Source organism: Nicotiana tabacum, chromosome 22 (genome assembly GCF_000715075.1).
Source record: "Nicotiana tabacum cultivar K326 chromosome 22, ASM71507v2, whole genome shotgun sequence".
In the NCBI taxonomy this organism is placed as follows: domain Eukaryota; kingdom Viridiplantae; phylum Streptophyta; class Magnoliopsida; order Solanales; family Solanaceae; genus Nicotiana; species Nicotiana tabacum.
In genome coordinates, this window is record NC_134101.1 from 205,067,812 (window position 1) to 205,139,900 (window position 72,089).

Genomic DNA, 72,089 nt, shown 5'->3' on the forward strand with positions numbered 1-72,089 from the left:
AGTTCATTGAAGGTCAGGCGTCCAGTCCAAAAAGCATGTCATGTCCATTTTAAAGTCAGCATTGTTTCCCTCAGATAAGTCTTTTTGTCCCGAAAGGGACACTTCTTTTCTGAAATTTGCTTTCTCCATTTCTTTGTTTTACTTTTCTTTGAATCCCCTTCATTTTTAACCCCAAGTTCCAGATATACTGGAAAGGATAGGTGGCAGGATTGGTTTCACGGAGTTCCGTTTCGCAAAGGAAAATACCCCGCTTCCTTGGTACGTTTGTCCAAACCTGATGGATCATGATGTCGACTGCGTTCGAAGTAAAGTCACAAAACAAAAAAAAACAAAAACAAAAAAAAATCCCCACAGGTTTTCCCTTTGTAAAAAAATCCCCACAAAGCCTCCCTTTGTACAAATCCCCAGCAAATCCGCTTTGTGAAATTCCCCAGCGAGCCTGCCCCAACAAATCCCCAACAAGCCCGCTTTGTAAAAAAATCCCCACAGAGCCACTTTCAGACAAATCCTCACAGAGCTTCCCCTTGTACAATTCACCGCAGAATCTCCCCAATAAAATCCCCATTGAAATCCCCAAGCAAAACAGGATGAAAAAACCAAAGCCTTACAAGGCAAATCATCACAGAATCTGGAAATGCAAGCCTGAGCAGTCTAAAAGGGTTTCTCCATTTGAATCCAATCAATGGCAGAATTTCTCAACAGAAATAAGAATGCAACAAAGAAACTGGAACGATCAAGGTCACCGAACCAACCGCCATTTCCGAGCTAACAATTGTTCTTTGTTTGAAAAGTTGAAACAGGTATGATTCAAGACAACCGTGGAAGAAGCAGGTGTCGCCCAAAAGAGAAAGTACATGAGTGCAAGAAACAGTTGGCAATAAGGAATACACTCGAAAGGGAAGTTTCCACGAAATTCTCTTTTACATTTTACTAAAACAAGAAAATTCAAAAAAAGGGGGTCAGTTAGTATCACTGAACTTTTTCCATTTAGCCAGCATTAGGGCTCCAACCCTGAACTGAGCATTGTCTGTTAGTCAGCATCAGGGCTCCAACCCTGAACTGAACTTTTCCAGTTAGTCAGCATTAGGGCTCCAACCCTAAACTGAACTATTTCCATTTAGCCAGCATTAGGGCTCCAACCTTGAACTGAGCATTGTCTGTTAGTCAGCATTAGGGATCCAACCCTGAACTGAACTCTTTCCATTTAGCCAGCATTAGGGCTCCAACCTTGAACTGAGCATTGTCTGTTAGCCAGCATTAGGGCTCCAACCCTAAACTGAACTTTTTCCATTTAGCCAGCATTAGGGCTCCAACCCTAAACTGAGCATTGTCTGTTAGTCAGCATTAGGGCTCCAACCCTAAACTGAACTTTTTCCATTTAGCCAGCATTAGGGCTCCATCCCTGAACTGAGCATTGTCTGTTAGTCAGCATTAGGGCTCCAACCATAAATTGAACTTTTTCCATTTAGTCAGCATTAGGGCTCCAACCCCGAACTGAGCATTGTCTGTTAGTCAGCATTAGGGCTCCAACCCTGAACTGAACTCTTCCCATTTAGCCAGCATTAGGGCTCCAACCCTGAACTGAGCATTGTCTGTTAGTCAGCATTAAGGCTCCAACCCTAAACTGAACTTTTTCCATTTAGCCAGCATTAGGGCTCCAACCCTGAACTGAGTATTGTCTGTTAGTCAGCATCAGGGCTCCAACCCTGAACTGAACTTTTCCATTTAGTCAGCATTAGGGCTCCAACCCTGAACTGAACTCTTTCCAGTTAGTCAGCATCAGGGCTCCAACCCTAAACTGAACTTTTCCATTTAGTCAGCATTAGGGCTCCAACCCTGAACTGAACTCTTTCCATTTAGCCAGCATTAGGGCTCCAACCCTGAACTGAGCATTGTCTATTTGTCAGCATTAGGGCTCTAACCCTGAACTGAACTTTTCCATTTAGTCAACATTAGGGCTCCAACCCTAAACTGAACTTTTTCTATTTAGCCAGCATTAGGGCTCCAACCCTGAACTGAGCATTGTCTGTTAGTCAGTATTAGGGCTCCAACCCTAAAATGAACTTTTTCCATTTAGCCGGCATTAGGGCTCCAACCCTAAACTGAACTTTTTCCATTTAGCCAGCATTAGGGCTCCAACCCTGAACTGAGCATTGTCTGTTAGTCAGTATTAGGGCTCCAACCCTAAAATGAACTTTTTCCATTTAGCCAGCATTAGGGCTCCAACCCTAAACTGAACTTTTTCCATTTAGCCAGCATTAGGGCTCCAACCCTGAACTGAGCATTGTCTGTTAGTCAGCATCAGGGCTCCAACCCTGAACTGAACTTTTCCAGTTAGTCAGCATTAGGGCTCCAACCCTAAACTGAACTATTTCCATTTAGCCAGCATTAGGGCTCCAACCTTGAACTGAGCATTGTCTGTTAGTCAGCATTAGGGATCCAACCCTGAACTGAACTCTTTCCATTTAGCCAGCATTAGGGCTCCAACCTTGAACTGAGCATTGTCTGTTAGCCAGCATTAGGGCTCCAACCCTAAACTGAACTTTTTCCATTTAGCCAGCATTAGGGCTCCAACCCTAAACTGAGCATTGTCTGTTAGTCAGCATTAGGGCTCCAACCCTAAACTGAACTTTTTCCATTTAGCCAGCATTAGGGCTCCATCCCTGAACTGAGCATTGTCTGTTAGTCAGCATTAGGGCTCCAACCATAAACTGAACTTTTTCCATTTAGTCAGCATTAGGGCTCCAACCCCGAACTGAGCATTGTCTGTTAGTCAGCATTAGGGCTCCAACCCTGAACTGAACTCTTCCCATTTAGCCAGCATTAGGGCTCCAACCCTGAACTGAGCATTGTCTGTTAGTCAGCATTAGGGCTCCAACCCTAAACTGAACTTTTTCCATTTAGCCAGCATTAAGGCTCCAACCCTGAACTGAGCATTGTCTGTTAGTCAGCATTAGGGCTCCAACCCTGAACTGAACTCTTCCCATTTAGCCAGCATTAGGGCTCCAACCCTGAACTGAGCATTGTCTGTTAGTCAGCATTAAGGCTCCAACCCTAAACTGAACTTTTTCCATTTAGCCAGCATTAGGGCTCCATCCCTGAACTGAGCATTGTCTGTTAGTCAGCATTAGGGCTCCAACCATAAACTGAACTTTTTCCATTTAGTCAGCATTAGGGCTCCAACCCCGAACTGAGCATTGTCTGTTAGCCAGCATTAGGGCTCCAATCATAAATTGAACTTTTTCCATTTAGTCAGCATTAGGGCTCCAACCCCGAACTGAGCATTGTCTGTTAGTCAGCATTAGGGCTCCAACCCTGAACTGAACTCTTCCCATTTAGCCAGCATTAGGGCTCCAACCCTGAACTGAGCATTGTCTGTTAGTCAGCATTAAGGCTCCAACCCTAAACTGAACTTTTTCCATTTAGCCAGCATTAGGGCTCCAACCCTGAACTGAGTATTGTCTGTTAGTCAGCATCAGGGCTCCAACCCTGAACTGAACTTTTCCATTTAGTCAGCATTAGGGCTCCAACCCTGAACTGAACTCTTTCCAGTTAGTCAGCATCAGGGCTCCAACCCTAAACTGAACTTTTCCATTTAGTCAGCATTAGGGCTCCAACCCTGAACTGAACTCTTTCCATTTAGCCAGCATTAGGGCTCCAACCCTGAACTGAGCATTGTCTATTTGTCAGCATTAGGGCTCTAACCCTGAACTGAACTTTTCCATTTAGTCAACATTAGGGCTCCAACCCTAAACTGAACTTTTTCTATTTAGCCAGCATTAGGGCTCCAACCCTGAACTGAGCATTGTCTGTTAGTCAGTATTAGGGCTCCAACCCTAAAATGAACTTTTTCCATTTAGCCAGCATTAGGGCTCCAACCCTAAACTGAACTTTTTCCATTTAGCCAGCATTAGGGCTCCAACCCTGAACTGAGCATTGTCTGTTAGTCAGTATTAGGGCTCCAACCCTAAAATGAACTTTTTCCATTTAGCCAGCATTAGGGCTCCAACCCTAAACTGAACTTTTTCCATTTAGCCAGCATTAGGGCTCCAACCCTGAACTGAGCATTGTCTGTTAGTCAGCATCAGGGCTCCAACCCTGAACTGAACTTTTCCAGTTAGTCAGCATTAGGGCTCCAACCCTAAACTGAACTATTTCCATTTAGCCAGCATTAGGGCTCCAACCTTGAACTGAGCATTGTCTGTTAGTCAGCATTAGGGATCCAACCCTGAACTGAACTCTTTCCATTTAGCCAGCATTAGGGCTCCAACCTTGAACTGAGCATTGTCTGTTAGCCAGCATTAGGGCTCCAACCCTAAACTGAACTTTTTCCATTTAGCCAGCATTAGGGCTCCAACCCTAAACTGAGCATTGTCTGTTAGTCAGCATTAGGGCTCCAACCCTAAACTGAACTTTTTCCATTTAGCCAGCATTAGGGCTCCATCCCTGAACTGAGCATTGTCTGTTAGTCAGCATTAGGGCTCCAACCATAAACTGAACTTTTTCCATTTAGTCAGCATTAGGGCTCCAACCCCGAACTGAGCATTGTCTGTTAGTCAGCATTAGGGCTCCAACCCTGAACTGAACTCTTCCCATTTAGCCAGCATTAGGGCTCCAACCCTGAACTGAGCATTGTCTGTTAGTCAGCATTAGGGCTCCAACCCTAAACTGAACTTTTTCCATTTAGCCAGCATTAGGGCTCCAACCCTGAACTGAGTATTGTCTGTTAGTCAGCATCAGGGCTCCAACCCTGAACTGAACTTTTCCATTTAGTCAGCATTAGGGCTCCAACCCTGAACTGAACTCTTTCCAGTTAGTCAGCATCAGGGCTCCAACCCTAAACTGAACTTTTCCATTTAGTCAGCATTAGGGCTCCAACCCTGAACTGAACTCTTTCCATTTAGCCAGCATTAGGGCTCCAACCCTGAACTGAGCATTGTCTGTTAGTCAGCATTAGGGCTCTAACCCTGAACTGAACTTTTCCATTTAGTCAACATTAGGGCTCCAACCCTAAACTGAACTTTTTCCATTTAGCCAGCATTAGGGCTCCAACCCTGAACTGAGCATTGTCTGTTAGTCAGTATTAGGGCTCCAACCCTAAAATGAACTTTTTCCATTTAGCCAGCATTAGGGCTCCAACCCTAAACTGAACTTTTTCCATTTAGCCAGCATTAGGGCTCCAACCCTGAACTGAGCATTGTCTGTTAGTCAGTATTAGGGCTCCAACCCTAAAATGAACTTTTTCCATTTAGCCAGCATTAGGGCTCCAACCCTAAACTGAACTTTTTCCATTTAGCCAGCATTAGGGCTCCAACCCCGAACTGAGCATTGTCTGTTAGTCAGCATCAGGGCTCCAACCCTGAACTGAACTTTTCCAGTTAGTCAGCATTAGGGCTCCAACCCTAAACTGAACTATTTCCATTTAGCCAGCATTAGGGCTCCAACCTTGAACTGAGCATTGTCTGTTAGTCAGCATTAGGGATCCAACCCTGAACTGAACTCTTTCCATTTAGCCAGCATTAGGGCTCTAACCCTGAACTGAACTTTTCCATTTAGTCAACATTAGGGCTCCAACCCTAAACTGAACTTTTTCCATTTAGCCAGCATTAGGGCTCCAACCCTAAACTGAGCATTGTCTGTTAGTCAGCATTAGGGCTCCAACCCTAAACTGAACTTTTTCCATTTAGCCAGCATTAGGGCTCCATCCCTGAACTGAGCATTGTCTGTTAGTCAGCATTACGGCTCCAACCATAAACTGAACTTTTTCCATTTAGTCAGCATTAGGGCTCCAACCCCGAACTGAGCATTGTCTGTTAGTCAGCATTAGGGCTCCAACCCTGAACTGAACTCTTCCCATTTAGCCAGCATTAGGGCTCCAACCCTGAACTGAGCATTGTCTGTTAGTCAGCATTAGGGCTCCAACCCTAAACTAAACTTTTTCCATTTAGCCAGCATTAGGGCTCCAACCCTGAACTGAGTATTGTCTGTTAGTCAGCATTAGGGCTCCAACCCTGAACTAAACTTTTCCATTTAGTCAGCATTAGGGCTCCAACCCTGAACTGAACTCTTTCCAGTTAGTCAGCATCAGGGCTCCAACCATAAACTGAACTTTTCCATTTAGTCAGCATTAGGGCTCCAACCCTGAACTGAACTCTTTCCATTTAGCCAGCATTAGGGCTCCAACCCTGAACTGAGCATTGTCTGTTAGTCAGCATTAGGGCTCTAACCCTGAACTGAACTTTTCCATTTAGTCAACATTAGGGCTCCAACCCTAAGCTGAACTTTTTCCATTTAGCCAGCATTAGGGCTCCAACCCTGAACTGAGCATTGTCTGTTAGTCAGTATTAGGGCTCCAACCCTAAAATGAACTTTTTCCATTTAGCCAGCATTAGGGCTCCAACCCTAAACTGAACTTTTTCCATTTAGCCAGCATTAGGACTCCAACCCTAAACTGAGCATTGTCTGTTAGTCAGCATTAGGGCTCCAACCCTAAACTGAACTTTTTCCATTTAGCCAGCATTAGGGCTCCAACCCTAAACTGAGCATTGTCTGTTAGTCAGCATTAGGGCTCCAACCCTAAACTGAACTTTTTCCATTTAGCCAGCATTAGGGCTCCATCCCTGAACTGAGCATTGTCTGTTAGTCAGCATTAGGGCTCCAACCATAAACTGAACTTTTTCCATTTAGTCAGCATTAGGGCTCCAACCCCGAACTGAGCATTGTCTGTTAGTCAGCATTAGGGCTCCAACCCTGAACTGAACTCTTCCTATTTAGCCAGCATTAGGGCTCCAACCCTGAACTGAGCATTGTCTGTTAGTCAGCATTAGGGCTCCAACCATAAATTGAACTTTTTCCATTTAGTCAGCATTAGGGCTCCAACCCCGAACTGAGCATTGTCTGTTAGTCAGCATTAGGGCTCCAACCCTGAACTGAACTCTTCCCATTTAGCCAGCATTAGGGCTCCAACCCTGAACTGAGCATTGTCTGTTAGTCAGCATTAAGGCTCCAACCCTAAACTGAACTTTTTCCATTTAGCCAGCATTAGGGCTCCAACCCTGAACTGAGTATTGTCTGTTAGTCAGCATCAGGGCTCCAACCCTGAACTGAACTTTTCCATTTAGTCAGCATTAGGGCTCCAACCCTGAACTGAACTCTTTCCAGTTAGTCAGCATCAGGGCTCTAACCCTGAACTGAACTTTTCCATTTAGTCAACATTAGGGCTCCAACCCTAAACTGAACTTTTTCTATTTAGCCAGCATTAGGGCTCCAACCCTGAACTGAGCATTGTCTGTTAGTCAGTATTAGGGCTCCAACCCTAAAATGAACTTTTTCCATTTAGCCAGCATTAGGGCTCCAACCCTAAACTGAACTTTTTCCATTTAGCCAGCATTAGGGCTCCAACCCTGAACTGAGCATTGTCTGTTAGTCAGTATTAGGGCTCCAACCCTAAAATGAACTTTTTCCATTTAGCCAGCATTAGGGCTCCAACCCTAAACTGGACTTTTTCCATTTAGCCAGCATTAGGGCTCCAACCCTGAACTGAGCATTGTCTGTTAGTCAGCATCAGGGCTCCAACCCTGAACTGAACTTTTCCAGTTAGTCAGCATTAGGGATCCAACCCTGAACTGAACTCTTTCCATTTAGCCAGCATTAGGGCTCCAACCTTGAACTGAGCATTGTCTGTTAGCCAGCATTAGGGCTCCAACCCTAAACTGAACTTTTTCCATTTAGCCAGCATTAGGGCTCCAACCCTAAACTGAGCATTGTCTGTTAGTCAGCATTAAGGCTCCAACCCTAAACTGAACTTTTTCCATTTAGCCAGCATTAGGGCTCCATCCCTGAACTGAGCATTGTCTGTTAGTCAGCATTAGGGCTCCAACCATAAACTGAACTTTTTCCATTTAGTCAGCATTAGGGCTCCAACCCCGAACTGAGCATTGTCTGTTAGTCAGCATTAGGGCTCCAACCCTGAACTGAACTCTTCCCATTTAGCCAGCATTAGGGCTCCAACCCTGAACTGAGCATTGTCTGTTAGTCAGCATTAGGGCTCCAACCCTAAACTGAACTTTTTCCATTTAGCCAGCATTAGGGCTCCAACCCTGAACTGAGTATTGTCTGTTAGTCAGCATCAGGGCTCCAACCCTGAACTGAACTTTTCCATTTAGTCAGCATTAGGGCTCCAACCCTGAACTGAACTCTTTCCAGTTAGTCAGCATCAGGGCTCCAACCCTAAACTGAACTTTTCCATTTAGTCAGCATTAGGGCTCCAACCCTGAACTGAACTCTTTCCATTTAGCCAGCATTAGGGCTCCAACCCTGAACTGAGCATTGTCTGTTAGTCAGCATTAGGGCTCTAACCCTGAACTGAACTTTTCCATTTAGTCAACATTAGGGCTCCAACCCTAAACTGAACTTTTTCCATTTAGCCAGCATTAGGGCTCCAACCCTGAACTGAGCATTGTCTGTTAGTCAGTATTAGGGCTCCAACCCTAAAATGAACTTTTTCCATTTAGCCAGCATTAGGGCTCCAACCCTAAACTGAACTTTTTCCATTTAGCCAGCATTAGGGCTCCAACCCTGAACTGAGCATTGTCTGTTAGTCAGTATTAGGGCTCCAACCCTAAAATGAACTTTTTCCATTTAGCCAGCATTAGGGCTCCAACCCTAAACTGAACTTTTTCCATTTAGCCAGCATTAGGGCTCCAACCCCGAACTGAGCATTGTCTGTTAGTCAGCATCAGGGCTCCAACCCTGAACTGAACTTTTCCAGTTAGTCAGCATTAGGGCTCCAACCCTAAACTGAACTATTTCCATTTAGCCAGCATTAGGGCTCCAACCTTGAACTGAGCATTGTCTGTTAGTCAGCATTAGGGATCCAACCCTGAACTGAACTCTTTCCATTTAGCCAGCATTAGGGCTCTAACCCTGAACTGAACTTTTCCATTTAGTCAACATTAGGGCTCCAACCCTAAACTGAACTTTTTCCATTTAGCCAGCATTAGGGCTCCAACCCTAAACTGAGCATTGTCTGTTAGTAAGCATTAGGGCTCCAACCCTAAACTGAACTTTTTCCATTTAGCCAGCATTAGGGCTCCATCCCTGAACTGAGCATTGTCTGTTAGTCAGCATTACGGCTCCAACCATAAACTGAACTTTTTCCATTTAGTCAGCATTAGGGCTCCAACCCCGAACTGAGCATTGTCTGTTAGTCAGCATTAGGGCTCCAACCCTGAACTGAACTCTTCCCATTTAGCCAGCATTAGGGCTCCAACCCTGAACTGAGCATTGTCTGTTAGTCAGCATTAGGGCTCCAACCCTAAACTAAACTTTTTCCATTTAGCCAGCATTAGGGCTCCAACCCTGAACTGAGTATTGTCTGTTAGTCAGCATTAGGGCTCCAACCCTGAACTAAACTTTTCCATTTAGTCAGCATTAGGGCTCCAACCCTGAACTGAACTCTTTCCAGTTATTCAGCATCAGGGCTCCAACCCTGAACTGAACTCTTTCCAGTTAGTCAGCATCAGGGCTCCAACCCTAAACTGAACTTTTCCATTTAGTCAGCATTAGGGCTCCAACCCTGAACTGAACTCTTTCCATTTAGCCAGCATTAGGGCTCCAACCCTGAACTGAGCATTGTCTGTTAGTCAGCATTAGGGCTCTAACCCTGAACTGAACTTTTCCATTTAGTCAACATTAGGGCTCCAACCCTAAGCTGAACTTTTTCCATTTAGCCAGCATTAGGGCTCCAACCCTGAACTGAGCATTGTCTGTTAGTCAGTATTAGGGCTCCAACCCTAAAATGAACTTTTTCCATTTAGCCAGCATTAGGGCTCCAACCCTAAACTGAACTTTTTCCATTTAGCCAGCATTAGGGCTCCAACCCTAAACTGAGCATTGTCTGTTAGTCAGCATTAGGGCTCCAACCCTAAACTGAACTTTTTCCATTTAGCCAGCATTAGGGCTCCAACCCTAAACTGAGCATTGTCTGTTAGTCAGCATTAGGGCTCCAACCCTAAACTGAACTTTTTCCATTTAGCCAGCATTAGGGCTCCATCCCTGAACTGAGCATTGTCTGTTAGTCAGCATTAGGGCTCCAACCATAAACTGAACTTTTTCCATTTAGTCAGCATTAGGGCTCCAACCCCGAACTGAGCATTGTCTGTTAGTCAGCATTAGGGCTCCAACCCTGAACTGAACTCTTCCTATTTAGCCAGCATTAGGGCTCCAACCCTGAACTGAGCATTGTCTGTTAGTCAGCATTAGGGCTCCAACCCTAAACTGAACTTTTTCCATTTAGCCAGCATTAGGGCTCCAACCCTGAACTGAGTATTGTCTGTTAGTCAGCATCAGGGCTCCAACCCTGAACTGAACTTTTCCATTTAGTCAGCATTAGGGCTCCAACCCTGAACTGAACTCTTTCCAGTTAGTCAGCATCAGGGCTCTAACCCTGAACTGAACTTTTCCATTTAGTCAGCATTAGGGCTCCAACCCTGAACTGAACTCTTTCCATTTAGCCAGCATTAGGGCTCCAACCCTGAACTGAGCATTGTCTGTTAGTCAGCATTAGGGCTCTAACCCTGAACTGAACTTTTCCATTTAGTCAACATTAGGGCTCCAACCCTAAACTGAACTTTTTCCATTTAGCCAGCATTAGGGCTCCAACCCTGAACTGAGCATTGTCTGTTAGTCAGTATTAGGGCTCCAACCCTAAAATGAACTTTTTCCATTTAGCCAGCATTAGGGCTCCAACCCTAAACTGAACTCTTTCCATTTAGCCAGCATTAGGGCTCCAACCCTGAACTGAGCATTGTCTGTTAGTCAGTATTAGGGCTCCAACCCTAAAATGAACTTTTTCCATTTAGCCAGCATTAGGGCTCCAACCCTAAACTGAACTTTTTCCATTTAGCCAGCATTAGGGCTCCAACCCCGAACTGAGCATTGTCTGTTAGTCAGCATCAGGGCACCAACCCTGAACTGAACTTTTCCAGTTAGTCAGCATTAGGGCTCCAACCCTAAACTGAACTATTTCCATTTAGCCAGCATTAGGGCTCCAACCTTGAACTGAGCATTGTCTGTTAGTCAGCATTAGGGATCCAACCCTGAACTGAACTCTTTCCATTTAGCCAGCATTAGGGCTCCAACCTTGAACTGAGCATTGTTTGTTAGCCAGCATTAGGGCTCCAACCCTAAACTGAACTTTTTCCATTTAGCCAGCATTAGGGCTCCAACCATAAACTGAGCATTGTCTGTTAGTCAGCATTAGGGCTCCAACCCTAAACTGAACTTTTTCCATTTAGCCAGCATTAGGGCTCCATCCCTGAACTGAGCATTGTCTGTTAGTCAGCATTACGGCTCCAACCATAAACTGAACTTTTTCCATTTAGTCAGCATTAGGGCTCCAACCCCGAACTGAGCATTGTCTGTTAGTCAGCATTAGGGCTCCAACCCTGAACTGAACTCTTCCCATTTAGCCAGCATTAGGGCTCCAACCCTGAACTGAGCATTGTCTGTTAGTCAGCATTAGGGCTCCAACCCTAAACTAAACTTTTTCCATTTAGCCAGCATTAGGGCTCCAACCCTGAACTGAGTATTGTCTGTTAGTCAGCATTAGGGCTCCAACCCTGAACTAAACTTTTCCATTTAGTCAGCATTAGGGCTCCAACCCTGAACTGAACTCTTTCCAGTTAGTCAGCATCAGGGCTCCAACCCTAAACTGAACTTTTCCATTTAGTCAGCATTAGGGCTCCAACCCTGAACTGAACTCTTTCCATTTAGCCAGCATTAGGGCTCCAACCCTGAACTGAGCATTGTCTGTTAGTCAGCATTAGGGCTCTAACCCTGAACTGAACTTTTCCATTTAGTCAACATTAGGGCTCCAACCCTAAACTGAACTTTTTCCATTTAGCCAGCATTAGGGCTCCAACCCTGAACTGAGCATTGTCTGTTAGTCAGTATTAGGGATCCAACCCTAAAATGAACTTTTTCCATTTAGCCAGCATTAGGGCTCCAACCCTAAACTGAAATTTTTCCATTTAGCCAGCATTAGGGCTCCAACCCTAAACTGAGCATTGTCTGTTAGTCAGCATTAGGGCTCCAACCCTAAACTGAACTTTTTCCATTTAGCCAGCATTAGGGCTCCAACCCTGAACTGAGCATTGTCTGTTAGTCAGCATTAGGGCTCCAACCCTAAACTGAACTTTTTCCATTTAGTCAGCATTAGGGCTCCAACCCCGAACTGAGCATTGTCTGTTAGTCAGCATTAGGGCTCCAACCCTGAACTGAACTCTTCCCATTTAGCCAGCATTAGGGCTCCAACCCTGAACTGAGCATTGTCTGTTAGTCAGCATTAGGGCTCCAACCCTAAACTGAACTTTTTCCATTTAGCCAGCATTAGGGCTCCAACCCTGAACTGAGTATTGTCTGTTAGTCAGCATCAGGGCTCCAACCCTGAACTGAACTTTTCCATTTAGTCAGCATTAGGGCTCCAACCCTGAACTGAACTCTTTCCAATTAGTCAGCATCAGGGCTCCAACCCTGAACTGAACTTTTCCATTTAGTCAGCATTAGGGCTCCAACCCTGAATTGAACTCTTTCCATTTAGCCAGCATTAGGGCTCCAACCCTGAACTGAGCATTGTCTGTTAGTCAGCATTAGGGCTCTAACCCTGAACTGAACTTTTCCATTTAGTCAGCATTAGGGCTCCAACCCTAAACTGAACTTTTTTCATTTAGCCAGCATTAGGGCTCCAACCCTGAACTGAGCATTGTCTGTTAGTCAGCATTAGGGCTCCAACCCTAAAATGAACTTTTTCCATTTAGCCAGCATTAGGGCTCCAACCCTAAACTGAACTTTTTCCATTTAGCCAGCATTAGGGCTCCAACCCTGAACTGAGCATTGTCTATTAGTCAGCATTAGGGCTCTAACCCTAAACTGAACTTTTTCCATTTAGCCAGCATTAGGGCTCCAACCCTGAACTGAGCATTGTCTGTTAGTCAGCATTAGGGCTCCAACCCTAAACTGAACTTTTTCCATTTAGCCAGCATTAGGGCTCCAACCCTGAACTGAGCATTTTTTTTTGGCGACATTAGGGCTCCAGCCTCTGAGTTGCATTTTTGTAGACTGAAATTTTCCAATCCCTTCATCAATTCTATAAACTTCCTGGCAATTAACTCACGAAATTTTCCTAGTGAAACTGGGGGAGAAAATGTCGTTTGTTTGTTTTTCCCCGCAGGTCTGACCTCGAGGCGCATGGATCGAGACGACCCACGAGATGAGTCTCAACCCCGAATAAAGAAAAGAAGAAAAAGACAAAAAAAAGATGTTCCGAGATATTGGGAAAAACGAAGGGCGGATCGCTCCAAGATTTGATCAAGGTTCCGAGCTCATCCAATCCCGTCTCACTCAATATCGCAGAAATGAACAAGCGCCTACAACTTGCAAGCATCAAGATTCGGATCGAAGTCTACAAGCGGAATCAGCTAAGACCCAAGATCAAGTTGCAAAAGAATCATAGATAGGAATCTTGTAACTAGCAGTTGACAAGCATAAGTAGTTAGTTCAGCTTCAATTTTCCTTTGGTTGTAATAAGGGAGTCGGTAAGCAGTTAGTGGCAATAGCAACAGCAGTAACAGCAAGCATTGCAATCCCATGGTAGTCCCAGCTACCAAATTTTCCCGAACTACATTGACCTGATTTCTGTTTAGCCCAGGATATGTAGGAAATCTTTGAAGCGAAGATTCGGTCAAATCTTTCAAAATGTGCTTCACACGGAGTATTCCAATAGGCAAAAATTGCTCATATCCGCTCACTTTATCTTTGCACGAAAACTCTTCGTGTTTCCGAACAAAGAGGGGCAGCTGTGCGCACGTGATTTTTGTTTACGCGACAATCACTCCAAAAGAAATAAAAAATAATAGCAAATGATCTTGCTGTACAATTTTTTGATTTTACGTGGTATTTTTGTTAGTTATTTGTGATCTTGTCCATTTTTATTTTTTATCAAACAAAATACAAAAAATGTGTCGTGTGTAGTTGGACCGTAATCCGGTTATTAAAAGGAAAATCACAAAATATGCATCTTTTGTCCTATTTGTTGCCTTGGTATGATTTCACCTATTATTAATATTTTAATATGTGTGTAATAATTGTATTAAGTGTTAATTAATGGGGTTTAATTTTGTTTAATTAGGTTTTGTGTTTTAAAATGAGAAATAAAAGAAAAAGAGTGCAAATTGGTCTGAAATCAGGATTGGGCTCGTTTCCTATTTTAAAATCTGAGGCCCAAAAAAGCAGTCCGAGGCAACCGGTCCAGCAGACCCATCTCCCAGGCCTCGACGTAGTTTGACACCAAAACTACGTCGTTCCAGGGGGCGACCCATCTCAGCTGTTCAAACCACACTGATCTAACGACCCTCGTCACACCTCCATACCCACATACGAACCCGACCCGTTCAACCCCGGACCAACCCGACCCCAATACTAAACCAAACGACAATGTTTGGATTAACCTGTGGATCCAGGCCGTTGATCTCGAGTGATCTAACGGCCAAGACCCAACTATCCACCCCGTATAAAAGCCTCCATATCGTACCATGCCCCCCATATCCAAGCACCCCTCCCTTGAGTCATCACCTTCACCAGACCCTAAACCCCACGAAACCCTAACGCCGCCCCCTTTCCCCTCACCATTAAACCCGGCGGCAAGCACGCCGGTGACCACCACCTTAACACCCTAGATGCACCTCACCACCCTGAATCCAAATCCACCAACCGCTTAGTTCGAATCAGTCCCTAGGTTCTCGAATCTTCATTTGAAGATTCGAGCAGAACTTCGATCTACACCAATCTACCCTGATTTATACCAGGCACTCCCCTAACATCCCTCGTGACCAAACCAGGCTTGGTTTGGTCCGAATCTAACCAGGGAAACATAAATCCCAAATCTGCCCTTAGGAAACCTAGAAGTCCTGAGTCCGATCTGTGTCCGTTTGAACCAGATGATTAGGGTCTAATGGACCTTAATCGAAGTGTTCTTAGTTGAGAACACTTCGATTAAAGTTCGTTCAACCCCAAGAAAGGTCGATTCAAATACGAGCTAGGGCTTGCTGATTTTTCAAGATTTTAAGGTATTTTTGCTTTCTTTTTTTTATCAGTTCATGTGTTTGTTGTAGTTAAATGTTTGTTCATTGCCCCAAATGTTTAGTTGATTTTATTTTGAATTGTTTGTCGACTGTTTCTGTCCACCTTGCCCAGACCTCTGTATTTAGTCAAGTCCTTCTTCATTTACTGATAATGTGTGTATGTGTAAACCGTACAACCAACTGAAATTAAAATTGGTAGATTAATTGGTTCCCAGGGTCATTTTTTTTGTTTTGACAGTGCAATCTGAACCCCTTGTTCAATACTTTTCGATTTCGATCCTTGGCTATTGATTGTATATGTTATAATTGGTATATTCGATTCGATACGTGTCGTCGATTAGTTTTAGTTGTTTGAATGGTAACTATTTGATTTATTTCCTGTTGAAACTTTGTTTGAATCAAATTAGGAATTGAGTATAGCTACTTATAATTGGTGTATTTGAATCAGAAAAATTAAGGATTGGTCTATAGCTGCAGTCTGAATTGAGGGCATGTGCACTTGTGGAAAGCATGTGCATTAAGGCCTTTTAGAGGTTAAAATAACGTGACAGCATGTGCTGTCAGGGCATATTTAGGCTGCCCATACCTCTGTTTAGTTTAATAAGATGATAGAAGGGCTGTCAGGGGAATATCATGGGAGGGGTTTTACTTTTAAAAGTTTGAGTGGAAAAATAGCAGAAAAGGAGGGAGTCTGAATGGTTTTACAGGTGGTGACTGGTCTGGAAACAATTATAAATAGAGGAGGGAATTTCTATTGAAAAAGAGGAGGAGACACGAGAGAGAAGAGAGAGAGATATACATAGACATACACAGAGACATATACACATACAGATACACACACACAAAAGAGGGAAGGAGGAGGAAAGAAAACATTTTCTGAATTTAAAAGATTCAATCAGGCAATAGAAAGGGCAGGGTTTTAGTTCTGAAACTTAGCAAAAGAGAGTTCAGAAATCAGGAGAAGATAGAAAGAGATTTCTGTTTGTTTGATTGAAACTGAAAACACTGTTTTCTTCATCTTTTCTGTTTGAACACTAGCTCTAATCTGCTACTGGTTCAGTTTAGACTAAGGGTCCTTGCTTTGAAGTATTTGAAAATCAGCAACTGTACTCTTTTGTTGAATCGGATCCATCTGTTACCTGTTTGGAATGACATTGGAGTTTCCTGGGTCTCAACTGGGCTTTACTCTCTTACTTGAATATTGGGCACTGAATCATTGAGTTACTTTTGGTTTATCATGCCTAGGTTTGCCATTGCTGCTGTTATTTGTTGTTTGTGGTTGCTATCTTCTGCTGCTGCTGCTGACTTTTCCCTATCCTCTTCTTCTTCTTTGCATTTCAGCATTCCAGGTACACATTTCGAATCCTACGTCGATGTAATTGTAACAGTTGAAAGCATGAGAATGAAAGATTTTGAAGAAGTTTAATTAGTTGCTGCAATACTCATAGTATATTGATAAACTCGTGTAACTCGCTAGTTTGTAATTCAATAGCATAAAAGGATAGTTAGTTTTATACTTAACTGAAGTTTTAGTTTTTTTTTAGTATTATGATTCATAGTTGTTTGGTTGTGCGAAGGATGCAGTTATGCAATTCGTAGAATGCATGAATAGTCGACATAGTGATAACTAGATTCCTTTTCAGTTATATATTGTATGTATAGGGTAGAATGCTTCAACCTTATTAAATACAACGTAGTTCTGATTTATTTTAAATCTTTTATCGGATCCCGTTAGGCAGTATATAGGACCACGTTCGAATTCCATTAGTAATAGTTTCCAGTAGTTAATTCCCTTAATCTAGTCTAAATAAGTTAGTTAAATTCAACTCAAGAAACATTTGGAGTAAGTTTAGCCTTTCGTCAAATTTCGTATGCAATGCCCTTTATCAAATTAAAGCATGTTTACCTATGGAATAAGGCACGAAACAATTCCCGCCTCGTAAATAATTGACCAGATAACTAACAAGAATCCGGGTTAGGTCAAACATGTAACTTAGTTAGAATGTACTTTCCTTCTTCCATTTATTTTAAGAAAACAAAGAAAATATAGGAAATGTAGTCATGCTAAGATTATCCTTTAAAAATAATGAGACGAGCCTCGCTAAATAAAAAAAATGCGAATTGTGGGGCCTCCAATAATTGATCATAATAAATACTTAGAATTCGGGATGGACGGTTTAGTGAATTTCACTGTCTTTCCCCAAAGGTAATAACGCGTTAGACTCTTTAGGTGCGATTTAATTAAATTACATTCTTAAACTCGGGTGCGCATTTATGTGACCCAAATTCAAATCTCAACGGAGTCGAAACGCGTTAACAACCACGGGTGCATTGATTGTGACGTGGTTCGAGACGCATTTTCACGACGTTGCAATTCTATAAAAATAAATGATAATAATAAAAGCGGTTTAAACTTAATAAAAGCACATAAGTCACAACATATTTTTAAATCAGATATTTAGCCATTATAACAATTTAAGCGACCGTGCTAGAACCACGGGATTCGAGGGTGCCTAACACCTTCCCTCGGGTCAACAGAATTCCTTACTTAGAATTTCTGGTTCGCAGACTTCATTTGGAAAAGTCGAATATTTTCCTCGATTCGGGATTCAAGATAAACCGGTGACTTGGGACACCAAAAGCCAAACCTTTCCCAAGTGGCGACTCTGAATTAAATAAATAATCTCATACGAATATTGTCACTTAAATTGGAAAAACTCCCTCGCGCATTCAACCCTTCGGGGCCGGGCGCGCAAAAAGGAGGTGTGACACCTATATTCTTTTCATCGCGATCGCGGAACATCCCTCGCGATCGCGAAGAACAAATTCTTCAGCTCCCAAAATTACTCTATGCAAACGCGAAAAGGCCTATGCAAACGCGATGCCCAGACAAAATAACAGTACGCGATCGCGGACATATATCCGCGTTTGCAGTGCACAAAAATCTAGCCAAGACCCAATTACATTAAACTCTATGCGAACGCGACTACCTACCCGCATTCGCGATGAACAACTTTCCCATACTATACGATCACGAGCCTCCATTTGCGAATGCGAAGAACAATTGGACTCCCTCCTCAAATCCTTCTACGCGATCGCGAGACACTTTACGCGACCGCGAAGGGCAATTTTCTGCAACACCTGAACTTGCAATTTCTGCTCTCTTTCCAACATCCAAAATTATCCGAATGACCACCCGAAACTCACCCGAGGCCCCTAGGACCTCAACCAAAGGCACCAACACATCCTAAAACCTTATTCAAACTTGCTCCAATCATCAAAACACCTCAAGCAACAACAAATCACCCAAAACACATCGGATTCAGGCCTAAGTTTCCAAAAATCTTCTGAAATACGCTTTTGATAAAAAAAACCCAACCAAACCACGTCCGAATGACCTGAAATTTTACACACACATCCCAAATGACACAATGAAGCTACTGCAACTCTCGAAATTCTATTCTGACCCCTATATCAAAATCTCGCCTATCAATCGGAGATCGCCAAAATATCAACTTCGCCAATTCAAGCCTAATTCTACTCTGAACCTCCAAAACCCATTCCGATCACGCTCCTAAGTCACAAATAACCTCCCAAAGCTAACCAAACCATCAGAACTGATATCTGATCCCTCTATCACATAAGTCAATATCCGGTTGACTTTTCCAACTTAAACCTTCTTAAAAGAGACTAAGTGTCTCAAACCTTACCAAAATCATTCCAGACTCGATCCGACCAACCCGATATCACCAAATGCGGATGAATAAAGCATAAAGAAGCAGAAATGGGGGAAATGGAGTGGTAACTCATAAGACAATTGGTCATGTCGTTACATCCTCCCCAACTTAAATAAACGTTCGTCCTCGAACGAGTCGAGAAACATACTTGAAGCCTCAAATAGGTAAGGATAACTGCTCCACATCTCCCGCTCGGTCTCCTAGGTAGCCTCCTCCATGGGCCGACCTCTCCACTGCACTTTCACTGAAGCTATATCCTCTGAACAAACCGGTGATAATAGCCTGCCAAACCAAGAAAGGTGCGAATCTCTGCGGCTGATGACGACCTAGGCCAACTCTGAACTGCCTCTATCTTCTTCGAATCAACCTGAATACCTTCGCTAGACACCACGTGCCCCAAGAAAGCCACTAAACTGAGCAAAAACTCACACTTGGAGAATTTTGCATAAAGCTTCTTCTCCCTCAATCGCTGCAACACAACTCTCAAATGCTTCACGTGCTCCTCCTGAGTACGCGAGTACACCAGAATATCATCAATGAAGACTATGACAAAAAATTCGAGATAAGGCCAGAACACATTGTTCATCAAATGCATGAACGTTGGTGGGGTATTGGTCAGCCCAAAAGACTTCAGCAAGAACTCATAATGACCATATCGGGTCCTGAAAGCCATCTTAAGAATATCCGAATCCCTGATCTTCAACTGGTGATAACCCGAACAAAGATCAATCTTTGAGAACACTCTCGCTCCCTGGAGCTGATCAAATAAATCATCAATGCGAGGAAAAGGATAATTTAATTGTTACCTTGTCAATTGCCTATAATTAATGCACATTCTCATTGTACCATCCTTCTTCTTGACAAACAGAACCGACGCACCCCAAGGTGACACACTAGGCCGAATGAACCCCTTATCTAGGAGTTCCTGAAGTTGCTCCTTCAACTCCGCTGGTGCCAAGCGATACGACGGAATAGAAATGGGCTGAGTGCCTGGCACCAGGTCAATACCAAAATCAATATCCCTTTCCGGTGGCATGCCCGGCAGGTCTGCGGAAAACACATCGGGAAAATCACTCACAACTGGAACAGAATCAACACTGGGAGTCTCAACTCCGACATCCCTCACAAACACTAGATATAAAAGAGAACCCTTCCCAACCATACACTGGGCCTTCAAGAAAGAGATCACTCTACTATGAACATAATCAGTCACACCTCGCCCCTCAATCTGTGGCACACCCAGCATAGCCAAAGTGACTATCTTAGCATGACAGTCCAGAATAGCACAACACGGCGATAACCAATCCATGTCCAAAATGACATAAAATCCACCATGCTCAGTAATAATAGATCCACTCGGGTTTCCAGACCCCCAATAGTCACCACAGATGACCGGTACACACGGTCTATAACAACAGTATCGCCCATCGGGGTAGATACATGAACAGGTAAAGCAAGAAACTCACGAGACATACCCAAATAACGAGCAAAGTATGATGACACATAAGAAAAGGTGGAACCAGGATCAAATAATACATAGGAATCTCCGTGGTAGACTAAAACAATACTTGTAATGATAATATCTAAAGCAATAGCATCTGGCCTACCTGGGATGGCATAGAAACGGGCCTGACTGCCCCTGATCGACCTCCACCTCTGGGGAAACCCGTGACTGACCTTCACCCCTAGCTAGCTGAGCGGGTGGTGGTGAAGAAACTGGCGCTGAAACCGATGATTGACCCCTCTGTTGGGACGAACTAGCAACACGACGAGGACACTGCCTCCACATGTGGCCCATCTCACCACACTCATAACAACTCCCAGGTGCTGGAGAAGCGGACTGAAGGAAACCCCTCGCACCGGAGTAACTAGAAGATGCACTCTATAAGGCCCCATGAATTTCCTACTCATAACCCAACTAAGCAAGCCTTACCACACACTTCCTACCCACCTTGATATGAATAAAGAAACCATACTTTTATTTATCCATTTAGACGGGGAAAGACAACACATTCTACATTGATAGTTCATTTTAAACACCACATTAAATCGTAGATTAGTTAGTTTCCAAGATCCTCATAGACTAACAATTTATAGGCAACATAAGTTTAGAATTACAACATGGTTCGTAGACCCATCTAACCCCCGTACATAACCCACACATATGTCTATGGAGCCTCTAGGATACAAAAGATGAGTTTGACAACGCCGGCAACAAGGCCCCGGCTATACCTCAAAAGTGAAAGTCCACAATACAAAGATATGCAATATAGCCCCTTGAAGGAGAAAGGGGCTCACCAAGATCTTGAGAAGAGGGATTCTTCGCTACACACGACCGGCACTATCCGCTATGGAGCCACCTACATTCATTTAAAAATGTAGGGCCCCAGGCAAAAGGGACGTTAGTAATATGGAATAGTACTAGTATGTATAACTAAATACCATAAAATTAGAAAGAACTTTCATACACAAATAAGGAGATCACAGGTATCACTCCAAAGCTTTAAACGATCACAACATTATCAACATGAAAGAATTACACAACCTTCACATCATGTTTCCATAGCCTTTAGTTTGGCATTTTATACTGTTCCACATCGTTCACATTACCACCGCTTTCTTGACCGGAGTCCGATCTTGACCCAGTCGGCTAGGCCCTCTCTTGGAGACGTTACCAATATTCTATTCACACTTTCCAGTTTCAATCATCAATGCATAACCGCCATGTGTATATGCCATGGCGTCCGATCACGGCCCGATCGGCTAGGCCGCCTTACCGAGGAGTTACCATTTTCCATTATTCATCTCACTTCAATCTTTGGTTACACATGTATTAGTTTACCGGCACTTGGGGCCACAAATTTCACATACCCTAATTCACTTTTCACATTGTTTCCATTTTCAACATGTGGTTGGTAATTCAAGAGAGTATGGCACACAAGAGCAAATAAGGTTGTAGGCATAGAGGAGACTTCATGTAAATGGCACAACAACGCACTTCAATTTCAATCTAAGGTCTAAGCATTTTGATACATGATTTATAGTCCTTGCACCTTTTCAAATTATCAAGAATAGCACGTTGATCAATTTGAGACACAATTTCCACACATATAAGGTTGCATCACCAAGTCAAGTGAAATAGCAATCATTACAACAATTCAATTTAATCTTACCGTACTCACACAACCAACGATGAAGCTCAATTTCTAAAAGGCGGGGTTTTAGCCATACATACATCAATAAAGCTTTCCTTATTCCTTACAAAATTCCGGAACTTTTAGCACTTCGATCTATTGTGTAAGAAATAAAAAATAAACCGAGAATTAGAGAAGAGATAGAGATTCTAGCTTGTTTTAAGCATACTATCAAACACTAAAGGTGCATTGTGATCTTACACCCTTTTGAGAGAAATTTCTATCATTTTATGCCCCAATAGCTTTCTTTTTAGTTCACTACCTCCCAATATTCTATGGTGTGATATGCATGCAAGAAATTCATTCTTATACCCATGAATTACTTCACTAGAAATCCCTTATTTCTAAGCATAGGAATAAGAGCTGAAGTAATGAAGTCTTACCTCTTGGGATGAAGATTTAGGTGCCCTCACTTGATTATCTTCAAAGATTTGGCAAGGTTTCATGGAGTAATTTGATGGAAAGCACTTCCCTCTCTAAGACCCTCTCTCTCTCTCTCTCTAAAAGCATTAGGAAATATGCTCAAAATGAGTTATAACAACGAATATATCAATAAGGGGTCGGGTTTAAAATTTAGAAAATTGGAGCCCCCGAGTTAGGTTGGCAGCACGGGATTCGGGGTTTTGAGTAGGAAATTCCCAGGGCCTTACATCCTCCCCCACTTAAGATCATTCGTCCTCGAATGAGGATCAAGGTTCACTTTAACAGTCCTAGTGCAATCTTCTGTTCTTTATTACCTGAAACATGTTGCCAGTCCCCAAATTTAGCTAACTCCCTATATTTCTAAAAAATTTTCCAGAGTTTCCTTTGTATTTATGTCACACCCCAAAACCGAGGGGCGCGACCGGCGCTCGACCGGGCAGCCCCAGCCAAGCGGACCTGGGTGCCTTTCCTATTCCACGTGTTACCCCGCGTTTCCATTTCCCATTAACCAAGTAAAATAGCCATTTATAAATTTAAACACATTCTTACGAGATTTACATAGCATACATAGTTACTTAGCGTGGTTTACAAGTTATACTGCCCAAAATACATAAGTACATAACCCACATTTCCTGTCTACGGAGCCTCTAGGGATACAAAAGAGTGATACAATACTTGCCGGTAACAAGGCTTCTGCTATACCTTACACCAAAAACCAAAACAAGACTCCGAAATAAAAAGCGGCATGAGCCACGTAAGGCCCCGGGAGGAAAAGGGCTCACCAATGCTTCTGGCGGAAAGTGAAGGGGAGCTACGGTCGGTGGACTGGAGTACCTGCTATGGATCCACCTACAATCACAACACGAATGTAGCGCCCCCGGCAAAAGGGACGTCACCACATTTGAATTGTAATGTTATGTATGAACAAAATTGCCCTAAGTAAACTCAAACCATACACAAGTAACAAGTAGTCATGGAACCAACAATCAAATATACATGAAAGAAAACCATCAAGCCAAACAAGTTACAATCTCTCCATTTCCCCTTCAACATTTTCACATCAATGATTTCACAACTTTCTCATATTTTAATTTCAATAGTGATTTCGATCACTTTTCCACCCTTATTACCTCGGCCACCCTTATCACCACAACCCACATCTTATTACTTCGTGTTACGGTGCGCAACTCGATCCCACCGAAGAATCACTATTCACAAACAACACAACAACAACAACAACAACAACAACAACAACAACAACAACAACAATTCACAAAGAACAACAACAACAATTCTCAAAGAATTTTCTATAGCCATCAATACTGTTTCCATCATATTCAACAACTCATATGCATTTTATGTCACCGCGATAATTGCCAATACATGCCATATATGTTCTTACCACAATTGTTCCAACTGCATCATTTACGATTTCCTTCCATTATTTGTTTCTCAACTCTTACCACAAAACACATTCACAATCACACATTTTGTTTATTGCCAATTACGTACACCATTATATCGGGAGACTTAACCACGATCAATCAAATCATACCAATCACAAGAATTCCACAAATATTCGTACACCAAACAAAGTGACTTTACAAAGGTCAAAGTTAGCCATACATACCTTTCTCTATATTTCCTTTAATTACTACGATATTCCGGAAATTCTAGCAACTTCAATCTATTTTGAGACATAACAAAATTTGAACACAAATTAGGAATATATTCATAATTCTAGCTCATTTGAGAATTTTATCAATTACTACTTGTGCATCTTGATTTCAAATCTCTTTTACAAGATTCCCTTTCATTTTCCAACCCAATATTTACTTGTTTATATTCAACAATCTTCCCACAAACCTAATTTGTACCTGCATGAATAATGAATACTCTCACATCCAAGAATCATCTTACTAATTACCTATTTCTAGTTAGATTTCAAATTTGAAGAATTGGGGAAAAGAAATTCTTACCTCTTTGAAGCCTTAGCAACCCTTTGATGCGATTTCAAGGTGTGATTCAAGGAAGAGTAGTGAAATCTTTAGTTTTCCCCTTTCCTCTCTCTAGAATCGCTCTCCCAGCTCTCTAGAATACCAGAAATTTCCCCAAAAATACACCTCAATCGAGTTAAATGAAATGGGGTTCGGGTCTTAAAAACCCCTTTTTTTGTACTGTCGCGCCATGTGGGGCACCGAGGGGCACAGGGCGTCTGTGCAAAATGTGTCTGGAAATGAAATTTCGGACCATACTGGAATTATTACTGGCGCGGCGTGCCGGGCGCCGCATGGGGCGCCGCGGTAATGCAAATTTCTGCGCTGCTTTGGTAATGTGGTCATAACTTTGTGTAGGAATGTCCAAATGACGAACGGTTTGAATCGTTGGAAACTAGACTCAATGACCTTTTATTTGATAGGCAGTGCATCACACAAATCCTTATATAACTAGAGATATAATTATCCAAAGTGAGGTCTTGTGCGCAGTCATTTGCAACTTTCGTCTATTATGAAATTTTATAACTTGGCTTAGACTTAGGCCTCTCCTTAGACCCCAATTCACTTCTAATACGACTTATACACTTATTAATATATCCAATTGATATCCATAATATCCTTAATCCTCATTTGTATGCAAGATAAAATATTTAGTCTACCTTGGCACCACGAAGTCTTAAATTACTAAGCAAATTTTTCTGGGGCTTTACAATTTAGGCCTATCCACCTGTCAGAGAGCCCCAGAAACATATCCCAACAGCGGGTACACATTCCATGGACATAAGACATGACATAACTCGTACAATACTAACCATGGCCACATTGGAAACATGTATATATATAACCAAAACAGGACAGTTTTACATAGATCAAATCAGAAGATAAGAGTTCATAGGATCTAATTGCATAAAAGCTATTACATGACTATTCAAACAAATGTGGGTACTTCTTTTTCATCTCATCCTCGGCTTCCCAAGTGGCTTCATCAACTTGCTGGTTTCGCCTTAACACTTTCATGGATGTAATTTCCTTATTCCTCAATTTCTGAACTTGCCTATCAAGAATGGAAACTGGAACTTCTTCATATGACAGCTCTTTATTAACCTCAATAGTCTCAACTGGCACAATAGAGGACGGATCTCCCACTACCTTTCTCAACATGGACACATGAAAGACCGGGTGTACCATTGACATCTCGGGAGGCAGCTCGAGCTTGTATGCCACCTGACCAATCCTCTGAATGATTTTGTATGGTCCGACATACCTTGGACTCAATTTTCCCTTCTTTCCAAACCGCACGATGCCCTTCATAGGGGAAACCTTTAGAAATACCCAATCATCTTCTTTGAACTCTAAATCTCTGCAACGTACATCCAAATAGGATTTTTGGTGACTCTGAGCAGTTTTCAATCTCTCCTTAATAATTTTGACTTTCTCCATGGCCTGATGCATGAGGTTCGGCCCTATCAATTCCGCTTCTCAAACCTCGAACCACCCAATGGGAGACCTATATCTCCTACCATACAGTGCTTCGAATGGTGCCATCTGGATACTAGCGTGGAAGCTGTTGTTTGTAAGCAAATTCTATGAGTGGCAAATGGTCATCCCAACTACCCTTGAAATCAAGAGTACAATTGTGCAACATGTCTTCAAGCATCTGAATAGTCTGCTCTGCTTGACCATCGGTTTGTGGATGAAAAGTTGTGCTAAGATTTTCCTGCATACCCAAACCTTGCTGAAACTTCTTCCAAAAGTTGGCTGTGAACTGAGCCCCTCGATCTGAAATTATTGAGACTGGAGTGCCATGTAACCTGGCTATTTGTTTGATATACAACTGAGCATACTATTCCACTGTGTCGGTAGATTTGACTGGTAGGAAGTGCGCTGACAATCACCCAAATTGAGTCTAACTTGCACGGAGTGCATGGTAACCCTACCATAAAATCCATGTTGATCATCTCCCATTTCCACATTGGAATTCTATGCTTTGATCCAATCCAGCGGGCCTTTGGTGTTCGGCCTTTACTTGCTAACAATTCGGACATTTTTCCACATAGTCCGCCACATCTTTCTTCATGTTATTCCACCAATAAATTTCCTTGAGATCATGATACATTTCGTGGAACCTGGGTGCACGGAATACCTGGAAGTGTGAGCTTCTGCCACGATCCTTTCCCAAAGACCGTCGATATCAGGAACACATAGGCGGTCTTGGTACCGTAGGGTACCATCATTCATGCCAAAGGAAAAAATTGTGGTTTTGTGTTTGAGAATCCCCTCTTTCAGTTATGTTAACAACAGATCCACGAATTGTTTCTCTTTCACCTCTACCACAAGCGTTGATTCAGCCCTATTCTGCACAATTACCCATACTTCATTAGAGTCCGCAAGGCGAACTCCCAAACTAGCCAACTGGTGAACCTCCCTAGCCAACGGCATCTGATGGGCCTCCAAATGAGCTAAACTTCCTATGGATTTTCGACTAAATGCATCTGCCACAACATTAGCCTTTCCCGGGTGATAGAGAATATCAATGTCATAGTCCTTGAGTAACTCTATCCATCTTCTTTGCCTCAGATTAAACTCTTTCTACTTGAAAATATATTGAAGGCTCTTATGATCCATAAATACATCCACATGGACCCCATACAAATAATGTCGCCAAATCTTTAGCGCAAACACCACTGCTGTCAGCTCTAATTCATGGGTTGGATAGTTCTTCTCATGATTCTTGAGTTGCCTAGAAGCATAGGCTATAACCTTGTTGTGTTGCATTAACACATACCCAAGCCCGACTCTCGAAGCATCGCACTACACTACAAACCCCTCTGTACCCTCTGGCAGGGCTAACACCGATATTGTTGTCAATCTTGACTTCAATTCTTGGAAACTCTTTTCACAAGTATCGGACCACTGGAATTTAATTGCTTTCTGCATCAATTTAGTCAATGGAGAGGCAAGAGAAGAAAACCCCTCCACAAACCTCCTGTAGTACCCAGCCAAGCCTAAGAAACTGCGAATCTCAGATGGAGTGGTAGGTCTAGGCCAATTCTTCACTGCTGCAATCTTTTGAGGATCAACCATAATTCCTTCCCTGGAAATGACATGTCCCAAGAACGCGACAGATTCAAGCCAAAATTCACATTTTAAAAATTTTGCATACAATTAATGTTGCTGAAGAGTCTGCAAAACTACCCTGAGGTGGGCAACATGGTCCTCCCGACTTCAGGAATACACAAGGATATCATCAATAAACACTATCACAGAGGAGTCTAGAAAGGGCTTGAAGACTCGATTTATAAGATCCATGAAAGCTGCCGGGGCATTTGTTAGCCCAAAAGACATTACCACAAATTGAAAGTGCCCATACCGAGTTCTGAAGGATGTTTTTGGGATATCATGCTCCCTTCTCTTCAATTGATGGTACCCAGACTGCATGTCAATCTTTGAGAAACATGTAGCACCTTGCAATTGATCAAATAAGTCATCTATTCTTGGTAGAAGATATTTGTTTTTGATTGTGACCTTGTTGAGTTGCCGGTAGTCAATACACATCCGCAACGATCCATCTTTCTTTCTTACAAACAAGACAGGTGCGCCCCATGGCGACACACTCGGCCGTATGAAGCCCTTCTCTAGCAAATCCTTTAATTGTTCCTTTATCTCTTTCAATTCTGCCTGTGCAGTTTTGTAAGGTGGAATTGATATAGGTTGTGTGCCTGGTATCACATCGATCCCAAAAATCAATCTCCCTGTCTGGTGGAATCCCAGGGAGTTCATCTGGAAAGACGTCCGGAAATTCATTCACAACTGGTATAGACTCAAGGCTAAGTGCCTCGGCATTGGTGTCCATGACCAGAACTAGATGACAGATACACCCCTTCTTGATTATCTTCATGGCCTTAAGGTAGGAAATAAATCGACCTCTAGGCACTACATTATCTCCCTTCCATTCAATAACGGGCTCATTAGGAAATTCAAGCCTAATGGTTCTAGTCCGACAATCAAGTTTGGCAAAGCATGAATAAAGCCAATCCATGCCCATTATTACATCAAAGTCGACCATCCCTAACTAAATAAGATCGGCCGTGGTATTCCTACCTCGTACCGTAACAACACGTCCCCTATAAACTCGAGCAGCTGTAATAGACTCACCAACTAGGGTAGACACCAAAAAGGGCTCATGAAGCTGATCCAGCTCTATCCCGAATCCCATAGCAACAAAAGGGGTAACAAGGGACAAGGTGGAACCATGGTCAATAAGTGCATACACATCATGATATTGACAATCAAAATACCTGTAACAACATCTGGAGAAGCCTTTTGTAGTCTAGCGACCACTCATAGCATAAAACCGGCTAGGCCATCCTGAACTCTGCGCACCACCCCTAGTTGCACCACACCCTGTGGGTGATGGGGTACCTCGAGCTAGGGAGGGGCTGAAGATGTAGTAGCTTCCTGGCTAGATGACTGAGTTGTGCCCCTACCCGCTACCTGGCGGGATGCATGACAATGTCTCTGAATATGACCCCTCATCCCACATCCATAGCACATAGGTAACTCTAGATAGCAAGTCCCTGAGTGCATCTTCCCGCACCTGGGGCACGGGGACCTTTGTTGCTGCAGGAACCTCTCTTCTGATCGACCCCGCTGATGGGATCCCCTGCGGCCCTGACCGGGCCTGAAACGACTACACTACTGCTTGCTAGGCCCTAACAGTGGTGCACTGGCTGAAGATTGTGCAATAGACTGGGAAGGACCTAATGGACCTCCCCTGAAAGCTGATCTTCCGCCACCTAGTGACCCTCTCATATTGCCCGTAGGCTAGGCCTTGCTGCTACCCTCTCTCTCCATTCTGTTCTTTAATTTATGATTCTCTATGGCATGAGAAAATGCTACCATCTTCCCATAATTCATGTCGGAATTCAATACAGTCGTAGAAGCCTCATTAATGGTCAAAGAATTAAGGCCTTAAACAAATTGGCACACCCTGGCCTCTATTGTGGGCAACATATGAATGGCATACTTGGACAAGAGAGCAAACTCCATGTGGTACTCCCACACACTTCTATTACCTTGCCTCAAATTTTCAAACTCTGCCGCACGAGCTGCTCTTGTCTCGGCGGGCAGGAAATGGTCAATAAAGGCATCAGCGAACTTGCTCCACCTGACCGGAGGGCGCCTCTCCTCTCAGGAACCCTCCCGCAACTCAAACCATGAATAGGCCACCCCTTTCAAGCAGTAGGCAACCAACTCTACTCCTTTTGTCTCAGTTGCACGCATAACCCTGAGGGTCATGTGCATCTCATCAATAAAATCTTGAGGGTCTTCTTCTGGATTGGCACCTGTAAACACCAGAGGGTCTAACTGAAGAAATCTGTTCATTTTGGAACTAGTACAATCCCCTTGCTGGCTGGATGAACTAGGCGCAACATTCGACCTCTAGGCCTGGGAGGCCACTAGCTGGGTCAACATCTGAATAGCTCCCCTAAGATCCCGATCTAAAATACCAGAACCGGAAGCTAGAGCTGGAGGCGGGACAAGAGTATCAACGGGAGGGATGGTGGTACCCTCCACGGGTGTGGGAACTAGGTTAGTCTACTCTGGAGTAGAAGAATGAGGCAGAGTGATAGCAGGGCGGCTACCCTCATCCATAGTATCAAGTATTGAATCATCGACCACTCCTGAGGTGGCATTGGCTGCTTGGACAATTCTTGCTTTCTTCTTAGGTGCCATTCACTAAAAGATAGAAGGTTGCACTAATTAGAGAGGGACAGTTTCACCGCACAATCCAGAACATCAAAGAAGGGTGTTATTCCTAAATGCCCAAGTAGCCTCCAACTTATGGATGTGGTCGACTACACACCGATAAGAAGGACTCTATTAGGCACGGCTTCGAGAGATCCTAGAACACTTCAAAACCTTAGGCTCTGATACCAAGTTTCTCATGCCCATCCTCGGGAGGCGTGACTGGCGCTCAATCGAGTGAACCCAACTGAGCAAGCCTTACCATACACTTCCTACCCACCTCGATATGAATAAAGAAACCATACTTTTGTTTATCCATTTAGACGGGGAAAGACGCCACATTCTACATTGATAGTTTATTTTAAACACCGCATTAAACCAAAGATGAGTTAGTTTCCAAGATCCCCATAGAGTTACAATAAATAGGCAACATAAGTTTAGAATTACAACATGGTTCGTAGACCCATCCAACCCCCGTACATAACCCACACATATGTCTACGGAGCCTCTAGCATACAAAAGATGAGTTTGACAACGCCGGCAACAAGGCCCCGGCTATACCTCAAAAGTGAAAGTCCATAATACAAAGATATACAATATAGCCCCTTGAAGGAGAAAGGGGTTCACCAAGATCTTGAGAAGAGGGATGCTTCTCTGCACACGACCGCCACTATCCGCTATGGAGCCACCTACATTCATTTAAACAATATAGCGCCCCAGGCAAAAGGGACATTAGTACCATGGAATAGTACTAGTATGTATAACTAAATATCATCAAATTAGAAAGAACTTTCATACACAAATAAGGAAATCACAGTTATCACTCCAAAGCTTTAAACGATCACAATATTATCAATATGAAAGAATTACACAACCTTCACATCATGTTTCCATAGCCTTTAGTTGGGCATTTTATATTGTTCCACATCGTTCATATTACCACCGCTATCTTAAGCGAAGTCCGATCTCGACCCGATCAGCTAGGCCGTCTCCTAGAGATGTTACCAATATTCTATTCACACTTTCCAGTTTCAATCATCAATGCATAACCGTCATGTGTCTATGTCATGGCGCCCGATCACGGCCCGATCGACTAGGCTGCCTTACCGAGGTGTTACCATTTTCCATTATTCATCTCACTCCAATCTTTGGTTACACATGTATTAGTTTACCGGCACTTGGGGCCACAATTTTCACATTCCAGATTCACTTTTCACATTGTTTCCATTTTTAACATTAGGTTTGTAATTCAAGAGAGTATGGAACACAAGAGCAAATAAGGTTGTATGTGTAGATGAGACTTCATGTAAATGGCACAACAACGCAATTCAATTTCAATCTAAGGTCTAAGCATTTCGATACATGATTCATAATCCTTGCACCTTTTGAGATTATCAAGAATAGCACGTTCATCAATTTGAGACACAGTTTCCACGCATATAAGGTTGCATCACCAAGTCAAGTGAAATAGAAATCAATACAACAATTCAATTTAATCTTACTGTACTCACACAACCAATGATGAAGCTCAATTTCTAAAAGACGGGGTTTTAGCCATACATACCTCAATAAAGCTTTCCTTATTCCTTACAAAATTCCGGAACTTTTAGCAGTTCGATCTATTGTGTAAGAATTACAAAATAAACCGAAAATTAGATATGAGATTGAGATTCTAGCTTGTTTTGAGCATACTATCAAAAACTAAAGGTGCATTGTGATCTTAGGCCCTTTTGAGAGAAATTTCTATCATTTTATACCCTAATTTCTTTCTTTTTAGTTCACTACCTCCCAATATTCTATGGTGTGATATGCATGCAAGAAATTCATTCTTATACACATGAATTACTTCACTAGTGATCCCTTATTGCTAAGCATAGGAATAAGAGCTGAGGTAATGAAGTCTTACTTCTTGGGATGAAGATTTAGGTGCCCTCACTTGATTATCTTCAAATATTTGGCAAGGTTTCATGGAGTAATTTGATAGGAAGCACTTCCCTCTCTAAGTCCATCTCTCTCTCTCTCTAAAAGCATCAGAAAATATGCTCAAAATGAGTTTTAACACCGAACATATCGATAAGGGGTCGGGTTTAAAATTTAGAAAATTGGAGCCCCGAGTCAGGTCTGTGATCGCATTTGTGATCGCAAAGTAGAAATGCGGCCCGCAGAATGGACCGCAAAAGTGCTCCCAAAATCTGCACATTCTGTCTAGTTATGCGGCAGAATGCGATCCGCATACCCATTCTGCGGTCGCATAATGCACCACAGAACTGCTCCTTACAAAATCCCAAGGAAATTATGCGACGACTATGCGGTCCGCATATCGGTTATGCAATCGCATAATGGACTGTATATTTAACCACAAATTTGACTAACACACTGACTCACTTTGCGGTGACTATGCCCCCTATGTGGTTCGCATACCTGATATGCGACCGCACTCTTAGCCACAAAATCGCACTTCTCTAGAAAACATTATTTCTTGACTTTTTAATGCACTGTTCAATCCTAAAGGGTCCGAACCGCGGTGAGCTTGTTCGCCGCGAAGAATTTTTATGAATCCTAACACATGATCCTAACTTGGCACCAGGGGATTCGGGGTTCTGAGTAGAAAATTCACGGGGCCTTACAAAAATTTCCGGAATTTTATAAGGAATAAGGAAAGCTTAATTGAGGTATGTATGGCTAAAACCCCGTCTTATAGAAATTGAGCTTCATCGTTGGTTGTGTGAGTACAGTAAGATTAACTTTAATTGTTGTATTGATTGCTATTTCACTTGAATTGGTTTTGCAACCTTATATGCGTGGAAACTGTGTCTCAAATTGATAAACATGTTATTCTTGATAATTTGAAAAGGTGCAAGGACTATGAATCATGTATATAAATGCTTAGACCTTAGATTGAAATTGAAGTGCATTGTTGTGCAATTTACATGAAGTCTAATCTACACCTACAACCTTATTTGCTCTTGTGTGCCATACTCCCTTGAATTACAAACCTAATGTTGAAAAAGGGAACAATGTGAAACGTGAATTGTAGAATGTGAAAATTGTGCCCCCAAGTGCCGGTAAACTAATACATGTGTAACCAAAGATTGGATTGAGATGAATAATGGAAAATGGTAAAGCCTTGGTAAGGCGGCCTAGCTGATCGATCCATGTTTGGATGCCATGACATATACACATGAAGGTTATGCATTGATGATTGAAACTGGAAAGTATGAATAGAATATTGGTAACGTCTCTGGGAGATGGCCTAGCCGATCGGGTTGGATCGGACTCCGCTTAAGATAGTGGTGGTAATGTGAACAATGTGGAACAATATGAAATTCCAACTAAAGGCTATGGAAACATGATGTGAAGGTTGTGTAATTCTTTCATGTTGATGATGTTGTGATCGTTTGAAGCTTTGGAGTGATAACTGTGATTTCCTTATTTGTGTATGAAAGTTCTTTCTAATTTGATGGTGTTCAGTTATACATATTATTACTATTCCATGGTACTAATGTCCCTTTTGCCATGGGCGCTACATTTTTTAAATGAATGTAGGTGGCTCCATAGCGGATAGTGTCGGTCGTGTGTAGCGAAGCATCCCTCTTCTCAAGATCTTGGTGAGCCCCTTTCTCCTTCAAGGGACTATATTGTTTATTTTTGTATTGTGGACTTTCAGTTTTGCGGTATAGCCGGGGACTTGTTGTCGGCGTTGTCAAACATATATTTTGTATCCTAGAGGCTCCGTAGACATATCTGTGGGTTATGTACGGGGGTTGGATGGGTCTACGAACCATGTTGTTATTCTAAACTTATGTTGCCTATAAATTGTAACTCTATAGGGATCTTGGATACTAACTCATCTATGGTTTAATGTGGTGTTTCAAATGAACTATCAATGTAGAAAGTGGTGTCTTTCCCCGTCTAAATGGATAAACAAAATTATGGTTTCTATATTCATATTGAGGTGGGTAGGAAGTGTATGGTAAGGCTTGGTCAGTTGGGTTCACTCGATTGAGCGCCGGTCGCGCCTCCCGAGGTTGGGGCCTGACATACTCGGCATAGAAAAAACCTGAACCGATGGAGCACGGGTCGAACTCTAAGCTAGAAGGGCACTGAGTGATGACTAGCCCTGCCGAGATCCATGATAACCATGACCCAAAGATGCCCCCCGATAACCTGGGCGAGCTGACTAAGCAGGCCTAAATGAACGACCTCTGTTGTGCTGGAACTGGCCCCTCGAACGAGCACTACTATAGCTTCCAGATCCTCGAGGCCTCTTGGCCTCCCTCTCCTCTCGCTCCTGATGGCGAACAGTCTCAATCTCACGGGCAATATCAACAGCCTCCTTGAAGGTAGCACCAGTCACCCTCTCCCTGGTCATAAGAATACGGAGATGCTAGGTAAGACCATCAACAAATCTCCTGATCCTCTCTCGATCTGTCAAAAACATCCAGATGGCATGATGACCCAACTCAAAAAACCTCAACTCATACTGTGACACAGTCATATTCCTCTGTCGCAACCACTCAAACTGCCTATGTAGCTCCTCTCTGCGGGACTACGGCACATACTTCTCCATGAAGAGAACGGAGAACTGCTACCAGGAAAGGGGCATTGCACCATCATGCCTACGCCTCTCAAAATCCTCCCACCAAGTGAAAGCAGCTCCTAAAAACTAATAGGTGGTAAAAGCGACCCCGCTGGTCTCCAGAATACCAAAAGTACGAAGCATCCTCTGACACTTATCCAAAATTCCCTGGGCATCCTTGCCCTTTGTGCCACTGAAGGTCGGAGGCTGCAATCTACCAAATCTCTCCAACCTACGCTGCTCATCCACCGGCATGACAGTAACCACATAGTCCTGAGCAGCTGCAACCAGCTAGGCTGGATGCGCCCTCGGCATCTGAAGTCCCTGCACAACCTGCTTAGGGGTGCGAGCGGCGGGAGTCCGATTGCCTCCCCTGGTCTGTGAAGTAGCTGCGGCTATAGTGGCTGAAATCGCCTGAGCCATGCCAGTGCAAACTGATAAGATATGTGCCAAGGCCTCCTGAAGACCAGGAATCATGATGGGCACAGCTGGTGCTTAAACTGGTGCTGTTGGAGCATCCATAGCTGGAGCCTGATCCTGATCCTGAGCTGGGGTAGTTGGTGGATCTGCAGGTGCTGCCCTCACTGGTCTACCTCTACCATGACTACGACCGCGTCCATAGCCTCTGGTGGCCATAGCTGGTGTCACTAGTGGTCCTCCACCCCGTCCGGTAGCGCGTGTCCTCACCATTTGTGAGAGAATAGAATAACAGAAGTTTAGTACTCGGATCAACAAGTTTGTACGATAGGAATTTGAAGAATAAGAAGTTTTTGAGAAAGGTTCTGTAGCCTCTCGAGGATAAATACAGATGTCTCTGTACCGATCCATGAGACTCTACTAAATTTGCTCATGTCTCATGAGACCTATGTAACCTAGGCTCTGATACCAACTTGTCACGACCCTAACCCTGAACCCGGTTGTGATGGCGTCACTCGTGAAGATAAGGCTAGCCAGTTAAATCCAATTCACCTTTTAAAATAGTTAACCAACATAAAAATAGTCTAAACATGATTTAAATGTACTAAAAAGTGGAAAATGTTGATAAAAATGCGGAAATACACCCGACACAGCCCTAACCGGGGTGTCACAATTCATGAGCGTCTATAGGCCATAATACAAGTCTGCTAAATCCGTAAATGAGTACAAATGTTTGAGGGGAAATACAAATGATAAAAGAAAAGAGGCACGGGGTTGCAGACTTCAACAGCTACCTCGTAGTTTCCAAACGCTCGCCTGATACTAGGGAATCAACACTCGGGAGCAGAACTAGCTACGCCTGAATCTGCACACATGGTGCAGGGAGTAAAGTGAGTACTCCAACTCAGTGACTAACAAATGTAAATAACGATTAAAGTGAGAAAACACGTAAAACACAAGGCATTCTATAATGAAGCAGTAAACCAGTGAAAAACCAAGTAAAATCCTCTTCCAACTAGTGAACAGGTAATCGACAGATAATTAAAAATAAAGTATGCAAATAGAAGTTCCCCCCTCGAGCACAGTATCAACAAATCCACCCCTCGGGCAACATCTCAGAACAATACTAGCCCCTTGGGCTCAATCTCACATCATAATGGGTACCCGTGCCCACTAGGGGTGTACAGACTCCAGGAGAGGTCCCTTACGGCCCAAGCACAATAACAAGACATCTCATGGCATCAAATCTAGACCCTCAGCCTCACAGAAGTCAAGCCACCTCGTGGCCCATATATATCTCAGTCCCTCAGCCTCAAATCAGTATCAGTGTATCCTCACAACCAGGCCCTCGGCCTTACTCAGTCCGAAAATCATCACAAGCCCCTCGGGCAATAGTAGAATAGTATTTCTTAGCCCAAAACATCATTTTAAATTCTCAAACCTTAGTAAAAATGGTTGAGTAGTAAAACAGTGGAAAATAATATGACTGAGTGCAAGTAATAAGTCAAAACAGTGAGGAAATAGTAATAAAAATCCTCGAAGGGTTCAAATAGCTGGCACAAAGCCCAAATATGGCAATCAGCCCAAAATCATGATGATAGCAAATAAGTTTCAGTCAAATACGTGGTAAAATAATCAACCGAGAAAGACCAAGTCACAATCCCCAATAGTGTACGACTCCATGCTCGTCATCAAGCGTGTGTCTCACCTCAATATAGCACTACGATGTGCAATCCGGGGTTTCAAACCCTTAGAGCATCATTTACAATCATTACTCACCTCGATCCAGCTAAATCTCTAGCTCATGATGCCTTGCCCCTCGAATCGGCCTCCACGCGCATCAGAACGAGGATGTCAAAATATATTAAGGGAACAAAGCCCAAGCAAAAATAACCAACAAAGGGCACAAATCCCGAAATTACCAAAATCCGAGCCCCGGGCCCACTTCTCGAAACTCAAAAAATTTCACACCAATAGGTTCCTTTTCTCCCCACGAGTTCATATATATCAAAAGTTCTCAAATTCGACCCTAAATGGTACTTCAAATCCCAAATCAAAAGTCCAATTTCTCAAGCCCTAGTTCTTCAATTTTTAGGCTTAGCTTTCATGATTTTGTAGGTGGAATTCACATAGTAATCGAGTTTTTAGTCCAAGAATCTTACCTCCCAACGATTTCCCCTTGAATCCCTCTTCAATCTCCTTCAAAAACTTCCAAAAATGAGCAGCTATGGGTGAAATAAGTCCCAAAATCACAGACAATACGACTTAAAAACATTCTACCCAGGCCTATATTTTTTTCATCGCGATCGTGAAGAACAAATTCCTCAGCTCCCAAAATTACTCTACGCGAACGCGACAAGGCGAATGCGATGCCTAGATGAAATAACACTACGCGATCACGGACATATCTCCACGTTCGCAGTGCACAAAAATCTAGCCAAGACCCAAGTCCATTTAACTCTATGTGAACGCGACTACCTACCCATGTTCGCGATGAACAACTTTCCCGTACTATGCGATCGCGAGCCTCCATTCGCGAACACGAAGAACAACTGGACGCCCTCCTCAAATCCTTCTACGCGATCGCGAAGGGCAATTTTCTACAACACCTGAACTTGCAATTTCTGCTATCTTTCCAACATCCAAAATGATCCGAATGACCACCCGAAACTCACCTGAGGCCCTTGGGACGTCAACCAAAGGAACCAACACGTCCTAAAACCTTATTCAAACTTGTTCCAATCATCAAAACACCTCAAACAACATCAAATCACCCAAAACACATCGGATTCAAGCCTAAGTTTCCAAAAATCTTCCGAAATACGCTTTTGATCAAAAACCCAACCAAACCACGTCCGAATGACTTGAAATTTTACACACACATCTAAATGACACAACAAAGCTACTGCAACTCTCGGAATTCCATTCTGACCCCTATATCAAAATCTTACCTATCAACCGGAGATCGCCAAAATATCAACTTCGCCAATTCAAGCCTAATTCTACTCCGAACCTCCATAACCCATTTTGATCACGCTCCTAAGTCACAAATCACCTCCTGAAGCTAACCGAACCATTGAAACTCATATCCGAGCCCTCTAACACATAAGTCAATATCCAGTTGACTTTTCTAACTTAAACCTTCTTAAAATAGACTAAGTATCTCAAACCATACCAAAATCATTCCGGACTCGATCCGACCAACCCGATACCACAAAATGCAGATGAATAAAGCATAAAGAAAAAGAAATGCGGGAAACGGAGTGGTAACTCATGAGACGACTGGCCGGGTCGTCACATCCTCCCCAACTTAACCAAATGTTTGTCCTCGAACGAGTCAAGAAACATACCTGAATCCTCAAATATGTGAGGATATCTGCTCCGCATCTCCTGCTCGGTCTCCCGGGTAGCCTCCTCCACAGGCCGACCTCTCCACTGCACTTTCACAAAAGCTATATCCTTTTACCTCAACTTCCGAACTTGACGACACAATATAGCTACTGGCTCCGCATCATAGGTCAAATCACCATCCAACTGAACCGTGCTGAAATCCAAAACATCGGATGGATCCCCAATATACTTCCGGAGCATAGAAACATGAAATATTGGATGCACAGTCGACAATCTAGGTGGAAGAGCAAGCTCATAAGCCACTTCCCCAATCCTCCGAAGCACCTCAAAAGGCCCAATAAACCGAGGACTCAATTTCCCTTTCTTCCCAAATCTCATTACACCCTTCATGGGTGAAACCTTCAATAGAACCTTCTCACCAACCATGTAGGACACATCTCGAACCTTCCTATTAGCATAACTCTTCTGCCTCGACTGCGCTATACGAAGCCTCTCCTGAATCACCTTCACCTTCTCCAAAGCATCCTGCACCAAATTAGTCCCCAATAGCCTAGCCTCACTGGGCTCGAACCAACCAACCAGAGATCTACACCGCCTCACATGCAAAGCCTCATATTGAGCCATCTAAATACTCGACTGGTAGCTATTGTTATAAGCAAATTCTGCAAGCGGTAGAAACGCATCCCTTGATCCTCTGAAATCAATGACACAAGCACGCAACATGTCCTCAAATATCTGAATAGTACACTCGGACTGCCCGTCCGTCTGAGGATGGAAAGTTGTGCTCAACTCCACCTGAGTACCCAACTCTCTCTACCCGGCCCCCCAAAACTGCAAAGTAAATTGAGTACCTCTATCTTAAATGATGGAAACTGGGACACCATGCAAGCGAACAATCTCTCGGATAGAGATCCTTGCAAACCGCTCTGAGAATAGGTAGTATACACAGGAATGAAGTGTGCGGACTTGGTCAGCCGATCTACAATCACCCAAATAGCATTGAACTTCTTCAAATTTCGTGGAAGTCCAACAACAAAGTCCTTAGTGATCCTCTCCCACTTCCACTCAGGAATATCCATATACTGTAGCAAACAACCCAGTCTCTGATGCTCATATTTCACCTGCTGACAGTTGAGACACCGGGCTACAAATCCCACAATATCTTTCTTCATTCTTCTCCACAAATAGTGCTGCCTCAAATCCTGATACATCTTCACGGCACCCGGATGAATGGAATACTGCGAGCTATGGGCCTCCTCCAAAATCAACTCCCGAAGCCCATCCATATTGGGCACGCAAATCCGGCCCTGCATCCTTAATACCCCATCAGCACTAATGGTCACATCTCTAGAATCATCATGCTGAACCCTATCCCTAATGACAAGCAAATACGGATCATCATACTGGCGCCCTCTGATGCGATCATATAAAGAAGACCGAGAAACCACACAAGCCAATACCCGACTTGGCTCCAAAATATCTAACCTCACAAACCGATTGGCCAAGGACTGAACATCAACTGCAAGAGGTCTCTCCCCAGCTAGAATATATGCCAAACTCCCCATACTCACCGCCTTTAGGCTCAAAGCATCGGCCACCACATTGACTTTCCCAGATGATACAATATAGTGATATCATAATCCTTAAGCAACTTTAACCAACTCCGCTACCTCAAATTAAGATCCTTTTGCTTGAACAAATGCTGAAGACTTCGATGATCAGTGAACACCTCACAAGATATGCCATACAAGTAATGCCTCCAAATCCTCAATGCGTGAACTATGGAAACCAACTCAAAATCATGAACGGGGTAGTTCTTCTCATGGGGGCTTCAATTGATGAGAAGCAAAAGCAATAACTCTACCCTCCTGAATCAACACACAACCAATCTCAACTCTCAAAGCATCATAATATACGGTATATGAACCTAAAGCTGATGGCAAAACCAACACTGGAGATGTGGTCAAAGTTGTCGTGAGCTTCATGATGCTCTCCTCACACTCGTCTGACCATACAAATGGAGAACCCTTCTGAGTCAACTTGGTCAAGGGCGATGCGATAGATGAGAATCCCTGAACAAACCAGCGATAATAGCCTGCCAAACCAAGAAAGATGTGAATCTTTGTGGCTGAGGACGATCTAGGCCAAATCTGAACTGCCATTATCTTCTTCGGATCAACCTGAATACCCTCTCTAGACACCACGTGCTCAAGAAAGCCACTGAACTGAGCTAAAACTCACACTTGGAGAATCTTGCATAAAGCTTTTTCTCCCTCAATCTTTGCAGCACAACTCTCAAATGCTCTGTGTGCTCCTCCTGACTACACGAGTACACCAGAATATCATCAATGAATACTATGACAAATCAATCGAGATAAGGCCGGAACACGTTGTTCATCAAATGCATGAACACTACTGGGGCATTAGTCAGCCCAAAGGACATCACCAAGAACTCATAATGACCATATCTGGTCTTGAAAGTCGTCTGAAGAATATCTGAATCCCTGATCTTCAACTGGTGATAACCCGAAAGGAGATCAATCTTGGAGAACACTCTTGCTTGCTGGAGCTGATCATATAAATCATCAATGTGAGGCAAAGGATACTTGTTCTTAATTGTTACCTTGTTCAATTGCCTATAATCAATGCACATTCTCATTGTGCCATCCTTCTTCTTCAAAAACAGAACCGGCACACCCCAAGGTGACACACTAGGCCAAATGAACCAGTTATCTAGGAGTTCCTTAAGTTTCTCCTTCAATTCCTCCAACTCCGCTGGTGCCATGCAATATAGCTGAATAGAAATGGGCTGAGTGCCCGGCACCAGGTCAATAGCAAAATCAATATCCCTATCTAGTGGCATGCTTGGTAGGTCTGCAGGAAATACATCGGGAAAATGCCTCACAACTGGAACAGAATCAATACTGGGAGTCTCAGCTCTGACATCCCTTACAAACGCTAGATATGAAAGAGAACCCTTCCCAACCATAAGTTGGGCCTTCAAAAAAGAGATCACTCTACTAGGAATAATTAGTCACACCTCGCCACTCAATCCGTGGCACACCCGGTATAGCCAAAGTAATTGTATTAGCATGACAGCCCAGAATAACACGACACGGATATAACCAATCCATTCACAAAATAACATCAAAATCCACCATGCTCAATAATAATAGATCCACTCGGGTCTCCAGACCCCTAATAGTCACCACACACGATCGATACACACGGTCTAGAACAACAATATCGCCCATCGGGGTAGATACATGAACAGGTAAATCAAGAAACTCATGGGGCGTACCCAAATAACGAGCAAAGTATGATGACACATAAGAAAAGGTGGAACCGAGATCAAATAATACATAGGAATCTCTGTGGCAGACTGAAACAATACCTGTAATGACATCATCTAAAGCAATAGAATCTGGTCTGCCTGGGATGGCATACAAATGTGCCTGACCGCCCCCTGATCGACTTCTCCCTCTGGGGTGACCCCTGGCTGACTGACCTTTACCCCTAGCTAGCTGAGTGGGTGGTGGTGAAGAAACTGGCGCTGAAGCCGACGACTGACCCCTCTGCTAGGACGAACTAGCAACACGACGAGGACACTGTCTCTACATGTGGCCCATCTCACCACACTCATAACAACTCCCAGGTGCTGGAAAAGGGGACTGAAGGGAACCCTTTTCACCTAAGTGACTAGCAGATGCACTTAGCATATAAGAACCCTGAACCGATGGAGCACGAGATGAACTCTGGGCTAGAAGGGCGCTGAGTTATGACTGGCCCTGCTGATATCCATGATAACCATGACCCGAAGATGCCCCACGATAACCTGGGCGAGCTGACTGAGCAGGCCTGAATGAACGACCTCTGTTGTGCTGAAATTGGCCCTTTGAAGGAGCACCACTATAGCTGCCAGATCCTCGAGGCCTCTTGGCCTCCCTCTCCTCTCGCTTCTAACGGCAAACAGTCTCAATCTCATGGGCAATATCAACATGGGAAATTCCTTATCTAGAATTTCTGGTTCGCAGACTCTTTAAAAATAAAACTTCCTCGATTTGGGATTTAAAATAAACCGGTGACTTGGGACATGGTAACTTATTCCAAGTGGCGACTGTGATTAATAAATAATCCAATTTCAAATAATGTCACTTTAATTGGAAAAAAATCTCTTATATACTCCTCTCGCGGTGTGTAAAAAAAGAGGTGTGACACCTGGTAATCACTCCTTAGAAAGGGGCTACGTGTGGCATTAGCGCACCGGTCATCATATCCATTTCTACCCTTTCCTGCCCTGTGAAGGTAAGTAAAGCAAGGGCTGGTCTCGAACCTTATTGCATGTTGTTACCCGTCCCTTCCTATCAGTCTTGGAGGAATTTAGGACTCCTATCTTATAAGAAGGGGTTCTAGGCAGACCCTCAGGTTTAAAGGCAAAATACTAAGGCCACATACAAAACAAGTAGGGCTGCAATAAAAGGGGAGCACGGAAGATAAACGAAAGGCTAAAATACACCTCCACAGGTAAGGCACATAGACAGCATGACTCATGCACAATTAAAGTCTGAATTTAAATCCTATGTGTGGTATCTAAGTGGTAACGGTAGAACCAGATCTATTACATAACTCAGAAAAGAAGTCTGAATCAGACTTGCCTACTGATTTTAGAAGTTGATTACACACCAATCGCAGAGGGATTTCTGGTTTTATTAAAAATTGATTACCTAAGGCTTGTCTAGGCGTAAAATAGTATGCAGCAGTTATTCAGAATTATTAAAAGACAGTTTGGAAATTATTTTACCCTAAGAGCATGATGTTCTAGTTGATACGAATGCAGAGATTATTACCAGTTATTTTAAATAAGATAATCAAGTGTGAAGCTATTTTTACCTCTTTTATAACCAGCAGTTTACACTAAGTGTGAATGCGAGTACGAATGAGATCCTAAACATGGTATCTATGATGCATGTATACAACTCATGATGCAAAATTCCTAGAGCAGGATTTCAAAATGCATATGGCAGCATAGAACATAATAGTAAAGTACTAATTATTAGCATATTTTAACACATGATTTTGTAAGGATGCACATGCTGAAACAATAAACATGAGACCTAAGAGCATGATTTCTAATGCATGTATGAACCCTAACCATGGTTTCTTATTGTGTAATTAGGAACATAAACCTAATAACATGTTTTCTACCCTTAACAACTATAGCATGCATATTTACCCTATCCATATTCACTAACCAACCCAGATACTTATTTACAGCAAGTTATTACAGATCAACATTGAAAAGAATTACATAAGTAGCAATGAAAATAAGAAGTTACACTATATGAGGCCTGATTAGGACTTCCTCTCGGAGTTATATAATCAATCACCTCAAGTGCCAATATTGTTTCATAGCTTTTCCTCACATCTAGGTTTGTCAGAGTTCCCTAAGGAACTCAAGGGATCCTGGGCAGTGCTCACACCCAGATTTCATAGCCAAGACAGAGTAAGTGCAGTATGGAAAGGCCAACTTTCATGTGTCCAAGTTTAGAGGGAGCTCAAGGGTCCCAAGACAAGGCTCACACAAAAGAGGCAGAACCTAGTGTTCTAGGAGTATAAAGAAAGTGCATGACAAATATGTGAAAAGAGTTTTTTTAATAAAACTAGATCAACAGGTCCCTTTTGATAGCATTCAGTAACAAAAATGGTTGAAAGCAGTTGCATTAGCAAGACAGGGTCCAAACATTTCAGGGTAAGACTACACATAGCAAGTGAATGAATTCAGTAATCACACATGGGGTAAAAGGGGATTGAGGATACATATATATTGACTACAGACACCTGACCTCAGCAGAATATTAGGACTAGTAGATACATGCTCAAAGATAGTTGGTCACTAGCATAATCACAAACCAGCCATGAAACACATAGAGGAGGGATGGGGGAATTTGGGATTCACAAAATGGTAAATGCACAGTAGGTAAAAGAATACAATCATCCAGGCATGCTTGAATCACATGAATTTAAAGGGAGGGGAATCGCATCAACATGCTTAGATACAACAGGACCACTAGTAAAAGCAGGCCAGAAATAAAAGAAACCAAAGCAGAAATAGAAATATGTTATTGATGAGGCTTTAAATTTAACTAGGACATACCAGTGAAGATAAAAGTAAACAAAGTGAAAGAACCAAGGTTTGCAGATGATTAGCCTTGGCTTGCAGCCGGCCAATAGTAATAGAAGAACAAAGAATTTTCTTTAAGCAAGAGAGAGGTTTTTTTAAAAGCCAAGTTCATGTTTTGTTAATGAAAGACTTAGGGTATTTATAGCTTTGAAAATAGGTAGAAAATAAGGTAACAAGTAAAGGTTTAGCACAATTATTGAAGTAGTCACAATTAGAATCCAATTAATACAAGTACTTCCTTTAATCAAGCTACTGGAGTTACTAATGAATTGTCTTTTCTTATTTTTTATTTCCGTCTTTCTGAGCCGAGGGTCTATCGGAAACAGCCTCTCCACTCTATCGGGGCAGGGGTAAGGTCTGCGTACACATTACCCTCCCCAGACCATACTTTGTGGGTTTTGACTGGGTAGTTGTTATTGTTGTTGTACCTCCTTTAATCAAGGAATTACAGCTTAAACGGACACTGACAGGGAGAACTAAGGAAAGAAAATTAGTTGAGAAAGATTGGTTTTTACCATATAAGGGGTAGTAAAGGTATAGAGCATATGATTGAGTCTAAGTACAGAATACACTAATTTGAGGAAAGGATTCAGCAAGAATGAAGCACCATAGCAAATAAAGGAATGGAATCAATCAACTTAAACAAACGAGTAAAATTTTAGGGGTTCATAAGAAAACCTTGCAATCAAACCGTAATTTAAGGAAATCAGGATCAATCAAGAGGGAGTCATGATTTTGCACTTCGACATATAAATAGAGAAGAATGAACAGGCGTATCAGACATGCAAGGTCAACCATATCGATAGAGGAATAAACTAGATGAACACAATCTTACAGAAGTGACACGAGTAGGCTAAAGAATCAGTAGCAAAACGAACCCATTCAAAGCATGGTGGTCAACAGAGACATTAACAAAGTCAAGTAGTTACACCTAACACATAGAACCAGATTGAAGAAACCAATCTAACACAAAGAAATAGGTAAAGAAGGTCTTTAAAGATCACAGTAACAAGTGAAGAAAATCTTTAAGAAATTAGGGTTTTAACAGAGTTGAGTTAAAAAGCTGTAAGAACTTAGAGTCAGTCAAGATAAACAAAGAAAAGGTCTCACCATAAAGAAATCAATCGAAACAGGTATACATACAAATCACATAAGCAAAGATAGTTCTAGAACCCCGGATAAAAACCAAATAATTAGGGTTTTCAACGTGATGAATCAGGTAGAAGAAAAACATAAATAAACTGTTAAAATATAGTAAAATAATATGATAGTACTGAAACTCAGAGGAGAAGTCATTTAAAAGAGGTTAAGAAACCCTAGTCTTGAAGACGAAGAGTCATTTTGGAAAAATTGGGAAAACCTTTGAGGTAAACACTTAAAAGCTCATAATATACACATATCTAAAATGGATCTAAAGGAAATCTAAAAATCTTTAAGTAAGGATTTCGGAGAACCCAGAGAAGGTGGGAAAACCTTGAAAGGTTACCGGTTTTAGCTAGAAAAGTCATAGATCGTACTCGAATCGCCATGGATGGCCAGAAAATGGTATGGGAAACCATGTGAGGTGAGTGAACTGCCTCTGGTTCACTTGAAGGCCTCAAAACAATGACACACGTTCAAGAGGGAGCCATAAGGGCGGTAGGTGTCAAGGACACCATGGATTCGGCAGGGAGATGGCTGGAGAAGGTGGATAAGGTTCACCGGAGAGGAGGGGAGAGGTGTAGATTCTAGAGAGAACCAGAGATAGAGAGAGATAGATGAGAGACCGGTTGAGAGACAATGATAGGGGAAATGAGAGATAGGGGGGTAGTCTGTAGGGTTTAATTTAGAAAGGGGGAATGGGGACAGTTAATCTGAATGATCAATGGTCAAGATTAAATGGGGTAGGTGGGTCAGGAAATGGCTTTGGTTTGGGCTTGGGTCCGGTGGGGTTTTTAATTATGTTGGGGGTCCGTTTGATTTAGGCTAGAATTGAAAGCCAATTTTGGCTATAAGTTAAATAACCATTTTTTCCATTTAATTTATAACAAATAGTAGATAATTTCTAAAAAATAAGTTAAAATGCTATAATGATTCATAATACATAATTAGCAATTTAAAAATACAGGATCCAATTTTATGCGTATAAAACATAATTAAATCTAAAAAGGGCTAATATTACAGTTATGTGCAGTTTAGCTTTAAAAATACTAAATGTAATTATAAAATGTGTAAAAATTACCTAAGACATATTTTTGCATAAATATAGAAATCCAATAGATGAATTATCAAAATAATAATTTCAGAAATAATTATTGAGGATTTTATGGATAAAAGTGGAGAAAATAAATCAATTTAAAACCCTTAAAATTATGGGAAAAATTAATAAAACCTTGGGCATGCTTATATGCATGTATATGCTATTTTGAATGTATTTTGCATATTAAAAATATATATAGGGATAAATTGGGTATCAACATTAAGAACCTTCCGAGGTGCTCGAACACCGCCGCTAACGACTTGAAATCGAGGTTCTTCCGGAACCAATGACGGGTCAGGCAAAATCATTTCAAAAAGACCTTAACGAGAGGAACATAAAGCCTACAAAAAGCCCACGGGCAAAAGCGTAAGAGCCATTATCGCTAGCCAAACGAGCCTCCGGGCCGCACACTAAATGGTCTCAACGACCAAACATCGTAAGAGCCATTGTCGCCAGCTCGAAAATCGAAAGCTTGAGGACTAAAATGAGCTTGAGTCGTACCCCGATTCGGAGATCGGATCCAAAATTGTTAACTGCACATGCCTAAGGGCACGACCTAAGTGCCCTTATCGCCAGCCAAACAAGCCTCGGGCCACACACTTAAAAGGTCACTTCGACCCGAAGCGCAAAAGCCATCATCGTCCATATAGGCGGACACGAAAGCACTTGAGGGTCAATTAAAGCTCGAGTCGCAATGCAACTCAGAGACTAGACCCAAAATAGTTGAAGCGTGAGCGCCCCAGGGCGAGCAATAAGAACAGTCACCATCCGCCCACGCAGGAACGGGAGATTGGAGGTCAGGTAGGCTCAAATCTGGGCCTGACTCGGAGACTAGGCCTAAGCAGGTGGTCAAAGGACAAAGGCCCTGACGCCTACTCACATCAAAAATCACACTTAAAACCCTCTAGTCTTATCTAGTAAGCTTCGGAACCACAGGGTCCCCACCAGACGCCGAGAACCAGCCTGCCTGGTCGAAAGCAATGACAAAAGAGATACAAAGGAGATAAAGCTTCAAGTTTCTCTTATATACATGCGCAAAAGGTGTGCTCTCCATCAACAAATATGCTCTACAAATATCAAGTACAAAACGGAGAAGCGGCAAAATCCATGCTCTGCTCCAAAACGGCTATAGCCTGCTAGCTCCAGATTCGCTCTCTATGACGTTAGGAAGAAGGGATTGAGTATCGCGCTCGTCCGCCCTTGCTCGAGCTAACTCCTTCGAGAGAACGAAGCCCCTGGCGCCAATCTACTCGAGTACCTCTCTTTGGGATCTGCAACGGACATATTCCTCGATCCTCTTCTCGCGATCGATGGCCCACTTTAACTCTGCTTGAGCACTAGCAGCATCCTTCATACAAATCGCCATCTCCTGATCAGCCTTGGTCCGACTTAATGTTGCTTCTGCCCGAGCATCGATTATCTTATCCCTGATCCTCGAGAGGTCGGACTCAAGCTTCATAAACATATCTGCTTGGACTGTAGCATTGTTACGAGCCAAGCGGAGTTGGACCTCGAAGGCAGGAACTTTAGCTAAAGCACCCCTCTCCTCCAAAGCTTGAGCCTGCACCAGAGCCCTCAGTTCGCCACAAGCATTCCGAACGCAGTCGGCTTTACCCTTAAGGTACTCCAAGGCCTCCGTCTTTTTCTGTAGCTAAGATAGGCAAAAGGGTTAACCTTAAGGGTCAAAAGGAGCGAAACGCTCACTACGAAAGGTTAACTGCTCCATAAAATAACTCTCGTAATTCGAGCCATGATACGCCTCATATCGCCAATGCATCAACTCAACCTCCTTCTCCTCACTAAGGAGCCTAAGGGACTCACCCTCATCCAGAGCTTTCCGGAGCCTAACCCATGATGGAGTGGCTCAAACCTGAGCCTATCAAAGGCTTGCAAAGGAAAAACTTGACAAAGAAAGGAGGACGCAAAATATAGAAGGACCGCACAGAAAATCACCATGAAGTGAAGCCGACGAACCCCCTCGAAGGCGGAGCACACTCCTGTTGGTCCCGCCTTTTCGGCCCGGGTGAACCAACCTCGGGAAAAGCATATTCACTTGAAGGAACCACTATCTCAAAATCAAACGCTTCGAGAACAGCAGGCTCAGGTGACGTCCTCTCCTATGAGGCACGGGCCCGTTGAGCCCCATTAAAAGCTCTATCACACTGTGGGTGCAAATCCCGTTTATCACCCTGATCCCTTAACTCGGAGGCCGGCGACTCCTCCTCCTTGGAGGAAAACAGCCTCGCCCCAAGGGACCGTCTGATATCTACGACGGCAAAGCCAGCATAAAAGAAAAGGGAAAAATGTCATCTCAAATATATGAAGACCAAAGGTAAAAGTAGCGTACGCGCATACCTGGACATTTCGTTTCCTATATGCCATGAGACACAGCTCGCCACCTACGCTTGTCGCAAGTTAAATGGGTCGCCAGCTTCCGGACCCAGCTGGGAAGATCGAGAACTTCACTCGGCATCCATGAAGTTGCTGCAAAAGGGAAGGAAACACAATTACCCAACTGGTTTTCACTATACGCTAATCCAAGGAAGCACAAGACACTCCACTCACGCGCGTAATTCCATCCCTCGGGAAATTGCATGAGCTCTACGGGGATAATGTCAGCCGCTTGGACCTAGATGACCCAACTGATCCACTCTTGATCCCCACCTTCTTCATCATCGACAACAAAGGGCGTGGATGAACGGCACTGCAAGGTTAACAGGCCTTGGTGATGAAAGGGTCGGTACAGCCTGATGAGGTGGCTAAGCGTGAATTCAAGCCTAGCTTTCTCTGCATAAAACCTCATCATCAGCACAACTCGCCAAAATGATGGATATATCTGCACCAAAGTGATCCGACACTTCAAACAGAAAGCAAGAACGACCCTATCAAGGGGGCCAAATGCGAAAAGATATAGGTATATACTTAAGAATCCATCAGCAGGGTCCGAAATACTCTCATATGGGGAAAGCACCAACAGTGTTATCTCCAGCCCCGAAGTGGTACTCGACCTCGAGGACCTCCATCAAAAAGAAGTCTGGCTTCGGAAAGCCTTCAGTGCTATCACAAAGCTCGAGGTAGTACCCGACCTCATGGTTTTCAAATAAGCACTTCAAGCTCCACCTACGAGGGCTTAACTTCAGGGAGTCGCCTAAATACGAACAGCCCTTCCTCAGAAGCTTGCCTGCAACACCTCAAAAGTTTATCTATGCCAAGCTCAAAAGTAAAAGCTCTGAATGCCCGAAATTTATTTTTTCTCTGGTGCCTTATCTCTATGCAACTCTGACGGCTTGACGACCCAAAACCATCGGACCAATTCAAGCTTGACCCGAGGTATGGTAATGGGCTCGGAAAAAAGCCATTTCAATCGGCCGAAGATCGGAAAGAATGTTCACACTTGAGTTAGATATCAGCAATCATCAGCAAAGTGAAACATTCAAAGTAGTCAAGGTACGCAAGAGTATACAATAACAGAGCAGGCGCCGAAGGCAGAAATCAAAAAAGTATCTTTATATTCATAAAATATTCATCTACAACGGCCCCTGAGGTATCCTTATATATGATTACGAAAACTTACAAAGAGTACCTACACAGAAGCAAAGAAGCAAAAGGGGAATACATGAAGAAAAAGCCTAAAACCTAGTCTACCCTCGAAGGTATACCTCCGGTGGCAGAATCTTCGAGCACTATGTCCTTGGATGTACGCCCTCAACAAACCTCTCCCCAGTCCCTCAAAGTAGAACTTTAGAGGAGAAGATGAAAAAGAAGGTGGAAGGAGCAGGAAGGAATGAAAAAATGCCATAGCCCGCCAAAGGTCGAGGACCCTCACTAGCCAAGAGAACCTCGGAGAGATTGCGGACCGAGTGAGCCTCGTTCCCACTTGCACAGCTCCTTAGAGTCCACTTCTTGGAACATCTAGCTGTTCAAGTCACCCACTCGGGGTAGATTACCACATCTAGCCGGGGTATGAAGGTGAGCAGCGGTATATAATCTGAGCCCCCTAGTGAGCATCGGTATGTAATTCGAAGAGCTTTTTGCGAGCAATGAAAGTTGACCCCCGTGTATCATCGTCTCGGGCCAACAACAACATCAACGGAAAACATAACAACAACCACAACAGTGACAGGACAGCATGGTCATGATCAACAAAGAAAAGCTCCGGCAAGAGGCCACAACACAGCCTACGGGAGCTCTGCCTAATGGCCTTGAAGCCGTGAGTCCCAAACATGATATCCAATGTTAGAGGAGGACGATAAGAAGAGATGGGAAAGTGAGCCAACGAAGGTACTGAGATAGAAAAAACAACGCCAAGGCACCCGTATTTATAGGGGATAATGACACGATCATAGAGGCTTAGGAAGATTGACCGGCGAATGCAATTACTGCATTCTTGAAGAATCGAATCGACGGTGGTACATTCACCTTGGAGAACGGTAATCGGTAGTACATTAAATGATGTCAAAGTGCACAAGTCCATGGGACACCCCGGTTGCCACAAAAGCTCGCGCCACAGGTCGCATCATTGGTGTGACATCACCGTAAGGAGCTCAAGGAGTCAAGTGTCAGGATCATTTCCCATCGCTTCATTCTGGGAAACGCGGAGGCTATCTGTACGTGGTGAAATTAGAGGGCTTAATCTCTTGCTATCAAGCCAGTTCATAAGAATTCCTCGAGGCCGCGAGGAGATGGAGTCACGACTGAGTCCCCTCCCTTGGGCTCGTCGAGGCCTGACTCGAAGAAGACCGAGGTCAAGGCTGGAACAGATGGGGAAGTTCCCAAGGCACACGGCTGAGTCTGATAGAGCCGGCCTATCTAGAGCCTATGCCGAAGCGTCGCGTCTAGCCGTCCCATCTCTATACTTTACAGCTAATGCATGTTATATTATAGCCGAGTTTCCCTCCTATATAAAGGGAACCCACACTACTTTGTAAGGATCTGATGTTGCTCTATCTACTCTCCACAAGATCAATAATATCCCTCTCTCTCTCTTTTCTCTAACTTACTCGCTCAAAGCTACCCTTGGCATTTATTACTTTCTTACTTATTCTTCATTTATTGCTTAATATTGGTCATAAAGAGCTTCGCTTGATCAAATTTCAACCGTTATTTGGTTCCCGACTACCCCCAAATATTGTCCTCGAGGTCTTCCCTCGACCAATCCAAAGCCAGGGCAGTAAGTCCCTCGGTTTGGTTATTGCCTCGTTTTAGCTCGTAATCTATTGCTAAACTTCACATTCTTAGCATCGTCTGCTCTAACAACTAGCATAAAATAGATCACGTATTTTTAGAATCTCATTTTACAAATTTAATTGTTGTTACCATTTTCATGGTAAACAAATAGTCATAAGCTCGATAAAGTATCAAGCAAAGAATTCAGTACACCTATAGAAGCCCAAAGGGATGGCTTGTCATAGTTTTGTATACATTCACAAAGTGAGGCCTAGATATTGGCAAAAAATTGGAGAAAAAAAGAGAGAAGATTAGCATAAACGCACATACAATGACATAGTCGTAAAGGTTGTATGACATAAAGTAACAATAGCTACGAGATTGGAAAATTTTCGACACAAAGGTCGTAGTGTCAGAAAGAGGCCTAAAGGGGGGAATGCCTTGGCCTTTGGATTTATTCATAGAAAAGTTGGATAAATAGAAAGTAAGGTAATAAAGTACTTGTAATAGCTATAGGTTATAATACTGATAAGCGCATCAGTCAACACTCGAGGACGAATATTCCAAATGAGGGAATAAAGTTGCACCCCATATTTTCGTACGTGAGAGTACGTCGTAAGTTAGTTGAAGTAAGTTCATAAATGAGATTATATGTGGAAGTTTATAAATAAAGTCAATCATGTTACCTTGGAGGTTAAGATCATGAATAACAAGTACCAAGAGGGTTGGAAGGCTTAGAATCTAAATGAATTGGAAACAATAAGTTTCATTGAAAGTTGACAAGAGGGAATGTTATAACATGTACTTTTGGAGTGAGACTAGGGTGCTTAATATGATAAGAAGGTTATGTTATGAGTTATTTTTTGTATGATAGTCGTGTGTTATGTTTGAAGTCAAGCGAGTAGTGGAACAAAAGTAGGCAAAGGTCATCACAAGTGACATTCATAAATGTGCTGAAAATTAGGTCAACTGTAGCTGAGCTTTTCTCAAACATATACTTGGAATTATAGGGTGATCTACCTACCAAATTAAATATATATATATATATATGGGCCTATTTTCATTCAAATTTAATTGTTTGTCGATACAACATCGAAGTAGAGATATATTCGTATTTTTGCGAGACTACACAAGCAGCTCCCATTGGGCCCACAAAGCCGGTGTAAAACTCCAGCTTGTATTTAAGTCAATTCTAAGTCGTTTTAACTCATTTTTTCGTCAAAAACAGTTCCTAAACCATCCCAAATATTCTCCAAGGGTTCTTCCATGATTCTAGGGTGAAAACCTAAGATACAAAACATGAATCCAATGCTAGAAATCATGTGGTGCTTTCTAATTCGTAGTTCTTCATCTTGTGGCGGTTTTGGAGGTTTGTTCAAAGGTAAGTAACCTCATATTTCGTGTTGTTCTTGTTTATTAAGCTAAAAATTATTCCCTCTTTCATATATATTATAATTTGAAGGAGAAATAAAAGTGTTTACACACCAACTTGAACACAAAAGTTGATTCAAGAAGAGAATACAACTCCTATAGTGTTGTGGTTTGATTGAGGATTGTTGTGAGCTACACCAACTAAGGATTTCAAGTTGTATCTACTTCCTAGGGTTGGTAAATCATGTTCGTCTTTGTTCTTAAGTTTAATCATGTGTTGGTTTAGTGGTTTGAGTTAAACTCTACAAGATAATAATTGACATTGCATAAGGAATCGTTATCTTTTTTGTGGGTTGTGTTGAGGCTATATATATATAGTTTGTTGTGGATGGAAATTGTTATAATTAGTTTGATTATTTTATGGCTACTATTTTTAATCTTATCTATGTGTTAATTAAGTTGATGGAAGAAGATAACATGAAAAATAAGAAGTTGACAATAAATGTTAAAGTGCTAGGCGTGTGGACTATATTTGAAGATTATTCTTATAATGTTTTGAGTTGAAAATGATATGGTAAGCAAAATAATGGTGCTATAGATGTTGTACGTAGATTCACGGGAAAGGAATTGTATTCAAACCATATTTTGTTAATCGTAAATCGAGCTTGCTTCTCAAAATAGTTATTGAAGTAATCAGAGAGCTTATTGTGAATTATATTGTGGTTGTTTGGGATGTTTGGTGAGTTTTGGTAACATATGGGATGTAGTACAAACAGGGAGGTGCTGTCCATTTTCTTGTAGAATATTGGTTTCCAAATATGAGAGTTACAACGCATATATGATGATGAAGAAGTCTCATTATATACATAAGAAAATCATATTGAGCTTGATTGATGATTGGGTAGAAGATTTCAAAGATATGCTACGGTTATCCCTTCTTTCCTTTTGGCATGATCCATATGATACAAACGAAATGAGCAAACGTGCAACTTTCACAAAAGAATTTATTCGTAGAAGTACTAGAGTTTCCTTTGTTCTTGATTTTCCATATGTCCTATTATTATATCGTATGTTCATGGGTCTCAGAAAAAACGTAAGTTGATAAAGGTTATTTTGTGATATTAACCGAAGGCTTATTGATCTTATAACATCCCGAGAGATCTTATTGACTTACTTCTTATGCATTGCATTGATTTATACATGTACATTGACCTATAAATAGATGGTGTTATATATGCATATATTATATATGTATGAGGTACGGGGAAAGGTTATGGAGTTCCATACGCACCACCACCTAATCAACTGTATACGTTGACGATTTCGCCCATAAAGGCCAATATGATATGATGGAATGCCCTCATAGGCTTGATGATGTTATGTACACATATACCTATGCATGATATAATATTTATATGCATATGCATGAAATTATAATTGTTTCATGATTCACAGAGTTATTCAGACTAACAGGTTGAGTTCTTTGCTCCATGTTTCTTTCATGTCTTTTATATACTGCTTTTCAATCCTTACATACTCAGTATTTTATTTGTACTGCCATCTCTTTTGCCTGGGGACGCTATGTTTCATACCTGCATGTCCTAATAGATAGGTTGACAGTCCTCCTATCAGCTCAGCACAAGGTGTTGGTATACTCTACTTGCTTCGGAGTTTCCTATTTGGTCAGTATGCTTTGGACATGTATTGATTTGTATGAAGGGGCCCTGTCCTGACCTTTATGATGTTTATGTACTCTTAGAGGCTTGTAGATACATGTCATATATATGGATGATTGTATGTCCTTGTTGGCCTATGTTTTGAGTGTATAAATGATTATTTCGATCTTATAGGCCCGTATGTCACATGTATAAGTTTGTATACCATGTTGGTTCATCTTATATCGAGTATTCTCTTATGTTTAATTCGAGTAATCTCCTGAAGGCCTTTCCGGCTAGTTTACCCATGATAGTACGATAAGAAGGATACGTTACGTTGGTACTCGGTTGAGCACTGGGTGTCCGTCGCGGCCCTTCTGTTTGGGTCTTGAAAACTAGACACTTGCTCATGACCTATAGAACCTATGAATCTAGTGCTTTGATACCAACTTGACATGATACAAAATCTCCCCTAGTCATGATGGCACATACTCCAACTCTCTAGGTAAGTCAAACAACATAACTATATTGAGAATCATTAGTAATAATAAATAAAACTGCAAAAGAATTCTTTACAACTATCCCAATGATTAGTAATACAAGTCATGAGCCCCTACGATTTAAGATTAAAATGTTGGCATGAAAAAAATACAATATATGTTTGAATACACATGAACAGATGTACAAATCCTAGACTACCATGAACAAAATGGTATATTGACACTAGAAGGCTGGCAAATCATTAATCCTAGCATTTGTCCTCCACAACAACTCAGCTCTAGAATCTACAAAAGGTGCAGAAGTGTAGTATAAGTACAATTAACCTCATGTACTCAGTAAGTATCTTGACTAACCTTAGTGAAGTAGTGACGAGATTTTTAAGTCAAAAAGATACCCACTTTGAATAAAATGGGCAGCTCAATAATATGTACAATACATAAAAGTATCCAGAAAGGACAGTCACAGAATAACGGATATTAAATAAAAAAGCTTCACAACTAGGGTAGGAGTAATAAACAAGCTTTGCCAATTAAACATATCCACTATATACAAATTGCACCAACTCCACACACAAATAGACATGCACCAAGTAGTGGGTGTGCTTAAATTCTCCTCATGATTGTAGAATGTCTGTAAATAACAATGAATCATTTCTGTATCAGTTTCTAAATACAATGTTTATGAGTAACGTTTTAATGTATGATACTAACTCTCTTTTTTCATTTATCTGACACTCTCCAAGTGTCCAACAACTCACTACCAAGTCGTGTACATATGTAAATTCATCACTAGCATATTCAGATGATATGCGTGAATAATGCATGAATGTGCAAAAAGGATCACTCGAATGGCCAAGCTTCTACCTTTGTTCTTAATAACTAATCGAATAATGTTAAGTTATGTGTCTGTTGTTTTGATGATTTGATAAACTTCATGAAAGAACCAGATAAGAAACCTGATACAATTAATTCTCTTGCGTTCAGCATAACTAGTCAAATATTTGGTTCAATTCTCAACGAAATCAGATAAAGAAACATCAAAGTGAATACATATGGACCAGTCCCCTAGTCATCGTATAGTCAACTATACAGCTTTAAACATTCTCAAAATCTTAAGATCACAAGGTTCCAAGTTAGGATCCAGTTTGGGATATGTCTCAACTCTTCTGAGAGAAGGAACAGTTGAGGGAACAGGTCCCTACCAGTTCCCGAGGTGACTGTACGAAGTCGACTCTCCAGCTAGAAAGTTGTTGCATGCACACGCTATAGTACAGGAACAGTGCAACAGTAAACTTTCTGTGGAAAGTTTTTTACTTACCTTGCTTACATCATTGTAAGTGATATCACACATGTGAAGGTAAAACAATGACTTGAGACTTGCAAATCAAAAAGAAAATATTCTCTCAACTGCTAGCCACCACATCTCATAAGAACAAAGCTATTGCAACCTCAAGGACCAGATCCAAAGATTGAAGATATCTTAAGTCCTTAGGTTTGTTGAGTCTTTGTTATTTTGTTCTTCATTTGTAATTCCTACTTAGCTTAGTTAGAAGCATTGTGTAGGAAACCCTTTGTAAATCATAAACCCTTGTGTTTGTGTCTTGGCTAGAGTTAATCGAGTTGTGAAGTCTTTGTAATATAGTTATTACAAATTGCCTTGTAATAGTGTTCTTACAATTTAGTGACTGATTAAGTCTTTGTAATCGAGTTATTACAAAGTGGCTTGTAATAGCGTAATTACAAGTTAGTGAGGGATTAAGAGGTTAATTCCTAGGTTACAATAGGTTGTAATCTAAAGATTGTGTAGTAGTGATGTTAAAATCCTACAAGGGTAGGTCGTGGTTATTAATCCCGTTGATATGGGAGTTTTCCACGTAAAATTCCTCTGTGTTCTTTATTTACTGCCAATTTACTATGGAAACAAATAGAGAACCTTGTTCCTATACTGGTTGGTTTTACAGTCTCTTGCTTACAGTGGAAACTTATAGAGAACCTGGTTTTCTATACAGTTTAGTGGACGCTTAGTTTCTATCAATTGGTATCAGAGTAGGTTCTTTGTAAAAGGTTAACACCTAGAAAGGATCTTCATGACTGCTCCACAAAACTTCGAGCAAGGACAATCAACATACATACCTCCAAGATTCAACAGCCAATACTATGGTTAGTGGAAAACTGTCACGACCCTAAAATGGACCTGGTCGTGATGGCACCTATCGTGAAACTAGGCCAGCCGACACAAACCCACATACCAACCAAACCATTAAATAAGTTGTTTAAAGACATTAATAAACTAAAATCCCATAGAATAAAGTGAGATAAAATAGTGCGAAAACCAAAACACAACTCGACATCGGGGTGTCACAAGTCATGAGCAAATACGACTTGTCTAGGAATATGAAAAGACAACATATTCTGATACAAGGCTAGTACAAAGAAAAATAAAGATAGGAAGAAGAAGCACTGGGCTGCGAACGCCAAGCAGCTACCTAGTCAACTCTGAAAAGCCTGTTGGATGACAATCAGCACCTGCTAGCGTGACCTGAGACTCCTGAATCAGTACATAGAGTGCAGGGAGTAATGTGAGTACGCCAACTCAGTAAGTAATAAAGGTAAAGGCAGCTAAGTAGTAAGAAAACACGTAAAACACAGCATAATGCTACAACAAAACAGTATAAATCTAGAACAATCCAGTAAAGCAGTAAAACTCGTAAAAACATCTCAGTTCAGTATAAACCTTCTTAAAACAATCTTTCAGTAGTTCAAATGAGTGATGAAAACAGTGAGAAAAGGATAGAAACATTAATCAACCCTTCAGGAAAAATACCAACAGAACCAGCCCCTCGGGCTACCTTACAATCACTAGCATCAGCCCCTCGGGCAACAACATGAAACAATAACAGCCCCTCGGGTAATATCACATCTCACGCTAGGTACCCACGCTTACTGGGGTGTAAGACTCCTGAAGGGTCTCCTATAGCCCAAGCGCTATAACAAGACATCTCGTGGCATAATAAAACAGGCCCTCGGCCTTATAACAAGCCAACTTGTGGCGTAACAAATCAGGCGCTTGGCCTCATAATCATGAATCAATACAACATAGCTGTGGCGCGTAGCCCGATCGCATAATATCCTCGCAACACAAGTCATCGGCCTCAATCAGTCAGAAATCTCTCACGCCACTCAGGCTACACTAAAACATGATGCTCAACCAAAAATATCATTTAAATATCAAAAAATGGAGTAAATATGGCTGAGTTATGAAATAGTAGAATACAGCATGACTGAGTACAAATATGAAGACAAAATAGTGAGGAATAGTGGTAAAAATCCCTTAAGGGTCCAAAACAATTGGCACGAAGCCCAAATATGGCATTCAGCCCAAAACATGATAATACTTTCCAAAACACAATGATATCAAACAAGTTTTAATCAAATACGTGACATAACAGTCATACAGTATGGACTAAGTCACAAACCCCAATGGTGCATAACCCCACGCTCGTCATCTAGCATGTGCATCACCTCAAAGTATCACAGCGATGTGGAATCCAGGGTTTCATACCCTCAGGATAGCAATTACAATCATTACTTACCTCTGTCCTGTCCAAACTCTAGACCGCGATGCCTTTGCCTATCGACTCGACCTCAAGATGCTCCAAATCTAACAAAAAATAGATTTATACCGTCAAAATATGCTAAGGGAACAAAGCCCACTCGAAAATAACAAATTTACATCACAAATCCCGAAATTGGCCAAACCCGGCCCCCGAGCCCACGTCTCAGATTCCCATAAAAATCACAAAACTAGAATCCCTACACTCTCACGAGTTCATACATATAGAGTACATCAATATCCGACCACAAACGACCCCTCAAATCCTCAAATGAAAGTCTCAAGTTCCAAGCCCTACTTCCCCAATTTTAGGCTTTAGATTCCACAAATTTTATGTTTAATTAGGTAGAAATCACAATAGGAATGAGTATTAAGTCCATAAATATTATCTCCAAGTGTTTCTTTGATTCCCTCTTCAATTCTTCTCAAAAAGCTCCAATACCAACTCAAAAATGGTAACTATGGCCAAAAATCGCGAAAATAGTTATTTAAACATTCTGCCCAGCGATTTAAATTCCTTCTTAGTGAACGTGGTCAATGCCTCACGTTCGCGAAGCACAAAAACTCATTGACCAAAATTTCTATTACGCGAACGCGAAGCTTCAGCTCCTCAACCCATCGCAAACGCGACATCCAGCTTGCGAATGCAAAGCACAATGAACCTGGACCCAGTTGCTCCCATCTACTCTACACGAACGTGGGAAGCTCACTGTGTTTGCGGTGAACACTGCACCTAACCCTTCATGAACATGGTATCATCATCACGAATGTGAAGTCCAACCATACTGCCTCTCACCCTAACCCTTCGCGAATGCAAGAGCCCTCTAGCGAACGCGAAGGCCAAATGTCTGCAACACCAACAGTAGAAATCTGCAACTTCTCCAACATGAATTTGATCCGTTTAACCACCTGAAACTCACCCGAGGCCCTCGGGACCTCAACCAAACATGCCAACATATCCCATAACCTCATTCGGACTTGTTCCAACCCTTGGAACGCTCAAAACAACATCAAAACACCAAATCATCATCGGATTTAAGCCTAAGAATTCCAAAAACATCCAAATTCCGCTTTCAATCAAAAATATCAAACCTCGTCCGAATGACCTGAAATTTTACACACACGTCCCAAATGACACAAAGGACCTCCTCCAACTTTTGGAATTCTATTTCGACCACTATATCATAATCTCACTTATCAACCAGAAAATGCCAAAATTCCAATTTCGCCAATTCAAGCCTAATTCTACTTCGGGCCTCCAAAACACATTTTGATCAACCTTCTAAGTCCCAAATCACCTTTAGAAGCTATACCAGCCATCGGAATCAACATCTGAGCCCTTTTTCACATAAGTCAACACCCAGTTGACTTTTCCAACCTAAGCTTACTCAAAAAGGACTAAGTGTCTCATTCCTTTCCAAAACCTCTCCAAACCCGACCCAACCAAGCCGATATCACATAATATAGCTGAACAAGACAATAAGAATCAGAAATGGGAGAAACAGAGCGGTAACTCATAAAACAACTGGTCGGGTCATTACATCCTCCTCTTCTTAAACAAATGTTCGTCCTCGAACGAGTCAAAAAACATACTGAAGCCTCAAATAGGCGAGGATATCTGCTCCGCATCTCCCCCTCGGTCTCCCAAGTAGCCTCCTCCACGGGCCGACCTCTCCACTGCACTTTTATTGAAGCTATATCCTTTCACCTTAACTTTCGAACCTAACACTGCAAAATAGCTATTGGCTCCACATTATAAGTCAAATCACCATCTAACTGGACCGTGCTGAAATCAAAAATATGAGAAGGATCGCCAACATACTTCCGGAGCATAGAAACATGAAAGACGCATAGAAACATGAAAGACAGATGCACACTCCATAAGCTGGGTGGCAAAGTAAGCTCATAAGCCACCTTCCCAATCCTCAGAAGCACCTCAAAAAGCCCAATGAATCGAGGACTCAAATTACCCTTCTTCCCAAGTCTCATAACACCCATCATGGGTGAAACCTTCAATAGAACCTTCTCACTAACCATGTAGGACACATCACGAACCTTCCTATCAGTATAACTCTTTTCCTCGTCTGCGCTGTACAAAGCCTCTCCTAAATCACCTTCACTTTGTCTAAATCATCCTGCACAAAGTCTATACCTAAAAGCCTACCATTACCGGGCTCAAACCAACCAACTGGAAATCTACACTGTTTCCCATACAAAGCCTCATATGGAGTCATCTGAATACTCGACTAATAATTGTTGTTATAAGCAAACTCTGCAAGCGGTACAAACTGATCCCATGACCCTCCAAAATCAATGACTCAAGCGTACAACATGTCCTTCAATATCCAAATAGTGCACTCAGACTGCCCGTCCATCTAAGGGTGAAAAGTTGTTCTCAACTCGACCTATGTACCCAACTCTCTCTGCACGACCCTCTAAAACTACGAAGTAAACTGAGTACCTCTATCTGAAATGATGGAAACTGGAACACCATACAACTGAACAACCTCTCGGATATAGATCTCTGCCAAATGCTCTGAAGAATAGGTGATACACACAGGAATGAAGTGCGCGTACATGGCCAGCCGATCCACAATCACCCAAATAGTATCGAACTTCTTCAAAGTCCGTGGCAGTCCAACTACAAAGTATATGGTGATTCGCTGCCACTTTCACTCTGGAATAACCATCTGCTGAAGCAAGCCACCCGTTCTCTGATGCTCATATTTCACCTGCTGACAATTGAGACACCGAGTTACAAATCTCACAATGTCCTTCTTCATTCTCCTCCACCAATAATGTTGTGTCAGATCCCGATACATCTTCGCAGCTCCTGGATGGATGGAATACCACGAGCTATGGGCCTCCTCCAAAATCAACTCCCGAAGCCCATATACATTTGGAACACATATACGGCCCTGCATCCTCAATACCCCATCATTACCAATAGTCACATCTCTGGCATCGTCGTGCTAAACTCTATCCCTAAGGACAAGCAAATGAGGATCATCATACTGACGCTCTCTGATGCGATCAAATAAGGAAAACCGAGAAATCACACAAGCCAATACCCGACTGGGCTCTAAAATATCCAACCTCACGAACTGATTGATCAAGGCCTAAACATAAAATGCAAGAGGTCTCTCCCCAACAGGAATATACGCCAAAATCGCCATACTCACCGCCTTCCTACTCAATGCATCGGCCACTATATTGGACTTCCCTGGATGGTACAAGATAGTAATATCATAATCCTTTAGCAACTCCAACCACCCTCACTGCCTCAAATTGAGATCCTTCTATTTGAACAAGTGTTGGAGGTTACGATGATCAGTAAACACCTCACAAGACACACCATACAAATAATGCCTCTAAATATTCAACGCGTGAACTATGGCAGCCAACTCCAAATCATGAATGGGTTAGTTCTTCTCATGGGGCTTCAACTGGCGAGAAGCATAAACGATCACTCTACCCTCCTACATCAACACAAACACAATACCAACTATCAAAGCATCACAATACACTGTATATGAACCTGAAGCTGATGGAAAAACTAACACTCGAGTTGTGGTCAAGGCAGTCTTGAGCTTCTGAAAGCTCGCCTCACACTAATCTGACCACTGGAATGGAGCACCCTTCTAAGTCAACTTGGTCAAGGGTGGTGCAATAGAGGAAAATCCATAAACGAACCGACGGTAATAACTCGCCAAACCGGGAATGTTGTGAATCTCAGTGGCTGAGGATAGTCTGGGACAGCTCTTAATCGCCTATATCTTCTTCGGGTCAACCTGAATACTCTCACTGGACACCACATGCCCCAAGAATGCCACTGAACTGAGCCAAAACTCACACTTGGAAAATTTTGCATAAAGTTTCTCCTCCCTCAACCTCTACAACACAACTCCCAAATGCTCTGTGTGCTCCTCCTGACTACGCGAGTATACCAAAATATCATCAATGAAAACAATCACGAACGAGTCAAGATAAGGCCGAAACATGTTGTTCATCAAATGCATGGACAATGCTGGGGCATTGGTCAGCCCAAATGCCATCACAAGGAACTCATAATGACAATAGCGGGTCCTGAAAGTTGTCTTAAGAATATCTGCGTCCCTGATCAACTAGTTATAAGAGGAACGGAGATCAATCTTGGAGAACACCCTTGCTCCCTGAAGCTGGTCAAACAAATCATCAATGCGAGGCAAAAGATACATGTTCTTAATTGTAACCTTTTTCAACTGCCTGTAATCAATGCACATCCTCATCGTGTCATCCTTCTTCTTCATAAATAGAATAGGCACACCCAAAGGTGACACACTAGGTCGAATAAACCCCTTATCAAGGAGTTCCTGAAGTTGTTCCTTCAACTCATTCAACTTTGTTGGTGCCATACGATATGGTGGAATAGAAATGGGTTGGGTGACGGCACCAGATCAATACCAAAATCAATATCCCTATCCGGGGCCATGCCCGGTAGGTCTGTAAGAAACACATCGGAAAAATCCCTCACTATGAGAACAAAATCAATACTGGGAGTATCTGCACCGACATCCCTCACAAAGGCTAAGTATGAAAGACAACCCTTCCCAACCATAGCTGGGAGTGCATATAAATGGGCCTGACCACCACCTAATCGATCTCCCCCTCTGGGGCGACCCCTAGCTGACTATCCTCCACCCCTAGCTGGATGGGTGTGTGATGAAGTAACTGGTGCCGAAGTCGATGGCTGACTCATCTGCTAAGATGAACCTCAGGGATGACGAGGACACTACCTCCACATATGGCCCAGCTCTCCACACTCATAACAACTCCCTGGTGCTGGAGATGAGGACTGAAGGGAACCCCTAGCACTAGAATGACTAGCAGATACACCTGGCATAGAAGAGCCCTGAGCTGATGGAGCACGGGACAAACTCTAGGCTATAAGGGCACTGAGTAATGAATGGCCTTGATGAGAAGTGTGAGAACCTTGGCCTTATTATGCCCCATGTTAACTTGGGCAAGCTAAATGAGCATGCCTGAATGGACGGCCTCTGCCGTGCTAAAACATACCCCTCGAAGGAGCACCACCAAAACTACCATATCCCCGAGGCCTTTTGGCCTCTCTCTGATCACGTTCTGGCAACAAACTGACTCAATCTCGCGAACAATGTCAACAACCTCCTCAAAAGTAGCACCAGACACCCTCTTCCTGGTCATGAGATTCCAAAGCTGATATGTGAGGCCATCAACAAACCTCTTGATCCTCTCTCGATCTGTCGGAACCAACCAAATGTCATAATGAGCTAGCTCTGAGAACCTCATCTCATACTGCATCATAGTAAAATCACCCTATTGCAACTGCTCAAACTGCCTGCATAGCTCCTCTCTACGAGACCGTGGCGCATACTTCTCCAAAAAGAGAATGGAGAACTGTTTCCAGATAAGGGGCGCTGCACCAATAGGCCTACGCCTCTCATAAGCCTCCCACCAAGTGAAGGCAGCTCCAGAAAACTGAAAAGTAGTAAATGCTACATTGTTGGTCTCCAGAATATCTGTTGTACGAAGAATCCTCTAACACTTGTCCAAGAAACCCTAGGAATCATCGACCTCTGCACCACTGCAAGTCGGAGGCTGAAGTCTATCAAATGTCTCCAACCTGTGTTGCTCTTTCTCTGGCATAACAAGAGCTACATAGTCCTGAGCAACTGCAACTGGCTGGGCTAGATATGCCCCCGGTGTTTGAAGTCCCTACACGACCTGCTCAGGTGTGCAAGCAGCGGCAGTCTAGGTGCCTCCCCCAGACTGAGAAGTAGTTGCGGCTATAGTAGCTGAGACTGTCTGAGCTATGCCAGTGCACACTGATAAAATCTGGGCCAAGGCCTTCGGAAGGCCTGGAATCACAATAGGCACAATTGGTGCCTAAGTTGGAGCTGCCGAAGCATCTGTAACCGGGACCTGATCTTGAACTAGGGCAGCTGGTAGATCTGCAGGTGCTTCCCTAGCTGTTGTGTGGGCTACAACGTGCCCCTAACACGACCACGAGCGCATCGTGGCCCCAACTGGTGGTACTGGTGGTTGTCCATCCTGACCGGTCGCTCGTGTCCTCACCATCTGTGAGCGAATAGAATAACAGAAGTTTAGCACTGGGATCAACAGATTTGCATGACAAGAATTAAAGAATATGAAGTTTTCATAAAGGTTTTGTAGCCTCCCGAGGATAAATACAGACATCTCCGTACCGATCCGCGAGACTCTACTAAACCTGCACATGACTCGTGAGACCTATGTAACCTAGGCTCTGATACCAACTTGTCACGACCCTAAAACGGGCTCGGTCGTGATGGCGCCTATCGTGAAACTAGGCCAGTCGACCAAACCCTAAACCAACCAAACCATTAAATAAGTCATTTAAAGACATTAATAAGCTAAAATCCCATAGAATAAAGTGAGATAAAATAGTGCGGAAACCAAAACACAGTCTGACATCGAGGTGTCACCAGTCATAAGCATCTACAACCGTCTAGGAATATAAAAAGACAACATCGTTTGATACAAAGCTAGTACAAAGCGAAATAGAGATAGGAAGGAGAAGAAATGGGCTGCAAACGCCAAGCAGCTACCTAGTCAACTCCGAAAAGCCTGCTAGATGACAATCAGCACTCGCTAGCATGATACGAGACTCCTGAATCTGCACACAGGGTGCATGGAGTAATATGAGTACGCCAACTCAGTAAGTAATAAAAGTAAAGGCAGTTGAGCAGTAAGCAAACACGTAAAACATAGCATAATGCTACAACAAAACAGTATAAATCTAGAATAATGCAGTAAAACTCGTAAAAATATCTCATATAAGTAAAAACCTTTTTAAAATAATCTTTCAGTAGTTCAAACGAGTGATGAAAACAGTGAGAAAAGGATAGAAACATAAATCAACCCTTCGGGCTACCTCACAATCACTCGCATCAGTCTCTCGGGCAACAACATGAAACAACAACAGCCCCTCACGCAATATCACATCTCACACTGGGTACCCGCGCTCACTAGGGGTGTATAGACTCCTAGAAGGGCTACTACAGCCCAAGCGCTATAACAAGTTATCTCATAGCATAATCAAATAGGCCATCGGCCTTATAACAAGCCAACTCGTGGCATAACAAATCAAGCCCTCGGTTTCATAGTTATGAATCAGTACAACACTACTATCGCACGTAGCCCGATCCCATAATATCCTCACAATACAGGCCCTCGGTGTCACTCAGTTAGAAAATTTCAAGCTGCTCGGGCAACAGTAAAACATGAAGCTCGGCCCAAAATATCATTTAAATATCAAAAAGGGAAATATGGCTACATTATGAAAACAGTAGAATACAGCATGACTGAGTACAAATATGAAGAAAAAATAGTGAGGAATAGTGGTAAAAATCCCTCAAGAGTCCAAAACAGTTGGCACGAGGCCCAAATATGGCATTCAGCCCAAAACATTATAATACTTCCCAAAACACAATGATATCAAACAAGTTTTAATCTAATACATGACTTAACAGTCATACGGGATGGACTAAGTCACAATCCCTAACAGTGCACGACCCCACGCTAGTCATCTAGCATGTGTGTCACCTTAAAGTAGTAGAACGATGTGGAATCCGGGGTTTCATACCCTCAGGATAGTATTTATAATCATTACTTACCTCTGTCCGGTCCAAACTCTAGCCCGCGATGCCTTTGCCTCACGACTCGGCCTCCGGATGCTCCAAATCTAACCAATGTTGACACCCAATTTTTCCCTATATATTTTCAATATGCAAAATACTTTCAAAATATCATATATATGCATATATAAGTATGTCCAAGCATTTTTATTATTTTTCCCATAATTTATTTTAGGTTTTCAAACTGATTTATTCCCCTTTTTCATCCATAAAATCCCAATAATTATGTCCAAATTATTATTTTTGATGATTCATTGATTGGATCTTTATATTTTATGACATAATATGGCTAAAGTAATTTTTTCATATTTTTACAATTTTATTTAGTATTTTTAAAGCTAATTGCACATAATTACAATATTAGCCATTTTTAGGTTTAAATTTGTCTCATGATTATAAAATGGGATCCTATATTTTTAATTTTTTAATTATACATTATAAATCATTTTAGTGCTTTTGTTTTTAGAAATTAATTTATCATTTTTTATAAATTAATAGGGAAAATGGCTATTTAAAATCTAGCCAATTGCATTTAAATTGTAGCCTAAATCTGACCCCAAATTAAACCCAATTTCCCCAGCCCAATTTCATTTAAAGCCGACCCCTAACCTAAATAATCCTACCCAACCCGGACCCCTACCTACCTTCTTTAATATAGGTCGTTGATCTGAATGATCAACGGCCAACATTCACCCTTTCCATTTTTAACCCTGAACAACCCCTAAACCTAAGTCATTTCCCACCACCTGCCGCCTCTGAATCCCTTTCCCTCTCAATTCTCTCTACAATCCCTCATGAACTCTAGCCGCCGCCATCTAATCCCACCCTAATACCTACCTAATCCATAGCCTCTCGTAGCCATTTGAGATGTGTATCGGCCTCCTATGGCTCCTGGATGTTTGTTTCTGTGGTTTCATGGCCAGAACCCGAAGGAATCTGGTCCAGTCCTTGCTCAACTTCTATTCACGGCCTTTCTCCGACCATCCATGACCTTTCTCCGGCCATTCATGGCCTTTCAAGGCAGATCCTTGACTTTTCCTGGTCAGATCGGTAACTTTCAAGGTCTTTCTCACCTTTTCTGGGTTTTTCGAAACCCTAATCTTTAAGATCTTTCAATTTTCTTTAGATCTATCTTATATATGTTCTTACTATGAATTTCTTAAGTATTTTCCATAAGGTTCTTCGATTTTCTTTCAAAACGACTCTTCATTTTTTAGCGATTAGGTTTTCCTTTAAGCTCTTTAAAGACCTCTTCTCTGATTTGTAGTGTTGTTTCATGATTTTACTATGTTCAAACAACTTGTTTATGTTTTTCCCTCTATTTGATTCAGCATGTCAAAAACCCTAGTTCCCTTTTTAGTCTTATCCGAGTTCTGAAATTGTTTGTTTAAATGTGTACTTGTTCGATTAGGTTCTTTGTTTCTGACTCTCTTCTCCTTGTTTAACTTATCTTATTTGAGCTCTTATCATCTCTTAAATTTGGCTACTGTTGAAGCCCTAATTTCTTAAAAAAGTTTTTCCTCACTTGTTATTGTGAGACCTTTACTTGTTTTTGACTATCTTTACATGTTGCTATGGTCTTCTTCATTGATGATTCTATGTGACTACTTGACCTACTTGACTACTGTGCTTCGAATATTTTCTTACTACTGAACCCTAGCTTACCCTTACTGCTACTGTATGTTTGTGTTGCTTCTTTTTGTCAATTCGTTTAACTCTGCATGCTTGTTCATTCCTTGCTATTTATATGGTGAAGTGCAGAAACATGTTCCTTTCTTGATTGATCTTGATTCCTCAATCTTCCGACTAATTGCAAAAGGGTTATCTTACGAGCCCTAATTTTTACTCATCTGCTTAAAGTTAATTGATTCCTTTCCTTTACTATGATCTTTTACCTTGGTGAATCCTTTCCCAAAATAAGCCTATTTTGTACTTAGACTTGATTATTTACTTCATATTTTACTGCCCCTTATATGGCAATAATCAATTTGTCCCCAAACTGATTTCTTTCCTTAATTAAACCTGTTACTACCTGTTAAATTGTGATTCCTTAATTAAAAGGGAATCACTTGTGTTAATTGATTCTGATTGTGATTATTTCCATGTTTGTGTTTAAGACTTTATCTTTTCTCTACTCGTTTTCAAAACTATAAATACCATACCCTCTTTTATGTTAAAGACACGAACAATTTGAGTTCAGAACACACACTTACACTTAAAACTCTCTCTTCTTTACTGCTACTTGTGCTATTGCTTTGTCTAGTCGGCTGAAAGCCAAGGCTAGACTGTGGAGTCGTGCTTACTTTTCCTTACTACACTTTACTTCTCTACAGGTATGTCCTAGTTAATTTACAAGCCTCAACAACAACATGCTTTCTTTAATTGCTCTAGTTTCTCATTCATATCTACTTTTGTTCATGTTTCTACAGTCAAGTTATATTACTAGCATGTTGTAATATGTTCCCTTTCCACTTTTAAATTAATGTTTACCTATGTGTGTACTCTGTCAGTCCTTTGTCGTGTATTTGCTACCTTATGAATCCCAAACCCCCATACCCCCTATATGTGTTTGTGTTCCTTTGGATGGTTTGTGTCCATGCCAGCATCAAATATTGATGTGCATGACCAAACCAGACCCCCCATGCTGGGGTTATACAATGTATCCCATCATCCCTTGCCCCTTTGAATGATTTCGGATTCTGTGTAGTTTGAACTACAACTGTGTTCCAACTCCCTTTACCACTTACTATTTTCCAACCAGACATAATAAATCTCTGTTCTGCACTACCACTATACTCTTAGAACTTAGGTCCTGCCCCACTTGTGTGAGCCTTGCCTTGGGACCCTTGAGTTCTCTCTGATCTTGGACACATAAGGGTTGGTCCTTCCACACTGCACTCATTCTATTTGATTATGTAAACTTGAGTGTGAGCACTACCCGGGATCCCCTGAGATCCTTAGGGAACTTTGACACACTCAGGTATGAGAAAGGCTTTGAAACATTGGCATTGAAGAGGTTAATTATATAACTCAGATAGGAAGTCAAGATTAGGCTTCCTTTGGTTGTAATTTCTTATTTTCTGCACTTCTTTTGTACTTTAATCGTTCTGGCTGTAATAATTTGTAAACAATATTGGGAAGATTAGTGAAAAGGGTGGGTAGTTGTATATTGTGGGTAAATTGGGTAGAAATCATGCATATAGTATCAGTGCTTGTTTAAAACAAATGTTGCATGCTTCACTTTCATAACTAGAAATCATGCTTATAGGATTTAAATGGCTTTACAACTAGATTCCATGCCTATAGGATATAAAGTAACTATAATAGAAATCATGCCTATAGATTTTTTAAACAGTTTAGTTAGAGAAGCCACCTAGTTCATGTTGTTATTCTAAATGGGATTAATTAATTAACCTGTCGATTCTTTAATAAGTTTCTCAAACACTGCCTTGACTTCTACCACTAGAAAACATGTCAATAAGACCCCAATCGCCTGTTTAAAATTAATCACTGCTCTACTGCATTCCTAATTGATATAGATATCATGCTCATAGGATATCATTATTACGCCTAGGCAAGCCTTAGTTAATAATAAAACTGGAACCACCTCTGTTTAGTCATCAACTGTTACAACCAACAGGCAGGCCTGATTTGGACTTCTTATCTGAGATATATAACGAATCTGGTTGTGATTCAAACTCCCTGCTTTAGGACTTAAAATTTCAGACCTTAACTGTGTCTTAAGTCATGCTATTTATATGTATCATTTGCGGAGGTTTATATGAGCCTTCTAATTGCTTACATGTTTCCCCCTTTACATGTAGTCCTACGTGTTTTTGTATGTTGCCTTAGCATTTTTACCTTTAAACCTAAGAGTCAGCTTAGAACCTCCTTCTTATAGGAATAGTAGTCCTAAAATTCCTCCAGGACTGATAGGAGTAGGACGGGTAACAGCATGCAATAGAGGTTAAGACCAATCCTCGCTTTAACACCTTCACGAGGTGGGAAGGGTAGATATGGATATGATGATCAGTGTGCTAATACCACATGTATCCCCTCTTTTGAGGAGTGATTACCGGGTATTGCATTGATGTGATCCATGTTACAAACAAACCTAGGACTCTCTTTCATTCATCAGCATGCTTAGATTGTAACTCTTTTCAAAACCTTGCTTTTTCAATTTTTTTAAACAAACATTTGTGTATTTAAATTCAAAACCCCCTATTACTTGAGCCTTATTTGTTTACTTGTTAATTGCACAAAAACTATCTGGCCAGGAACCACACTAGTGGATCCTGAGGGGTGCCTAACACCTTCCCCTTGGGATAATTTCAAGCCCTTATCCTATCTCTGGTAATCAAACGTAGTTGTAGTTGAACCCCATAGGTGCCCTAATGCACCTTAAAATTGTTAGGTGGCGACTCTTTAAAATTGCAAAACTCATTTCCTAAAAGGAAAGAGTTGTCTCAACCAAATGTCATAAACCCGATTTCGCGAGAAAAAGGGGGCGCAACAACCAAAAATAGATTGATACCATCAAAATATGCTAAGGGAACAAAGCCCACTCGAAAATAACCAATTTACATCAAAAATCTTGAAATTGGCCAAACCAGACCCCCGGGCCTACATCTCGAATTCTGATAAAAATTACAAAACTGGAATCCCTATACTCTCATGAGTTCATAAATATAGATACTTCAATATCCAACCACAAATGACCCCTCAAATCCTCAAATCAAAGTCTCAAGCTCCAAGCCCTACTTCCCACATTTTAGGCTTTAGATTCCACAAATTTTATGTTTAATTAGGTAGAAATCACATAGGAACGAGTATTAAGTCCATAAATCTTACCTCCAAGTGTTTCTTTGATTCCCTCTTCAATTCCTCTCAAAAAGCTCCAAAACAGACTCAAAAATGGTAACTATGGCCAAAAATCATGAAAATGGGCTTTTAAACATTCTGCCCAGCGATTTAAATTCCTTCTTCGCGAACGCGGTCAACGCCTCGCATTCGCGAAGCATAAAAACTCATTGACAAACATTTCTTTTATGCGAATGCGATCCCCAGCTCATGAACGCGAAGCT